We start from the raw sequence: 72,089 nt of genomic DNA on the forward strand, positions 1-72,089 counted from the left end.
CTCACACCCTAATAACACCCACTACACAGTCATACTGACCCCTCACACCCTAATACTCCCACTACTCAGTCATACTGACCCCTCACACCCTAATACTCCCACTACACAGTCATACTGACCCCTCACACCCTAATACTCCCACTACACAGTCATACTGACCCCTCACACCCCAATACTCCCACTACACAGTCATACTGACCCCTCACACCCCAATACTCCCACTACACAGTCATACTGACCCCTCACACCCTAATACTCCCACTACACAGTCATACTGACCCCTCACACCCTAATAACACCCACTACACAGTCATACTGACCCCTCACACCCCAATACTCCCACTACACAGTCATACTGACCCCTCACACCCCAATACTCCCACTACACAGTCATACTGACCCCACACACCCTAATACTCCCACTACACAGTCATACTGACCCCTCACACCCTAATACTCCCACTACACAGCCATACTGACCCCTCACACCCTAATACTCCCACTACACAGCCATACTGACCCCTCACACCCTAATACTCCCACTACACAGTCATACTGACCCCACACACCCCAATACTCCCACTACACAGTCATACTGACCCCTCACACCCTAATACTCCCACTACACAGTCATACTGACCACTCACACCCAAATACTCCCACTACTCAGTCATACTGACCCCTCACACCCTAATACTCCCACTACACAGTCATACTGACCCCTCACACCCTAATACTCCCACTACACAGTCATACTGACCCCTCACACCCTAATACTCCCACTACTCAGTCATACTGACCCCTCACACCCTAATACTCCCACTACACAGTCATACTGACCCCTCACACCCTAATAACACCCACTACTCAGTCATACTGACCCCACACACCCTAACACTCCCACTACTCAGCCATACTGACCCCTCACCCCCTAATACTCCCACTACACAGTCATACTGACCCCTCACACCCCAATACTCCCACTACACAGTCATACTGACCCCTCACACCCCAATACTCCCACTACACAGTCATACTGACCCCACACACCCCAACACTCCCACTACTCAGTCATACTGACCCCACACACCCTAACACTCCCACTACTCAGTCATACTGACCCCTCACACCCTAATAACACCCACTACACCATCATACTGACCCCTCACACCCTAATAACACCCACTACACCATCATACTGACCCCTCACACCCTAATACTCCCACTACACAGTCATACTGACCCCTCACACCCTAATACTCCCACTACACCATCATACTGACCCCTCACACCCTAATAACACCCACTACACAGTCATACTGACCCTCACACCCTAATAACACCCACTACACAGTCATACTGACCCCTCACACCCTAATACTCCCACTACTCAGTCATACTGACCCCTCACACCCTAATACTCCCACTACACAGTCATACTGACCCCTCACACCCTAATACTCCCACTACACAGTCATACTGACCCCTCACACCCTAATACTCCCACTACACAGTCATACTGACCCCTCACACCCTAATACTCCCAAAAAACAGTCATACTGACCCCTCACACCCTAATACTCCCACTACACCGTCATACTGACCCCTCACACCCTAATACTCCCACTACACAGTCATACTGACCCCTCACACCCTAATACTCCCACTACACAGTCATACTGACCCCTCACACCCCAATACTCCCACTACACCGTCATACTGACCCCTCACACCCTAATACTCCCACTACACAGTCATACTGACCCCTCACACCCTAATACTCCCACTACACAGTCATACTGACCCCTCACACCCTAATACTCCCACTACACAGTCATACTGACCCCTCACACCCTAATACTCCCACTACACAGTCATACTGACCCCTCACACCCTAATACTCCCACTACACAGTCATACTGACCCCTCACACCCCAATACTCCCACTACACAGTCATACTGACCCCTCATACCCTAATACTCCCACTACTCAGTCATACTGACCCCTCACACCCTAATACTCCCACTACACCGTCATACTGACCCCTCACACCCTAATACTCCCACTGCACAGTCATACTGACCCCTCACACCCTAATACTCCCACTACTCAGTCATACTGACCCCACACACCCTAACACTCCCACTACTCAGTCATACTGACCCCTCACACCCTAATACTCCCACTACACAGTCATACTGACCCCTCACACCCTAACACTCCCACTACACCATCATACTGACCCCTCACACCCTAATACTCCCACTACTCAGTCATACTGACCCCTCACACCCTAATAACACCCACTACACAGTCATACTGACCCCTCACACCCTAATACTCCCACTACACAGTCATACTGACCCCTCACACCCTAATACTCCCACTACACCATCATACTGACCCCTCACACCCTAATAACACCCACTACACAGTCATACTGACCCTCACACCCTAATAACACCCACTACACAGTCATACTGACCCCTCACACCCTAATACTCCCACTACTCAGTCATACTGACCCCTCACACCCTAATACTCCCACTACACAGTCATACTGACCCCTCACACCCTAATACTCCCACTACACAGTCATACTGACCCCTCACACCCTAATACTCCCACTACACAGTCATACTGACCCCTCACACCCTAATACTCCCACTACACAGTCATACTGACCCCTCACACCCTAATACTCCCACTACACCGTCATACTGACCCCTCACACCCTAATACTCCCACTACACAGTCATACTGACCCCTCACACCCTAATACTCCCACTACACAGTCATACTGACCCCTCACACCCCAATACTCCCACTACACCGTCATACTGACCCCTCACACCCTAATACTCCCACTACACAGTCATACTGACCCCTCACACCCTAATACTCCCACTACACAGTCATACTGACCCCTCACACCCCAATACTCCCACTACACAGTCATACTGACCCCTCATACCCTAATACTCCCACTACTCAGTCATACTGACCCCTCACACCCTAATACTCCCACTACACCGTCATACTGACCCCTCACACCCTAATAACACCCACTACACAGTCATACTGACCCTCACACCCTAATAACACCCACTACACAGTCATACTGACCCCTCACACCCTAATACTCCCACTACTCAGTCATACTGACCCCTCACACCCTAATACTCCCACTACACAGTCATACTGACCCCTCACACCCTAATACTCCCACTACACAGTCATACTGACCCCTCACACCCTAATACTCCCACTACACAGTCATACTGACCCCTCACACCCTAATACTCCCACTACACAGTCATACTGACCCCTCACACCCTAATACTCCCACTACACAGTCATACTGACCCCTCACACCCTAATACTCCCACTACACAGTCATACTGACCCCTCACACCCTAATACTCCCACTACACCATCATACTGACCCCTCACACCCTAATAACACCCACTACACAGTCATACTGACCCTCACACCCTAATAACACCCACTACACAGTCATACTGACCCCTCACACCCTAATACTCCCACTACTCAGTCATACTGACCCCTCACACCCTAATACTCCCACTACACAGTCATACTGACCCCTCACACCCTAATACTCCCACTACACAGTCATACTGACCCCTCACACCCTAATACTCCCACTACACAGTCATACTGACCCCTCACACCCTAATACTCCCACTACACCGTCATACTGACCCCTCACACCCTAATACTCCCACTACACCGTCATACTGACCCCTCACACCCTAATACTCCCACTACACAGTCATACTGACCCCTCACACCCTAATACTCCCACTACACAGTCATACTGACCCCTCACACCCCAATACTCCCACTACACCGTCATACTGACCCCTCACACCCTAATACTCCCACTACACAGTCATACTGACCCCTCACACCCTAATACTCCCACTACACAGTCATACTGACCCCTCACACCCTAATACTCCCACTACACAGTCATACTGACCCCTCACACCCTAATACTCCCACTACACAGTCATACTGACCCCTCACACCCTAATACTCCCACTACACAGTCATACTGACCCCTCACACCCTAATACTCCCACTACACAGTCATACTGACCCCTCACACCCTAATACTCCCACTACACAGTCATACTGACCCCTCACACCCTAATACTCCCACTACACAGTCATACTGACCCTCACACCCTAATACTCCCACTACACCGTCATACTGACCCCTCACACCCTAATACTCCCACTGCACAGTCATACTGACCCCTCACACCCTAATACTCCCACTACTCAGTCATACTGACCCCACACACCCTAACACTCCCACTACTCAGTCATACTGACCCCTCACACCCTAACACTCCCACTACACCATCATACTGACCCCTCACACCCTAATACTCCCACTACACAGTCATACTGACCCCTCACACCCTAATACTCCCACTACACCATCATACTGACCCCTCACACCCTAATAACACCCACTACACAGTCATACTGACCCTCACACCCTAATAACACCCACTACACAGTCATACTGACCCCTCACACCCTAATACTCCCACTACTCAGTCATACTGACCCCTCACACCCTAATACTCCCACTACACAGTCATACTGACCCCTCACACCCTAATACTCCCACTACACAGTCATACTGACCCCTCACACCCTAATACTCCCACTACACAGTCATACTGACCCCTCACACCCTAATACTCCCACTACACAGTCATACTGACCCCTCACACCCTAATACTCCCACTACACCGTCATACTGACCCCTCACACCCTAATACTCCCACTACACAGTCATACTGACCCCTCACACCCTAATACTCCCACTACACAGTCATACTGACCCCTCACACCCCAATACTCCCACTACACCGTCATACTGACCCCTCACACCCTAATACTCCCACTACACAGTCATACTGACCCCTCACACCCTAATACTCCCACTACACAGTCATACTGACCCCTCACACCCTAATACTCCCACTACACAGTCATACTGACCCCTCACACCCTAATACTCCCACTACACAGTCATACTGACCCCTCACACCCTAATACTCCCACTACACAGTCATACTGACCCCTCACACCCCAATACTCCCACTACACAGTCATACTGACCCCTCATACCCTAATACTCCCACTACTCAGTCATACTGACCCCTCACACCCTAATACTCCCACTACACCGTCATACTGACCCCTCACACCCTAATACTCCCACTGCACAGTCATACTGACCCCTCACACCCTAATACTCCCACTACTCAGTCATACTGACCCCACACACCCTAACACTCCCACTACTCAGTCATACTGACCCCTCACACCCTAATACTCCCACTACACAGTCATACTGACCCCTCACACCCTAACACTCCCACTACACCATCATACTGACCCCTCACACCCTAATACTCCCACTACTCAGTCATACTGACCCCTCACACCCTAATAACACCCACTACACAGTCATACTGACCCCTCACACCCTAATACTCCCACTACACAGTCATACTGACCCCTCACACCCTAATACTCCCACTACACCATCATACTGACCCCTCACACCCTAATAACACCCACTACACAGTCATACTGACCCTCACACCCTAATAACACCCACTACACAGTCATACTGACCCCTCACACCCTAATACTCCCACTACTCAGTCATACTGACCCCTCACACCCTAATACTCCCACTACACAGTCATACTGACCCCTCACACCCTAATACTCCCACTACACAGTCATACTGACCCCTCACACCCTAATACTCCCACTACACAGTCATACTGACCCCTCACACCCTAATACTCCCACTACACAGTCATACTGACCCCTCACACCCTAATACTCCCACTACACCGTCATACTGACCCCTCACACCCTAATACTCCCACTACACAGTCATACTGACCCCTCACACCCTAATACTCCCACTACACAGTCATACTGACCCCTCACACCCCAATACTCCCACTACACCGTCATACTGACCCCTCACACCCTAATACTCCCACTACACAGTCATACTGACCCCTCACACCCTAATACTCCCACTACACAGTCATACTGACCCCTCACACCCCAATACTCCCACTACACAGTCATACTGACCCCTCATACCCTAATACTCCCACTACTCAGTCATACTGACCCCTCACACCCTAATACTCCCACTACACCGTCATACTGACCCCTCACACCCTAATACTCCCACTGCACAGTCATACTGACCCCTCACACCCTAATACTCCCACTACTCAGTCATACTGACCCCACACACCCTAACACTCCCACTACTCAGTCATACTGACCCCTCACACCCTAATACTCCCACTACACAGTCATACTGACCCCTCACACCCTAACACTCCCACTACACCATCATACTGACCCCTCACACCCTAATACTCCCACTACTCAGTCATACTGACCCCTCACACCCTAATAACACCCACTACACAGTCATACTGACCCCTCACACCCTAATACTCCCACTACACAGTCATACTGACCCCTCACACCCTAATACTCCCACTACACAGTCATACTGACCCCTCACACCCTAATACTCCCACTACACAGTCATACTGACCCCTCACACCCCAATACTCCCACTACTCAGTCATACTGACCCCTCACACCCTAATACTCCCACTACACAGTCATACTGACCCCTCACACCCTAATACTCCCACTACACCGTCATACTGACCCCTCACACCCTAATACTCCCACTACACAGTCATACTGACCCCTCACACCCTAATACTCCCACTACACAGTCATACTGACCCCTCACACCCCAATACTCCCACTACACCGTCATACTGACCCCTCACACCCTAATACTCCCACTACACAGTCATACTGACCCCTCACACCCTAATACTCCCACTACACAGTCATACTGACCCCTCACACCCCAATACTCCCACTACACAGTCATACTGACCCCTCATACCCTAATACTCCCACTACTCAGTCATACTGACCCCTCACACCCTAATACTCCCACTACACCGTCATACTGACCCCTCACACCCTAATACTCCCACTGCACAGTCATACTGACCCCTCACACCCTAATACTCCCACTACTCAGTCATACTGACCCCACACACCCTAACACTCCCACTACTCAGTCATACTGACCCCTCACACCCTAATACTCCCACTACACAGTCATACTGACCCCTCACACCCTAACACTCCCACTACACCATCATACTGACCCCTCACACCCTAATACTCCCACTACTCAGTCATACTGACCCCTCACACCCTAATAACACCCACTACACAGTCATACTGACCCCTCACACCCTAATACTCCCACTACACAGTCATACTGACCCCTCACACCCTAATACTCCCACTACACAGTCATACTGACCCCTCACACCCCAATACTCCCACTACACAGTCATACTGACCCCTCATACCCTAATACTCCCACTACTCAGTCATACTGACCCCTCACACCCTAATACTCCCACTACACCGTCATACTGACCCCTCACACCCTAATACTCCCACTGCACAGTCATACTGACCCCTCACACCCTAATACTCCCACTACTCAGTCATACTGACCCCACACACCCTAACACTCCCACTACTCAGTCATACTGACCCCTCACACCCTAATACTCCCACTACACAGTCATACTGACCCCTCACACCCTAACACTCCCACTACACCATCATACTGACCCCTCACACCCTAATACTCCCACTACTCAGTCATACTGACCCCTCACACCCTAATAACACCCACTACACAGTCATACTGACCCCTCACACCCTAATACTCCCACTACACAGTCATACTGACCCCTCACACCCTAATACTCCCACTACACCATCATACTGACCCCTCACACCCTAATAACACCCACTACACAGTCATACTGACCCTCACACCCTAATAACACCCACTACACAGTCATACTGACCCCTCACACCCTAATACTCCCACTACTCAGTCATACTGACCCCTCACACCCTAATACTCCCACTACACAGTCATACTGACCCCTCACACCCTAATACTCCCACTACACAGTCATACTGACCCCTCACACCCTAATACTCCCACTACACAGTCATACTGACCCCTCACACCCTAATACTCCCACTACACAGTCATACTGACCCCTCACACCCTAATACTCCCACTACACCGTCATACTGACCCCTCACACCCTAATACTCCCACTACACAGTCATACTGACCCCTCACACCCTAATACTCCCACTACACAGTCATACTGACCCCTCACACCCCAATACTCCCACTACACCGTCATACTGACCCCTCACACCCTAATACTCCCACTACACAGTCATACTGACCCCTCACACCCTAATACTCCCACTACACAGTCATACTGACCCCTCACACCCCAATACTCCCACTACACAGTCATACTGACCCCTCATACCCTAATACTCCCACTACTCAGTCATACTGACCCCTCACACCCTAATACTCCCACTACACCGTCATACTGACCCCTCACACCCTAATACTCCCACTGCACAGTCATACTGACCCCTCACACCCTAATACTCCCACTACTCAGTCATACTGACCCCACACACCCTAACACTCCCACTACTCAGTCATACTGACCCCTCACACCCTAATACTCCCACTACACAGTCATACTGACCCCTCACACCCTAACACTCCCACTACACCATCATACTGACCCCTCACACCCTAATACTCCCACTACTCAGTCATACTGACCCCTCACACCCTAATAACACCCACTACACAGTCATACTGACCCCTCACACCCTAATACTCCCACTACACAGTCATACTGACCCCTCACACCCTAATACTCCCACTACACAGTCATACTGACCCCTCACACCCTAATACTCCCACTACACAGTCATACTGACCCCTCACACCCCAATACTCCCACTACTCAGTCATACTGACCCCTCACACCCTAATACTCCCACTACACAGTCATACTGACCCCTCACACCCTAATACTCCCACTACACCGTCATACTGACCCCTCACACCCTAATACTCCCACTACACAGTCATACTGACCCCTCACACCCTAATACTCCCACTACACAGTCATACTGACCCCTCACACCCCAATACTCCCACTACACCGTCATACTGACCCCTCACACCCTAATACTCCCACTACACAGTCATACTGACCCCTCACACCCTAATACTCCCACTACACAGTCATACTGACCCCTCACACCCCAATACTCCCACTACACAGTCATACTGACCCCTCATACCCTAATACTCCCACTACTCAGTCATACTGACCCCTCACACCCTAATACTCCCACTACACCGTCATACTGACCCCTCACACCCTAATACTCCCACTGCACAGTCATACTGACCCCTCACACCCTAATACTCCCACTACTCAGTCATACTGACCCCACACACCCTAACACTCCCACTACTCAGTCATACTGACCCCTCACACCCTAATACTCCCACTACACAGTCATACTGACCCCTCACACCCTAACACTCCCACTACACCATCATACTGACCCCTCACACCCTAATACTCCCACTACTCAGTCATACTGACCCCTCACACCCTAATAACACCCACTACACAGTCATACTGACCCCTCACACCCTAATACTCCCACTACACAGTCATACTGACCCCTCACACCCTAATACTCCCACTACACAGTCATACTGACCCCTCACACCCTAATACTCCCACTACACAGTCATACTGACCCCTCACACCCCAATACTCCCACTACTCAGTCATACTGACCCCTCATACCCTAACACTCCCACTACTCAGTCATACTGACCCCTCACACCCTAATACTCCCACTACACAGTCATACTGACCCCACACACCCCAATACTCCCACTACACAGTCATACTGACCCCTCACACCCTAATACTCCCACTACACAGTCATACTGACCCCTCACACCCTAATACTCCCACTACACAGTCATACTGACCCCTCACACCCTAATACTCCCACTACACAGTCATACTGACCCCTCACACCCCAATACTCCCACTACTCAGTCATACTGACCCCTCATACCCTAACACTCCCACTACTCAGTCATACTGACCCCTCACACCCTAATACTCCCACTACACAGTCATACTGACCCCTCACACCCTAATACTCCCACTACACCATCATACTGACCCCTCACACCCTAATACTCCCACTACACAGTCATACTGACCCCTCACACCCTAATACTCCCACTACTCAGTCATACTGACCCCACACACCCTAATACTCCCACTACTCAGTCATACTGACCCCTCACACCCTAATACTCCCACTACACAGTCATACTGACCCCACACACCCTAACACTCCCACTACTCAGTCATACTGACCCCTCACACCCTAACACTCCCACTACTCAGTCATACTGACCCCTCACACCCTAATACTCCCACTACACCATCATACTGACCCCTCACCCCCTAATACTCCCACTACTCAGTCATACTGACCCCTCACACCCTAATACTCCCACTACACAGTCATACTGACCCCTCACACCCTAATACTCCCACTACACAGTCATACTGACCCCTCACACCCTAATACTCCCACTACACAGTCATACTGACCCCTCACACCCTAATACTCCCACTACTCAGTCATACTGACCCCTCACACCCTAATAACACCCACTACACAGTCATACTGACCCCTCACACCCTAATACTCCCACTACACAGTCATACTGACCCCTCACACCCTAATACTCCCACTACACAGTCATACTGACCCCTCACACCCTAATACTCCCACTACACCATCATACTGACCCCTCACACCCTAATAACACCCACTATACAGTCATACTGACCCTCACACCCTAATAACACCCACTACACAGTCATACTGACCCCTCACACCCCAATACTCCCACTACACCATCATACTGACCCCTCACACCCTAATACTCCCACTACACCATCATACTGACCCCTCACACCCTAATAACACCCACTACACAGTCATACTGACCCCTCACACCCCAATACTCCCACTACACAGTCATACTGACCCCACACACCCTAACCCTCCCACTACTCAGTCATACTGACCCCTCACACCCTAATACTCCCACTACACCATCATACTGACCCCTCACACCCTAATAACACCCACTACACAGTCATACTGACTCCTCACACTCCAATACTCCCACTACTCAGTCATACTGACTCCTCACACCCCAATACTCCCACTACTCAGTCATACTGACCCCTCAATCCCCAATACTCCCACTACTTCTGGAGGAGGTGGTCTTCTTTTGGGGGCAGTTTCATCTTCTGGAGGGGGTGGTCATGTTCATGAAGATGGGCAGAACATATAATATATTGTAGCAGTGAAGCTCTTTCTTGGGGGTGGTCTTTTGGAGAGAGTTCATTGTATCTTATATACTGGTGTGGAGGATATTATATTATAGATTTTCTAGTATAATCCGAACGTTACACCCCGGGATTCTGAACGCACTGGAGAGGAAGAAGAGACATCAGAAGAAGAAGAGGAGGAGGAAAGATCTGGCTTTGATCCTTATATTCCAAATTCTAGGAACGGTGGAGAAAAAAATCCCAACGGTGCCGGAATCAGCGGAGAGGAGACTATGGAGGATGTAAAGCGGTGGAAGAGTCTCCATAAGAGCGGCCAGGACAGGTCACCAGCCAAGCCAGGATCAGTAGGTCAGCCGCATATCATATATATCGTCCCCGACTCATACGGACAGGACTCCCATCTTCATAGTCACTTATGGTACTAAGAGTCCTTGTGACCCTACCGGGCTACTGTCCCGTCCTAACAACAGGATTACCGAACACCACGGCAGTCCTACGGGGACACGGGGACAGTATAATAGAGGTCTATGGTGTTGGGATTTCCATTCCCATGAGCCGTGGTCGGGCCAATCTCACTTGAATGAAACTTCCCTTTAAGGCTGAGGCCCCACGTTGCAGCTTTTTTTGTTGCAGATTTTGTTGCAGTTTTTTGAGCCAAAGCCAAGAATGGCTACAAAAGGAGTGGGAATTCTATACAAAGTTCTTCTCCTTCTCCTTCTGCTCCATCCACTCCTGAGCAACAAAAAAAATCTGCGATTCCTCAACATGGGGCTGCAGCCTTAAAGGAGACAAATCCGAGCCCATTAAAAAAAACACACAAAAAACACAAAACTAAAGAGAAAAATAGAAAACCTTAAATTAATGTTTTTATTATTGACAGTCTAAATCCAACAAGTCGGCCATTCTAAGATTTACACCCAGAGGAAACACACAATGTATTTACATGCAAGTGGTTCGGCACAAAAAAACAAAAAAAACTTTCCTAAGATCTGAGAAGATTCATTCCAATTAAAATACTAAATACAAGTTTCCTTCAGAAAATGACCTTTAATTTTTTTTATTTTTCTCCTATTTTTTCAAACAAATTCCACATCTTCAGAGATTTTCATTGGCAGCTTCGAAACCCAAAATTCCCTCGGAATTCACAAACGTCACAAAAACTAAGGAACGGCCCAAGGAATCTTCTAAGTCAATAGCGATTGGTCACCGATTCACATAAATAGTGCATACATCTTATACAGCCTCATCATACCGTAGTAGCAGCGACACGCGGGTCAGACGCCGCCATCTCATAGAATTTCTGCTATGTATTATGTACAGATCATTTGCGTTATTTTCCCCATTTCTTAAAGTCCTTAAAGGGGTGGTCTGCGATTATAAAAACATCAACTTTTTCCTACCCCCCAAGGAACAGCGCCACCCTTACCCATAGGTTGTATCTGGTATTGCATCTCAAAAAAGAGTGAATATGGCTGAGCTGCAATACTAGAGACAGCCTGTGGGGGGGCCATATCTAGGAAAAAGTTGATTTTTTTTGTCACATGGTACCACCCTCTTATAGAGTGTAAAGGTGCAATCCCCCTTAATATTGTCTTCCTACTTTTGTTCATATAAATACTATATTAAATCTGTGCAGTCCCTTCAAACAGCTGATCCGACAACCTGACTACTGCCCAGTCTAATACTGACCTGTCCCGGATCATCAATGGTAAAATCTTGGAATACCCCTTTAATTCCGCTCCTAGTACAATGCGTCATAGACCATGGTGACCGGGCTCCGATCAGATCAATAGGTTGTGTCTGACATAAGTTGTATGAGCTTGAGCTGCAATACCAGACACAGTCCACAGAAAACAGTGGCGCCATTTGCAATAACCGGTCGCCCCTCCCCCACTTCTTTGGCTGCCCATGCACATAAGATATATAGGCCGATTCGACAGAATATTTGCCTGTACAGATCAGCTGTTGAGGGGTAAGTCCAGACCCCGCGCCCTACACAGCATGGAGCTGGAAGCATTTGGCTCCAGACACTGCCTAGTGGCCAGGTGGTGTTACTGCAGCTCAGCATCCATCGACTTCAATGAGAAAACGGTGCAACACTTTAGACGGCAGAGAGTCTCATACTGTTGTGTATAGTGCGGGGGTCGGACATACCCCACCGATCAGATATTTAGGGCTTTAATTGTGACAATAATACAATCCATTATGATCAATAAAATTAAAGGGGTTGTCCAGGATTACACCTCCAAACCTGTCTATGACGGGGTTTCCTATACTGTTGCTCAGCTGGGGTTCACTTGCACTACCTGACACATCCTATGGACCAGAGTGGCGCTGTCCCTGTTCTTTACAACCGTATAAGGCAGGGATTTGCTGGGAAGGCATTGTTCAGAAAGCACATTCACAATATACATTTACCTTTAAGAGGGTAAAACACATTTCTGATTTTTTTTTTACTCCTAAACATTCAACTTTTCTTATAAAATATAACATTGGGGAGAGATTGGTCAAAACCGTCGCATGAGGCAACATGGGGCACTTGCCCTTGGTCATCGCCCGCCTTCCCTTGCTCCAGCTTTGCTGCGTCTCCGCCATTGTCTATACACCAGCTTTATAGAGTTTCATCTGTCAGTCCCCATTTGTATAATCCGGCCCCCCCCCCCCCCCCCTAGAGATCACCTACAAATACATTCAAGTGGTAAATTTCCTAAAAAACATGAACATTCGTATTACGAGAGAGTCCAAGATACGGACACGGATCTCAAGACACCCTCGTGTGACTACATGTGATATGTGGAGGACGAGGCACGTGGCGTTACTATGTCTATAAACCACTGGCAGTAAATACGGTATATACCGTACGTCATAGGACTGGCATAACCATCACCTAACCCACCGCAGCGTGAACACATAAGGCACTGGAACGTAATAAGCTCTCCAATGTCCAATGGGGGAGGGGGAGGGGAGTCTAATGCCCAACCTCACAATAGGAATACAGGCGAGGGAAGCGACTGGCCCAGTGGTCCGTACAAGAAAGAAGTCTCGCCCTGCTCAGGGATATTCAGGAGTCACAGACAGCGTGGGAAGGAGCCGCCATTACTGTAGTTTTATGTCGCACTTCTATTGATATCGGGGTTATCTAATCTTGTATATTTGTCCTCTAACACCAGAATCCAAGACAATTCACTTCTCAAGATCATGTTATAGAGGAGAGAAGCTGAGCTGTGTGATATATAGGGGTATAGGATAGAGGGAGAGAAGCTGATCTGTGTGATATATAGGGGTATAGGATAGAGGGAGAGAAGCTGATCTGTGTGATATATAGGGGTATAGGATAGAGGGAGAGAAGCTGATCTGTGTGATATATAGGGGTATAGGATAGAGGGAGAGAAGCTGATCTGTGTGATATATAGGGGTATAGGATAGAGGGAGAGAAGCTGAGCTGTGTGATATATAGGGGTATAGGATAGAGGGAGAGAAGCTGATCTGTGTGATATATAGGGGTATAGGATAGAGGGAGAGAAGCTGAGCTGTGTGATATATAGGGGTATAGGATAGAGGGAGAGAAGCTGAGCTGTGTGATATATAGGGGTATAGGATAGAGGGAGAGAAGCTGAGCTGTGTGATATATAGGGGTATAGGATAGAGGGAGAGAAGCTGAGCTGTGTGATATATAGGGGTATAGGATAGAGGGAGAGAAGCTGAGCTGTGTGATATATAGGGGTATAGGATAGAGGGAGAGAAGCTGAGCTGTGTGATATATAGGGGTATAGGATAGAGGGAGAGAAGCTGAGCTGTGTGATATATAGGGGTATAGGATAGAGGGAGAGAAGCTGAGCTGTGTGATATATAGGGGTATAGGATAGAGGGAGAGAAGCTGAGCTGTGTGATATATAGGGGTATAGGATAGAGGGAGAGAAGCTGAGCTGTGTGATATATAGGGGTATAGGATAGAGGGAGAGAAGCTGAGCTGTGTGATATATAGGGGTATAGGATAGAGGGAGAGAAGCTGAGCTGTGTGATATATAGGGGTATAGGATAGAGGGAGAGAAGCTGAGCTGTGTGATATATAGGGGTATAGGATAGAGGAGAGAAGCTGAGCTGTGTGATATATAGGGGTATAGGATAGAGGAGAGAAGCTGAGCTGTGTGATATATAGGGGTATAGGATAGAGGAGAGAAGCTGAGCTGTGTGATATATAGGGGTATAGGATAGAGGAGAGAAGCTGAGCTGTGTGATATATAGGGGTATATGATAGAGGAGAGAAGCTGAGCTGTGTGATATATAGGGATACAGGAGAGAAGCTGAGCTGTGTGATATATAGGGGTATATGATAGAGGAGAGAAGCTGAGCTGTGTGATATATAGGGATAGAGGAGAGAAGCTGAGCTGTGTGATATATAGGGTTATAGGATAGAGGAGAGAAGCTGAGCTGTGTGATATATAGGGGTATAGGATAGAGGAGAGAAGCTGAGCTGTGTGATATATAGGGATATAGGATAGAGGAGAGAAGCTGAGCTGTGTGATATATAGGGGTATAGGATAGATGAGAGAAGCTGAGCTGTGTGATATATAGGGGTATAGGATAGAGGAGAGAAGCTGAGCTGTGTGATATATAGGGGTATAGGATAGAGGAGAGAAGCTGAGCTGTGTGATATATAGGGGTATATGATAGAGGAGAGAAGCTGAGCTGTGTGATATATAGGGATACAGGAGAGAAGCTGAGCTGTGTGATATATAGGGGTATATGATAGAGGAGAGAAGCTGAGCTGTGTGATATATAGGGATAGAGGAGAGAAGCTGAGCTGTGTGATATATAGGGTTATAGGATAGAGGAGAGAAGCTGAGCTGTGTGATATATAGGGGTATAGGATAGAGGAGAGAAGCTGAGCTGTGTGATATATAGGGATATAGGATAGAGGAGAGAAGCCGAGCTGTGTGATATATAGGGGTATATGATAGAGGAGAGAAGCTGTGCTGTGTGATATATAGGGATACAGGAGAGAAGCTGAGCTGTGTGATATATAGGGATAGAGGAGAGAAGCTGAGCTGTGTGATATATAGAGCTCAGCTTGTCTCCATTATCATATACCCCTATATATCACACAGCTCAGCTTCTCTCCTCTATCCCTATATATCACACAGCTCAGCTTCTCTCCTCTATCATATACCCCTATATATCACACAGCTTAGCTTCTCTCCTCTATCCTATAACCCTATATATCACACAGCTCAGCTTCTCTCCTCTATCCTATAACCCTATATATCACACAGCTTAGCTTCTCTCCTCTATCCTATAACCCTATATATCACACAGCTTAGCTTCTCTCCTCTATCCTATACCCCTATATATCACACAGCTCAGCTTCTCTCCTCTGTCATATCCTGATCTCCGATATCTGTCAGATTCACTTTAACCATCTATGAGAAATGAACAGTCAGACAATATTGGACCCTACAAGGATTCGGTCTAAGACAATCTTGAGATGAAATTGCATCCCTGGATAAATACAGAATAATAAAACATTAAATTATAAATATGAATGACTTTGGCAACACTGTGTGTCCTTCCTTCCCTCCTTATGTCCTTCCTTCCCTCCTTCCTTCCTTCCTTCTGTCTTTCCTTTCTGACTCCTTCATGAATTCTCAGAGACTTCTTACATTGGGAAGTGGTAAATCCCATCTCTGATCCCATCATTGCATCGTCTGTGCAGCAGTAAAAGTGCATTTCCGGCTTTAGGATTGGTCCGAACCCAACAAGCGATGTGATGGATTTATCAGATATCAGAGGTTTTAGGACGTGGCTGAACTCTGACCCCGTACTTCCCTCCAGTGCTGGACGCTCTAGATAGCAATGCTGCTTCTATGTGTAATATGGGGTCAGCATTGGGAGATCTGTCCAAGGGCACCAGAGGGGGGGGGGGGGGGTCCTGATGGGCAAGTACCCGGGTGCAGGACCCCCAAGAAGCCACTCTGCCTCGGCTAAAGCAATTGTATATAGGGCTACTGACTCTTTGCCCCGGGCACGGACGGGCTTCGCTATGAGCGTCACATTGATGCCATTTTCATCGCCTTACTAATAACTGTTATAACATTGTAAATAGTGTAAATGTCACGTAACATATAACATACAACACGCCTGGACACTGTTCAAGTACTAGGTTGAGTTAGTTACAGTATCTTCTAGTAAGATTACACTTGGTTTTACATCAGGACTTCCCAAGATACAGCCAAGATCTCGTGTAAATGAAGAAGAAGAAGAAGAAGAAGAAGAAGAAGAAGAAGAAGATCTCCATTGTATATGGATCATAGAAGCAAAATGGTCCCCTGTAGAGTTAGGTGAGACGTACAGTACGGTTAGTATACGAGATCAAGCATTTGGATACCTACGTACCAACACCGGAATCCCAACGTACAGGGCATTAAAGCGTCTGTGCGGGAAAACCCCCCAAAAGCACCAGGATTGGCCATTTTAATTCAACGTAGCATTAGCTCCGCCCCCGAGGTGCCATTTAAGGGACAATCTCGCACATGTTGGGTCTGTCGGCAAGTTTACGGATGAAGTTGTGGACCCACAGACGACAAACCAGTCCAAGGTTACGGATTGGCAAAATAGACCTGCGTTTGGAAGATGGTTTAGGATATCAAAGGAAAAATGTCCAAAAATATTTTTTTAAAAATTAACAGTTCAATGAAAATTAGAGGCGGCGGCTACAGAGTGAAAAGTGGTGAAGTCTCCAAAATACTAGAAGCCCTTGTAACGTTTCTGGATGTTCCAGCAGCAACTGAAATGACACAAAGTCCATACAATGTTCTGCAGACCCGAAAACATAAAAATGTATAAAAATAACTATTAAACCGGCACAAGACTAAAGGGGGGCCCCGGAGGTGTCCGCAGTCACTAAAAGCAGCAACTACAGAGTTAGTTCTGTCACGACTGTTGTAGTATATGCAACTAGGAAACGGGTCGGGAGGTTTATGGGGTTTGCTTTTCGTGAGGTTTTATTTCTTTCCTTTATTACAGTTGTTTGTGGTGATGTTGAATAATCCCATAATCTCCAGCATGGCCTGTCTGATGTGTTGTCCAAAGCGATGAGAGTCCTGAAATTTTAAAAACATTTTCCATGTCACTATAGATATATATATATATATATATATATATATATATATATATATATATATTTAAATTCCTGCAATTTTAACTCTGACCACCAAGCATAATAATAGACTGCAAGCTGCCAATTTTATAGGTGTTTTCTTTGCATCGGTCACTGCATTTACATATGAAACATGAATACAATAGAAGATAGCACCTCTATAGATAACACTATCCAGCCATCATTGCATCCTACTTTTGCTCCCGAGTGGAGAATCATCCTTCAGAATTTATAAAATGGCAAGTAATAATCAAAATAAGTCCGGACCCATTTATAAAACTAGAAAACAACAAATAATAGAAATCTAGAACCAATAAATTTAGTACTTACTGTCTCTGGGCTAGAAAATTTGCTTGATATGTGGAAATTGATCAGATTTTCACCCACAATGATATAGGAAACCCCGTATCCATCATCAGCCACCTAGAAACACAGCAATATACACATCAGTGGGATATTACAGAGAACCTTGGTAAGGTGGGTCTAAAACTCAACATCCAATGGCCAAGGGATGGAGGTCAAGGGTCGCTATCCACTACGAAATGTACAAAGGAAGAGGATAGAAGGAGCGACCTCGGGGGGAAGGAAATCTGCAGAACACATACAGAAGACACAAGATCATCGCAATAAGTGACGTCCATCAAATGTAACTTACTGGACCAAAGCCACCGCCGCTTGAGACGTTCTCTGGAAACTTCTCCAGCTGGAATAGGTGAACCTGCTGCTGAGGTGTCTGACTTGTGGACAATCTCCAGGGCTCGGACAGAACCTAAAGGGTTACATTGTTGCACTATTAATACGCTGGAACTCTCTATATAACGTCTGCAACTGTAATCATCAGGCTGGAGATTGTGTTGCTTTTTGGTGCAGCCAAATGCATTCAGTGATGGTTTGACGACTATGGGGCTTCCAATCCATTCTGATGACACAGATGATTATAGTGCAGGTCTTATCTTACTCGGTGTCATCTGAACGGAACGCATCCCTATAGATGTGAATGTATAATGGAACGCACTTGGATGTCATCACATATTGGCAGCCCACTCTGATGTGTTCATGGGGCCATGAAGAGGACATGGCCGCTCTTCTCATGTGCCTAATCGTGTTCCTCATGTAACAATTCTCTAGTTAGTTACTAAGTTTCCTTTTCGAACCCTTTTGGACAACTCCTTTACGATGACACCAGATCCTATAAGATATGCACAGCAAAGAGTCGCTTTCATTCTAGACAAGGAGCTGCCTCTCCAGAAGTGAACGGCTGGCAGGCAAAACTCTGTTCCTGCAGTGGCCCGAGGGAAACGTATATGGCCAACCAAAGCCTGACCAGACACATTAAATGCTGTTAGGTAAACCATTGTTTGACCATAAGCTGTTCCCCCCACCTGTCCATACATATACATGCTCAGCTCCATCCAACATGCCGGAGCTCCTAGTACGGTCGGGCTCAGCAACTTTCAGCGCTCGAACTGTTGTGAAACTACAACTCCCAATAGGCTCCATTCACTTCTATGGGAATTCCAAGAAGAGAAGAACAAGCATGCATGCTGGGAGTTGTAGCTTTACAAGAGCTGCAGAGCCGAAGGCTGCCGACCCTGTAGTAGGGAGAGGAGATATCTGACCTCAGCTTATCTACGACAACAAAATGATACGTCTGTGGCCATCTGTTGTCAGGAAAGACTCAGAAGCCCCAATTCACATTATACAGTTGACCGATCCCGCCAAATCATTGGGTTCTGCCTACGTTCATCTAATGTGTAGGGTCAGCTTAAAGCTGGGGGTTCGGAAGCTGAACCTCTAAAGGAGATGTCTCGATGAGACAACTTTCTTCAGGACACACAGCTTGTACGCCAGTTTAGCCTCTGACAGTCTTCTCTTACTTCTTTAAGGAAAGGCGAGTCCACACCCAGATACTTGGACACGACGTAAAGACAGAAGAGGTGCCGATCGATCCCGGCCCCGGTCATGGCCAGGCGGTACATCTGCTGATGCTTCTCTGACGCTGCCTTGAATAACTTAATTCTGGTTTCATTCTGCAAATAGAAAGAGACGTCTTGTAAGGTTTGGATCAGGTTGTAGGATATAATGAGAAGATTAGTAAGAAGCAAAGCAGTAACTTCCAAGAATGGACATAGAACCAAGCAGAAAACTTGGCGAGTGTCTGATCAGTGGGGATTGGACCACTCAGACCCTTAGTGATCAGTAGAACAGGGGTCCTATGGAGCGGCAATCCTATAAGTGTGTACAGTCCATCTCTAGGAGACTGCTGAAGAGAAGCCACTTGACTTGACACCACTTGACTATCCTTGGCAGTCCCATAGAAATCAATAGGGTCAATCAATGAGTCCATTCCATCCGTGATACAAGGGACCTCCATTCTAGTGATAAGAACGGTCCCAGCGTTTGGATCTGCTCCAGTCAGGCATTCTCACCTATTATCTGAATGAGACTGCAATTCCAGACTCAGCCTGTTCACCAGAGTGGCACTATTTTTGGTTAAGACTAGTAAAATTGTGCTAGGTAAGCACTAGTGCTGTGGTCTCTGTCATTTGGGTCCACCAGGGGAACCGAATGACAGAGATCAGGCAAAGGCACTGACAGATCCCATTGACTATAATGGGGTCTTCTAAGTGTCCGCTGCGATGGAGTCTCCAACTAAGACAACGGAGCAGTTGCGAATCCAGCCTTAGACAAGATCTCATGTAGACAATGCCCTGAAATACTTACAGTTTCTTTGGGGTTTGACATGGCCAAAACAAATTCACTGGACTCAATAGTGCAGGAGCGCACGGTCTCGGTTCTGCCTTCTCGGAATAATCTGGTCATGGAGGCCTCGTAGGTCAGACAGAACTTGCCCTTATCCTAAAGCAAGGAACGGATGAAACCCTGGCATTAGTCCTGGAGAGGACGACGACCACACACAAGGCTGAAGTCCTGATTGAGTCCATAAAACTCGTCACATGAAATCGCTGTCATATAAAGAAGAAGAAAAGCGACTTACCCGGAAATGCGCCAGCTGAAGCGCCAACTGAACAAAGGCGTCGGGGCTCGTTCTCGCTTTCTTGATGACACCTTTGCCAAAATTTTCAAAAGGGAATGAATGAAAATCAACGTCATCCGCAAGGGCCTTGGCAACAGTCAGGGAACTCTCAATCACGGTTTGGCACTAAAAAATGTAAGCAAAAGGGAAAGTGAAGCCAAGACCTAGGAAAGAGTCAAGTCATAAAAACAAGGAGGTTTCTGAAGACTACGAGGAGGATCGAGGACTCGTCTGCTGGTGCAACAATAAGGGACAAAAGCTCATTGTTGGGAAATTCTTTGTAGTCTTGAAATGGTTTCTCCAATAAAACAATTATCCCCCCCCACAGGATAGAGAAGAAGAGTCCGATCACTCCGGATAGGACGGCTCAGACCTGCAATGATCACGAGAACGGGGGTCTCCGAGCTCCCTATGTAAACGTGATGGTAGTTGTACATCCATGACCCCACACCATTGACTTCTACAGATTGGCTACAAAGAATCTCCCTCTCATTCCGAATCGCAACAACCCAACGGTTCTGTGCGATACATGGACAACTATTACTGTTCTTGCAATACTTAATTTCACCTGAGATGGCGCTGCAGGACTGACTAATCTGTTACTCAATCTGGAAGCTCCTCGCAATGACTACACTAGGTAGAGTGTCTAGTCTCTTGCCTTGGCCCATACATATTAGACGCCATGCACCAATGATGTACAAGGACGAGTCCTCAGGTTCTGCTTCACCTATGATCACGGCCTTGGAGGGAGTGGAGTTCTAATATGGGGAATGTGGTTTGGGACATAGATTAACAAATTGGAGAGGGGGAACTTTGAGAAATCTTGGGACTGGATGTGAATCTCTGAAGGTGTCATGGAAGCCATAATGGGACTACACCGATCCCATGTGACCGCCTTGTAATCTCGCTTACCTCTTCTGGGATCTCCCATTGCAGTCTGCTTGGAGGAGGGACGCTGGGATTGACGTCTCCCTTACAATGGCCATCTTCTTCATAACCAAGATCAAACTTGTCAGTCGCCATGACGTACTGAAAATTTGGAAATTGGAGCATTTAATGTAACAGATATGAAGATTAGAAACAAGTTCATAAAATACTGCAAAGGTGGAAAGAATTGTGGAAGCCTTGTCCGTTCTAAATAGGTTTTATTTATAAGGAACAATAGATGGGAAATATATTGACATTAATGACATCAGATCCATCACCATCACCTTTACCAGCGACCACCGAAGCCACCAATCGGTCTCCGCAGTCTTGGGAGCGTCTCCACTCCTGGTCTGGTAATGGACTGGGTGAGGATACAGGAGCAGGAATCTTATTTTGTTTTACACCCATCTTGGTCACCTAGGAGTTTCCTATAATTTCTGGACGACCCCTTTAAGGTGTCCCCTGTCCTCTAACATGTGAGTACCACCCGGACGCTCCGGGCCGGGCACCTTATTGTACCATGTCTTATAGGCAGTTGAATCGCTGCACAAGGTTTGAGGTTTGGAGAAGATCTCAGAATTTGCATTTTACAAAAACAATAGAAAATAGAATTTTTGATTATTATCCTGGACTGTGATTTCTACAATAAACCAAACCCATCATCATTATTATTATTATTGGACTGGATTATATTATCACTACTTACCTCCCACAGATGACCAACAATTGGGGCATCGGCCCAGGAATGCTCGCAGTTCATACCCATCTTCCCATTCTTGAAGACAATGAAACTGATCGTTTTATCGAACCACCTAGAACACAATAGACCCAGCCATTAACATGGAGGAGATCATTACCTCTGGCCTATGGGGCTTCTGCCTGGCACCATGTTATAGTGGTCTCCTGTTCGGCCCTCTAGCCCAGCTGGGATTGGCATGGCCATTAATACTGCTGTTGACAGGTAAGCGAGGTCTAGGAGGTGTTGGTGGGATTTCCGTACTTGTAATGGTCATTCATCCATTTCCAATGTCCAGATTTAGGCAGAACGTTTTGAGAAGGCGTTTCTATTACTATGTATACTATGTATTACACGCACCCTCCATAGATAGTAACATAGTAATACCTGTCGTAGCATTGACCATGTAGGAGGGACTTGGCGTATTTGTCCAGGGAGGTGACTGGGTCTTCCTTGTTGTATCCTTGCTCGGTTTCATCCAGAGTCACAAAGAAAGCGGCTTTCTCCACAGCGTCCAGGCTTTGCTTGTTCTTTCCATTCCCAAAGTAATCCTTACGAGCCTTGGCCCATGGCACCCTGCAAAAAATGGAACAAAAAATGGAATGAAGATCTAAAACGAAGCCCAAAGTAATCCTACAGACTAAATCAAGACTATAAGTCCCTGCAGATTGGGAAACGCTCCAGACGAAGCTGACTTCCAAGATGGCGGAGAGTATTGGACGCTTCCGTCATGGGAAAGAAAGGTAAAGCATGAGGGATGTCAACATGTCCATGAGATTGGCCACCACCAGAGTTGTCTGTAAGCAGATGACTCCCTTGGAATGAGCGTGGGGAATGTGGAAAGGTTTTCCTATTAGGTAGCACCGGTATATGCCCAGAAGTCATCTCATACCTGTCTCCAGCAGTCAGTGCGGCCAGTCTTTCTTCTCCGGGCAGGGGTTCGGACTTGTCGTCAATAATTCGCTGCATTTGCTGCTCGATCTCTCTTGGCTTCAGCAACCGCCCGTCGTGATACAACCACACTTTGAAGTAGCGCCCCTTGTGGTAGACAACAATGTGCTTGCTGTCTTTGACATGCTGAATGGTGTCTGCAATGATCAGAAGTTACAGTGAAGATATAATGTGAAGGAGAAGACTCATGGATACGGCCAGAGGAACAAAGGAACAGACTATTGGGCGGAGAATTAGAAGTCTAATGGGGGCTGTAAGTCAGGATCAGATCTTCGGAGAGATAGGTTAGACTATTTGGGTTTGGTGATACCAAGAATTTATATCTATAGCCCCTTTTTGGCTGGGGCAGATGTTCCATTTATGAAACCTATGGAGATGAGGGGCCATTGCCAGCTGAATACATTGCTGTGGTATAGAGGTGACATCTATAGACACTATGGGGTGCATCTGCTGTGCTGGGTACTCTGCGCCCTGGGAGTCTTTATACAGGGCTGGTGTTAGCACCAAGAAAACCTGAGCAGATGCCGGAGCCCATTGGGCTTACAGGGGCCCATGACTATCAGAGCAGTCTATAGAGTACCAGTAAGTCTGATCCATACACATATATGTCGGCTGGACTTGCTGATTTTGGAAAATCTGGTCAACCAGCTGAGAACAATGGGCAGCAGAATGTGGGTGAAGGCTCGCAACACTTTAAGGCTCGACCCTTGTATTAGACTTTTGCAGAGTTTATACAAAACAGAAAGACACGGACAAACCCAACACCACAGATCAAAGGGCAGGAACAAATTTTACAGCAATAAGACAATTTGCCAAGGTGGCTGTAAAGAGAACTAAAAGATGATGCAAAATAGTGAAGGGAGTTAGTCAGCATGCAGGGAGAGGAAGACGAGGGATCATTGGATGGTCAAGCAATAGATTGGTAACAATTCGGAGGCATCTAGAGCCTTGGTTATTCACCACAATGATACTGTAAGCCTGCATGCAGAAAGGACCATTTACAAACAAGACCGTGCCCCATACAAGATGGCGGTCCATTATATCCATGAAGTCTGCTTGTATCTCACTGATATGTTAAAGGGGTTGTCTGGTGTAGTAAACCCATTTTACATAACCATAAAATCCAGGATCCGTCCAGGATCCTCATTTACTATTTTCTTATCCTGGAGGACCAGACACATTGGTAAGTTACATAGTTTACCCATTGAGGTCAATGAAGACTGTGTAATACTTCATTTGCCCTGCGGAGGTGCTGCAGAAGAATTCTATACTTGATACCAGGTTCCTGCTGATCACTGTCCCAACTGTAGGGCACCCTGCGATGATCTAATAGGGGAACAGCCTGACAAAAAGGTATTGGGAAACTCCCCCAAAAATAAGATGCACCATGGACAAGTCTTATGTTTGCATCCAATGGCGCTGCCCTATTCTAGCCTTAGGAAAACCTTCCAATATGGGGGCTGGAATTTTTATGCAAGGAATATGCAAATAAGACCTCAATGGTGGAAAAGAGGAATGAGCTCCGGCGCCCCCTATTGGAAGGAGGTCCCTATAGCTTAATGCATGGTATTCATAGAAATCTAAGGGCGTGCTATACAAGGCCTGGGAAGACATCATAGGTTTGCTGCCCATCATGACTACGACAAAGAATTTCCTAAAATTCAATGATGATTCCTAAGTTCAATGATTAAGTTTCGTGGCTCTAAGTGAGACGTGTGCACAAGAACGTTGGTTTGTATATGGTCCACACTCGCTACATTACATCCCAGTTTTTATACTTTGTCTTGCGTAACAGTCGTCGTAAAGTCATTGCCACGTGCGTGTGTTAAACGGTGCGACACATGCGTTAGGATTGTGATGGCTAACAACATGGAAGACAGGACCAAGCTTGTACCTGTCTCAACGCCTGGAATACGGCTAGAATTGAACATTCGTTCATACTGGGAGGAACACATTGGAATGGTATTATTAACCATAAGCTGAAAGGAAACATAAGGGATGAAACAAATGAGGGAAGGGAATGGAGAAATCAATACAAGAACAGGCAAAAAGTAACAGTCACAAACACAATACAAAAAATGCAGGAGAGGACCCGATGACCTAGGATGGAAATACCAAAATAAGGGAGAGGAGTCGCCAAGCGCTTTACTAGGTGAGAAACATCGAGGTATCTGATGAAATATTAACTGTGAAACCAAGAACATCTCCCCTGGTTTATTGCTCGTAGGGGAAGCCATGAACGGCTGAACTCATCCATGACTCAATCCAGTGCCAGTACAGGACACCGGCTCCCACCAAAATTTTGCAGGTCAGATGTAGAAAACCACGTTTCAGTTGTTTACAAACAAATTAGTTCAGCCCTTTAGTCACCAAGTCATAAAGTTTGACACCCTTGGAAATCAGCAGAGCCCTCGCAACGGGGAAATCTCACAGCTAATATTTGATAGATACGGTAGCAGGGATTGGTACGGCGGCCATGGACGGCCCTTACCTGTCTCTTCTCCAGGGATACGGGAAGTGTTAAACATTCTTTCCCACTGAGATGAGCATAATGGAACCGTGGATCCCATCAGCAGAATCTATACCACATAACCAAATGGCGGGCCAACAACAGAAGTGCAAGACACAAAATATCAGGAAAAGGGACAGAAATCCAGAAGAGGCAGCAATTCTGGAGGGCAACATATTAGGCATTGTAGTCAGAGGAATCGATGAGCGGGGGTTCTCTAGGCTCATATAAAGAACTGATAAGGATTGGTAGAATTATTTGGTAGAATGAAGTTTCACAAATTCGCAACAAATTAACTTTACAGTCAAAAACGTTATTTATAAAAGCCCAGATATCTCCTTTATAGAGTAACCGGCATCCTGGGGGTCGGACATTAGTATACAGACCCCTGGGGGGCCGACAAACCCCTTCTAATATATTGACCTATATAGACCTAGATCAACCTTCTATTGTCAGAGATAAATACAAAGAATATTCACTTTCATGAAACGATGGAAGCAAAAAGCAAAAACACAGCAAAGTGGATCTAGTGTAGGATACAGGGGATGATGTTACATGTTATATACTCAGGGTTATATGGTGTTTTATTATGTAACGTGAGATTTATTGTAGAGGAATCAATATTGGATCTTTGGGGGTCCCACATCCAGTATCCCCAATGATCAGCTGATTGGATTGGGCTGCGACGTTCCAGAGTCTGCTCGATGCTCTTCGTTGTATGCCAGACACAATGTACAGTATATAGTATATAGCAGCTCTGGTCCGTTCACTTGAATAAGACTGAACTGCAGGAGTATCACATGATTGATGGATGAAGCTGCAGCTCCTACGGTCAGCTGATCGGTGGGGGTGCCGGGTGACTAACCAGAAATCTGACATTACTGTCAACAATATAAAAATCCTGGAATTTCCCTTTAATTGAAAATGATCATGTACATAGCAAATAAATGAAGATTTGTGGATACTCTGTCACGAGAGGTCTATTCTATATCTGCCTATTTGTGGCCCCCTACTGGTTATGTTGTACACTGCACCCTGTCTAGGTTTTCATGCTATTGTATTGAATTTCTTTTTTGAAAAAATTGGAAGGTTTTAACCAAATTTGATCTAGAGTAAAGTAAAGGCAGCCCCATCTGTACATGAGAATGTGTTACAATACGCCGGGCATGCTGGGAGTGATAGTCCTGCAATAGTCGTATAGCCCCAGGACACTATAAAGTGCTCGTCCGCAGTGTTATTTCAGTAACATGAAGGGATGTTTACTTAAGCTTGATACAAATGTAACCCTGCGGTGAGAATCACATACCGGTTTGATCTCCTCCCGGTCCAGTTTTCTCCGGTAGAGCAGAAGTGCGTGGATGGCGTTGCCGGCTCGGGCTGCTTGGACTGTAGTTGGCAACACATAAAGGTAATCCTGGGAGGGAAAGACAATAAAGAAATGTGGCCGATTAATCTCAGGTCTAAGGAAAGGAAAAGAAAAACATGGCGGCTTTATTTCCACAAACATCATGGACGGGTCTTGTGTGAATTGTGACTCCGATCACTTTACAGAAATCCTCGACTTCAACATAAAGTAAAAGCTTTGCCCCCGATGTCTCGGCACTTTAATGTCCTCCTAGAATATATCTTTATGGATAACACTTCACCCCCTCCATTACACTGAGATCCATCTGACATTTCTGACTACCGGCCCCTACCACTAGGAGGAGCTCTCTGCATGTGCATTTATACAGCCATACTGGTCAACTGGTAGGAACGAGTCCTGGCAAGTGATTGTTCCAAAACTGGTGACATTTTCTACAATCCACTGCCATCTATTGGATTATTATTCAACATCAGGTCCCTTAGGTTGTTCAGCACCTGGATGTAATGAACGGTGACAGGCTGGACAAAGTGGACAAAGTGCTGGGAAGTGTAGGCGTTATACTGTGTGGGGACACTAAGGGGGTATTATACTATGCAGGGACACCAGGGAGGCATTATACTGTGCAGGGACATCAAGGAGGCATTATACTGTGCAGGGACACCAAGGAGGCATTATACTGTGCAGGGACACAAAGGGGCATTATACTGTGCAGGGACACCAAGGGGGCATTATACTGTGCAGGGACACAAATGGGGCATTATACTGTGCAGGGACACCAAGGGGGCATTATACTGTGCAGGGACACCAAGGGGGCATTATACTGTGCAGGGACACCAAGGGGGCATTATACTGTGCAGGGACACCAAGGGGGCATTATACTGTGCAGGGACACCAAGGGGGCATTATACTGTGCAGGGACACCAAGGGGGCATTATACTGTGCAGGGACACCAAGGGGGCATTATACTGTGCAGGGACACCAAGGGGGCATTATACTGTGCAGGGACACCAAGGGGGCATTATACTGTGCAAGGACACCAAGGGGGCATTATACTGTGCAGGGACAGCAAGGGAGCATTATACTGTGCAGGGACACCAGGGAGGCATTATACTGTGTGGGGACACTAAGGGGGCATTATACTGTGCGGGGACACCAGGGAGGCATTATACTGTGCAGGGACACCAGGGAGGCATTATACTGTGCAGGGACACTAAGGGGGCATTATACTGTGCAGGGACACTAAGGGGGCATTATACTGTGCAGGGACACCAGGGAGGCATTATACTGTGCAGGGACACCAGGGAGGCATTATACTGTGCAAGGACACCAGGGAGGCATTATACTGTGCAGGGACACTAAGGGGGTATTATACTGTGCAGGGACACCAGGGAGGCATTATACTGTGCAAGGACACCAGGGAGGCATTATACTGTGCAGGGACACTAAGGGGGTATTATACTGTGCAGGGACACCAGGGAGGCATTATACTGTGCAAGGACACCAGGGAGGCATTATACTGTGCAGGGACACTAAGGGGGTATTATACTGTGCAGGGACACCAGGGAGGCATTATACTGTGCAGGGACACCAAGGGGGCATTATACTGTGCAGGGACACCAAGGGGGCATTATACTGTGCAGGGACACCAAGGGGGCATTATACTGTGCAAGGACACCAAGGGGGCATTATACTGTGCAGGGACAGCAAGGGAGCATTATACTGTGCAGGGACACCAGGGAGGCATTATACTGTGTGGGGACACTAAGGGGGCATTATACTGTGCAGGGACACCAGGGAGGCATTATACTGTGCAGGGACACCAGGGAGGCATTATACTGTGCAGGGACACTAAGGGGGCATTATACTGTGCAGGGACACTAAGGGGGCATTATACTGTGCAGGGACACCAGGGAGGCATTATACTGTGCAGGGACACCAGGGAGGCATTATACTGTGCAAGGACACCAGGGAGGCATTATACTGTGCAGGGACACTAAGGGGGTATTATACTGTGCAGGGACACCAGGGAGGCATTATACTGTGCAGGGACACCAAGGGGGCATTACACTATGTAGGGACACCAAGGGGGCATTATACTGTGCAGGGACACTAAGGCGGCATTATACTGTGCAGGGACACCAAGGGGGCATTATACTGTGTGGGGACACTAAGGCGGCATTCTACTGTGCAGGGACACCAAGGGGGCATTATACTGTGCAGGGACACCAAGGGGGCATTATACTGTGCAGGGACACCAAGGGGGCATTATACTGTGCAGGGACACCAAGGGGGCATTATACTGTGCAGGGACACCAGGGAGGCATTATACTGTGCAGGGACACCAGGGATGCATTATACTGTGTGGGGACACTAAGGGGGCATTATACTGTGCAGGGAAACCAGGGAGGCATTATACTGTGTGGGGACAGCAAGGGGGCATTATACTGTGCAGGGACAGCAAGGGGGCATTATACTGTGCAGGGACACCAAGGAGGCATTACAGTATACTGTGTGGGGACACTAAGGGGGCATTATACTGTGCAAGGACACCAGTGAGGCATTATACTGTGCAGGGACACTAAGGGGGCATTATACTGTGCAAGGACACCAGGGAGGCATTATACTGTGCAGGGACACTAAGGGGGTATTACACTATGTAGGGACACCAAGGGGGCATTATACTGTGTGGGGACACTAAGGCGGCATTATACTGTGCAGGGACACCAAGGGGGCATTATACTGTGCAGGGACACCAAGGGGGCATTATACTGTGTGGGGACACTAGGGGGCATTATACTGTGCAGGGACACATTATACTGTGCAGGGACACCAGGGAGGCATTATACTGTGACCAGTCATGACCATCTTGACCAGGACACCCCCTCCCTCTACTGAATTAGAATTCTCCTTACAAAAGACTTTCAGTTTTAGGATCTTCAAGGTCTTATGACCGTATGTGTGGACCTGGTGAATGAAGAGCCATAAAACACTTGTAGCTACGCTGTGATCCTAATGTGCACTGGTTCAATGTACTTTGGTCGCTGCACTGGAATGTTTTATCACCTCCTTCTAGTAAATGAGGAGATAAGATAAATTCCAAGAATTAGATAACAATGTTTTCTGTTTAACTGGAAATAAAATCAGTAATCACTTTTTCCAGACTAGAACCAAAGCAGCGACCTGCGGATCACCACAATGTGATCAACTCAACTGGTATGCTGGCGACCTTACATTTTCTCCACAGTCGCCACTGCAGGTAAAATGAGGTATTACAGTATATGACCCCACCCCTGCAGATAGATATGCTGGGTCTGGTGACAGTAACCTATCTATCTGCAGGGCTGGGGTGATATGCTGGGTCTGGTGACAGTAACCTATCTATCTGCAGGGCTGGGGTGATATGCTGGGTCTGGTGACAGTAACCTATCTATCTGCAGGGCTGGGGTGATATGCTGGGTCTGGTGACAGTAACCTATCTATCTGCAGGGCTGGGGTGATATGCTGGTACTGGTGACAGTAACCTATCTATCTGCAGGGCTGGGGTGATATACTGGTTCTGGTGACAGTAACCTATCTATCTGCAGGGCTGGGGTGATATGCTGGGTCTGGTGACAGTAACCTATCTATCTGCAGGGCTGGGGTGATATACTGGTTCTGGTGACAGTAACCTATCTATCTGCAGGGCTGGGGTGATATGCTGGTTCTGGTGACAGTAACCTATCTATCTGCAGGGCTGGGGTGATATGCTGGTTCTGGTGACAGTAACCTATCTATCTGCAGGGCTGGGGTGATATGATGGGTCTGGTGACAGTAACCTATCTATCTGCAGGGCTGGGGTGATATGCTGGTTCTGGTGACAGTAACCTATCTATCTGCAGGGCTGGGGTGATATGCTGGGTCTGGTGACAGTAACCTATCTATCTGCAGGGCTGGGGTGATATGCTGGTTCTGGTGACAGTAACCTATCTATCTGCAGGGCTGGGGTGATATACTGGTTCTGGTGACAGTAACCTATCTATCTGCAGGGCTGGGGTGATATGCTGGTTCTGGTGACAGTAACCTATCTATCTGCAGGGCTGGGGTGATATACTGGTTCTGGTGACAGTAACCTATCTATCTGCAGGGCTGGGGTGATATGCTGGGTCTGGTGACAGTAACCTATCTATCTGCAGGGCTCAGGGGAGATGTGAACAGTCTGTAGATTCTTTATAGTCTTAGCGCCGGATTTTTATTGTTTTTCTCATATAATTCCGCTGTTGCTTTTTGCCTCAGGCCGTTTTCCCTGCACGGGGAGATTTCATTTATATTTGATCCCTACTGACAACTGTGCCTTGTTCTGGGCTGTGAATACTTCCCGCGTCTGTTTGTTATCAGCAGATCCCTGATACCGGACTAGATTGTGTCTGTATACAGGTGACTGGTGAGGACGTTAATAGAGGAAATAGATAATACTGGTGTAATTTATAGTGATATGGTGGCGCTTCAGTACAGGGATCGGTCCGTGACACACAACATGTTGTTTTCCAGAGAAAACTGTTATGTCTCTGACATCTGACATGAATAAACAGAGAGTTGGGTGCACTGAGCCTACACACTGGGTGCACTGAGCCTACATACAGGGTGCACTGAGCCTACACACTGGGTGTACTGAGCCTATATATAGGGTGCACTGAGCCTACACACAGGGTGCACTGAGCCTATACACTGGGTGCACTGAGCCTACATACAGGGTGCACTGAGCCTATATACAGGGTGCACTGAGCCTATATACAGGGTGCACTGAGCCTATATACAGGGTGCACTGAGCCTATATACAGGGTGCACTGAGCCTATATACAGGGTGCACTGAGCCTACATACAGGGTGCACTGAGCCTATATATAGGGTGCACTGAGCCTACACACAGGGTGCACTGAGCCTATACACTGGGTGCACTGAGCCTACACACAGGGTGCACTGAGCCTATACACTGGGTGCACTGAGCCTACATACAGGGTGCACTGAGCCTACATACAGGGTGCACTGAGCCTATATACAGGGCGCACTGAGCCTATATACAGGGTGAACTGAGCCTATATACAGGGTGCACTGAGCTTATATACAGGGTGCATTGAGCCTATATACAGGGTGCACTGAGCCTATATACAGGGTGCATTGAGCCTATATACAGGGTGCACTGAGCCTATATACAGGGTGCACTGAGCCTATATACAGGGTGCACTGAGCCTATATACAGGGTGCACTGAGCCTATATACAGGGTGCACTGAGCCTATATACAGGGTGCACTGAGCCTATATACAGGGTGCATGGAGCCTATATACAGGGTGTACTGAGCCTATATACAGGGTGCACTGAGACTATATACAGGGTGCACTGATCATCTCCACTATTCACTGTCATCTTCTGCCCTCTTGGTCTATTACACAGTATAACTGTAGAGAGATCACTTCTGATAGACTTACCATTGCATAGTAATTACTGTTGACCATGATCGGCCCTCGGCCTCTGAGGTAGATGTATTCTTCCCACCAGTCACTGACCTGGAAACACAAAGTTACTACAGTTAACCATGTTATAGAAGGATAGCAAGGAGATAGCCAAAAGTTTTTTGGTATGGGGGAACTTATAATAGATACCAGAATGGGGCCCCTCCTGGATTCATGACATTGTGGGCCCCCGCTCAGGAGGGCCAGGTTCTTGTTGGCTCTATACACACTTGGGCTAACCGTCTACTCTCTGCAGAGGTTGTGACCTCCCAATACTTCTGGTCTCCACATGGCGTCCAGCATCCCGTCCTGCAGCTTCTTTTTACAAAAACTAAACTGCTATATAACCATTTGCGATCATGTGATCCTGAAAGATCTAAAAGGGGTTGTCCCTAAAAATACAGGGTTGTGCCTTGTCCTTTACCAAGGATCTCCAGTCTTGTAATGGTGGACGATTTTGTACAAAGGAACCTCCTCTATGAGGTCTGTATAACATATCACATATGGACAAGAGTTCACCCCATCAGGACAACCCCTCTAAAAGTTATTTAAATCTCTGAGCACCGTCCGCACGGCTCGGATTCCAGTAATGTTACAGCACTTACAAATTCATAGCGGAACTGCTAAAAATAAGTGATAATGAAACAAAGGCGGCAGTGTTTGGGGGAACTCACAAAATCGTCATTTTTTCCAGCCCACACGAGCTGTTTGTGCAACCAGAAGCAACAAACCCAGACACAAAAGAAATGCAAGAAGTTGGTCATGTTAATGGTTGATATACACAATACAGTCACATGGATACCTGCACAGGGTGCACCTACCCATATTGCACCTTTCCGTATTGCACCTGCACAGGGTGCACCTACCCATATTGCACCTGCTCGTATCGCGGCCAAATTCCATTGAAGAGCCATAACCTGCATCCTATTTCACATCTAGTGATCCCTGGAGATCAAGGACTGTGCAAGATCAGAGGGAACTGAAGTCAAGGACCAATGGCAACCCCTTCAAGCAGGCCTGATGTCTTTGGTAAGCACAGAGTTGGGGTCTTTAGTGGGCTCACATTGGAACTGCCAATACTTCAAGCAGGTTTCTCATTCTACATAATGATGTGAAACTGATAGTACATGCCCCCATCTCTGGGGGGTCCATTACTGGGACCTCCACCAGTCCAGCTTAGGTTCAGTTCCCCCGCACCCTGCTGCTCTTGCAGAGATCTGACACATTATTGGAACATTTATTGCTAGAAACATTTTATATAGAGAAGCAACAAATACAAGGTTACGTCTACGTAGCAACATCTGACACCAAACAGTGAGACACTTGGAAGCCCCATCATGTTACACCTCCTAAAATTACCCAGACCCGACACTTTACCGTTTGTGGGACGTTCCCATGAAAATCTGGGCTTTAAGGTAACACGGACATGACACTTACGTAGTTTGTGGCCCACCACGATTTCAGTTTCAAGTACCACTGAAGTCTTGGTCCCAGGTTAACGGCAAAATCTTTGGCAAGACCTTCCATCCTCTTAAACTGTTCCTCATCCATCAGTGGTTTAACGGAGTCCAAGTACTAGAGAGGTAAAGCATGGCGGTTAGTAGCGGTTGTATCATTGAGCCTGTAGGTTACAGTATTGTCACCATTCATAGTGGACCTTATATTCTGACCCAGACGCCTCAGACTCCAGCCCTCTGCCTATATCACAATACTATGGCGTCATAGCGTGCACCGTGGACTGAGGTCCTATTCCAAGTTTGCTATTGGGCCTGATGATTGTCGCTTCCCTAAATACGGACATCACTATACTGCACTTATGGTATATATTGTATAGAAAGCAGCAAACACAAGCCGACCGGAAACAGCCTCAGACTATTAGTACAAGGGATTATTATAGAACATGCAGAACAATGCGGCACGAGGACGCGGCACCTTCAGGATCTGCACATACGGTAAGACATAGTATAAGGCGGTATAAACTGTGCCCTTGTAAGAGGAGACCTGGGGACGTCTATGTGCCGGGTGTATAATCCTGTAAGGCTGTTCCTACAGGCAGAGAAGGGATATGTACGGGGTCTGCACTAGCTAAACCAAGGCTGGGGTGTATATAGAGGTTAGGGTGCAATACACACCCGGCGCCAGCCCTCACCATCTAACATACTACATACAGGACATGATGTAACGCATTGTCAGTAACAGCCATAGAATAAACTGGAAGAAATGACAAGTGGGAACCCTGGACCAGAATTACTTCTAACAAATTCTGCAAAGAAGCCACAAATCCGATCCTGCACATGAGAATCCCGACCGAACACCCAGCGGGTTAGAGATTGTGCAGATTATTTGTAGGATTATTTATAGGTTACAAACCTCTGCCGCTCTCCACATGTTCCTAAAAGAGCACAGAAGAGGACAAGACATGACGTCAGACTATGGTCACAGTCTATGCGATTAGCCATATCATTCTCGCTCCACATTTTGTGTCTTATGATCTTATGTAGCTAATGAGAGGAATCATTTTGGAATTTTCAGATCAAGTAATAGGATTCAGTTGGTTTAACCATTTAAAGGGACCTTTCCACTGCCTGCTCACTGAGATCACTATATGATTAGTGGAGTATATAAGGACCATAAGATCCAATTTTGGGACATTGGGGGTGCGGTGTGTGTGTGTGTGGGGGGGTTCTTGTGTTGGATATTGTCCTGTGCAATATCTTCTGTTACCCCCTCTACCCCAATGGGTGCGCTGTATTATAGAGAGGGATCAGGCCACTGTATACACGGCTACAGAATATAACACACGAGAGCGTCCTGCACATCAGTCCAATAATAACAATGGTCAGGACTATTTCCGCAGTCCTTTATGACGCATCAGATCGATGGCTGGAAACACATTCGGTCATTTCTGTACATGAAGTCGTCTCGCTGGTCAATGTGGACAGAAAACTTAAGACAAGAGACTTTTGTGTCGAGGTTGAATGAACGACAATAACAAGAAATTCTTTCATTACTAAGTAACTTCTTTATTGAGATGAACAAAACGTACCCTTTTGACCGTGTCCTGAACAGCCGGCACCGGCAGACGAGGAAGAGACGTTTGGAAGCTGTAAAGCATCGGCTTCCGGCCAGAGAACAATTTCACCATTCCCTGGAAACCAAAGGACACAAAGTGATAAAGCCCAACGTACAAGTCGGAGGTTCCTCGAGTAACAGAAGAGACTTTGTAACAACTTTACAAGACAAGCAAAGGTGGAGGATATATATTATACATATGTATTAAAAACTTCCTTCCATACATTTGTATCAATCTGTCCTCGGTTTCCTTTGAGGTCTCTTTTCCTTCACCCGTCTGATAACTCAGATTTGCAAGTCAAATGTCATCGTAACCAGTTGCAGGACCGACCCCGGACGGATTCAAATATTAGATTTTGTATAAACCTGAGAATGGCTCGTACCACAAGGACTATTTGAATTGTCCTCCAGTGACTTTCAGCTGCTGCCATGTGACGGCCACTTCCACCGTACCATGGCCATATTACCAAGACGGAACCGCAAAACACCAAGAACATTCAAAGACTGAAAACTCTTGTAAGTTGTAACAGTCAGAAACAATCCCATCTTCTTGTAGGAAGAAGACATACGACTATCTTTTTGCTCTGGCCCTATAGAACTATTCATCGAGGTCTTTGGTGAAGTTGTAACTCAACAAATTGGATCTTTTTTCCAATTCATTAGAATCTTTTTTTACCAAACTTGCCACAAATGATCTAACAGATGGATCACGGCTTCTATGGTGGAAGGTCACTCACCATCCATAACCTTGTAGACTTGGAGAGCTTTCCGTGCTCTTCAAACATCCATCCATGATATGCCAGAAGCATCTTAAGGGAATATCGCATAGTAGCGGTCAGGGCAACCCACAGGCCGGTGCCGAAGAGGACGTTACTGACGATGTTCTGGGTCTGGCTGGTCATGTATCCCCTGTGGGAGAGGAGAAGACAATGATGTGAATGATCGTACAGGTGACAGCACGTATATACAGCCCATTCATACCCTACACAACGCCCGCCATGTCTAGTCTATATAACCAAGTGGATTGAACACAGAAGACAATAAATCCCAATCTTACGTGGTGGTCAGCGCCTGGTTTATTTTCTCGATCAAACCAAATGATGGATCCACTTTGGTGTACATTGATGTTGAGGTGACACCGACCACGACGACTAACCAACTGGTTGGACTTGATGGGAAGACGCCGGTGAGGATTCCATTCTGATGAAGAAACAACACATTAAGAAATGGAATAGAACCAACAAGAAGGACTACAATGGGCGCGAGCTCGGGGTATCTCATTGCGGCCATTAAAGGATGCAAAGAAGGTGTTGTGGAGGAGGTGAAGGGTCTCCTTTAAGGGACAGAAGCCGAGCTCCTTCATTTCCATTGGGCTCCCCGAGTGAGCAGTGATTTATATCAAACCCCTAGAACAGGACCCTTACTCAGATGAGAAGCCACATCCAGCCCTACTTAGGATCTCAGCACCGGGACCCCTCCAGTAAAACCTTCAGACCCGTCACTGATACCCCTGAAAGCAGACAAGTGTCCTGCGATGGACGTCACATAATGGCTCTCGTCTTACCTTAAACCTGATGAACTTCTTCTTCCAGGAGTGCAGTCCGGAGAGATAGATTTGTCGCAGAGCTTCATGGCTTAATCTTAAGTCAATTCCATCTGGAGTTACTGTAAACTGGAAGGCCACGGCCTGATGCGCTTCTGCCATCTTTACTATTCCCCTAGGAAGACACCATATCAAATATTAGGATTATCACAACAGTTTCACTATTCAAGTGTTCTAGACCCAAAATTAATGACTTATTACAATGAGATGGGTGGAGGTCTGACACTCGGCCCCTGCGTTGATCAGCTTGGGTGAGAATAGTAGATGGAGCTGGAAGCCGATGGCTCTGTACACGGTGCGGGGAGAATCCATCCTATTACAGATCAGCTCCTATCCCACGGCTGGGCCACTACACAGTGTACAGAGCTGATCCAGATCAGTGCAGGGGCTGGGTATTGGACCCCCACAGAACTGAATGCAAAGACCTAAGGACAGAAGGTTAGCCATCCCAGCAGGGGTTACTAGGAGCCAATGCAATCTTTCTCCTGATAATTGGGCCTTACTTTCCTACCATGATGGATTAGTCCTCGCACCTACGTGCCCACATTGATATTACAGAGATTAAGGCTCCGATTGAACTTGCCAACTTGTAATAGGATTAGGACAGAACAATGAAGCCTAAGCTGCTAAGTATTTCATGCATTTCTAGCACAACCATATAAACCCTCCGGATATCGCTCATTGGACGTCCCCAAGAGACGAAACCTATAAAAATATATATATATGTATACATGCAAAGCAATAGCAAGGGAACGCGATCGCCCCGGACGGAGGACTATATTTAGTCCCTGAGAACCGCAGACAAAACTTTCCAAATACGGCTACTTGTAGGACGCAAAAATATCCGAGTGCAAAGAGCACGAAACATCTGGAGATTGTGGAAGAGGAGTCTGATACCAAGTACTATATACAGAGGAGAGGGGACCGGGACTATATACAGAAGAGAGGGGACCGGTGCTATATACAGAGGAGAGGGGACCGGTACTATATACAGAGGAGAGGGGAGCGGTGCTATATACAGAGGAGAGAGGACCGGGACTATATACAGAGGAGAGGGGAGCGGTGCTATATACAGAGGAGAGGGGACCGGGACTATATACAGAGGAGAGGGGACCGGGACTATATACAGAAGAGAGGGGACCGGTGCTATATACAGAGGAGAGGGGACCGGGACTATATACAGAGGAGAGGGGACCGGTGCTATATACAGAGGACCGGTACTATATACAGAGGAGAGGGGACCGGTACTATATACAGAGGAGAGGGGACCGGGACTATATACAGAGGAGAGGGGAGTGGTACTATATACAGAAGAGAGGGGACCGGTGCTATATACAGAGGAGAGGGGACCGGGACTATATACAGAGGAGAGGGGACCGGGACTATATACAGAAGAGAGGGGACCGGGACTATATACAGAGGAGAGGGGACCGGTACTATATACAGAGGAGAGGGGACGGGGACTATATACAGAGGAGAGAGGATCGGGACTATATACAGAGGAGAGGGGATCGGGACTATATACAGAGGAGAGGGGACGGGGACTATATACAGAGGAGAGGGGACTGGTACTATATACAGAGGAGAGGGGAGCGGTGCTATATACAGAGGAGAGGGGACCGGGACTATATACAGAGGAGAGGGGACCGGGACTATATACAGAGGAGAGGGGACCGGGACTATATACAGAGGAGAGGGGAGCGGGACTATATACAGAGGAGAGGGGAGCGGGACTATATACAGAGGAGAGGGGACCGGGACTATATACAGAGGAGAGGGGACCGGGACTATATACAGAGGAGAGGGGAGCGGGACTATATACAGAGGAGAGGGGACCGGGACTATATACAGAGGAGAGGGGACCGGGACTATATACAGAGGAGAGGGGAGCGGGACTATATACAGAGGAGAGGGGACCGGGACTATATACAGAGGAGAGGGGACCGGGACTATATACAGAGGAGAGGGGAGCGGTACTATATACAGAGGAGAGGGGAGCGGTGCTATATACAGAGGAGAGGGGACCGGGACTATATACAGAGGAGAGGGGAGCGGTGCTATATACAGAGGAGAGGGGACCGGGACTATATACAGAGGAGAGGGGACCGGGACTATATACAGAAGAGAGGGGACCGGTGCTATATACAGAGGAGAGAGGACCGGGACTATATACAGAGGAGAGGGGACCGGGACTATATACAGAGGAGAGGGGACTGGTACTATATACAGAGTAGAGGGGAGCGGTGCTATATACAGAGGAGAGGGGACCGGTGCTATATACAGAGGAGAGAGGACCGGGACTATATACAGAGGAGAGGGGACTGGTACTATATACAGAGTAGAGGGGAGCGGTGCTATATACAGAGGAGAGGGGAGCGGTACTATATACAGAGGAGGGATGGAGCGGTACTATATACAGAGGAGGGATGGACCGGTACTATATACAGAGGAGAGGGGACCGGGACTATATACAGAGGAGAGGGGACCGGGACTATATACAGAGGAGAGGGGAGCGGGACTATATACAGAGGAGAGGGGAGCGGGACTATATACAGAGGAGAGGGGAGCGGGACTATATACAGAGGAGAGGGGAGCGGGACTATATACAGAGGAGAGGGGACCGGGACTATATACAGAGGAGAGAGGATCGGGACTATATACAGAGGAGAGGGGACCAGGACTACACTCACCGGCCACTTTATTAGGTACACCATGCTAGTAACGGGTTGGACCCCCTTTTGCCTTCAGAACTGCCTCAATTCTTCGTGGCATAGATACAACAAGGTGCTGGAAGCATTCCTCAGAGATTTTGCTCCATATTGACATGATGGCGGCATCACACAGTTGCAGTCGCAGATTTGTCGGCTGCACATCCATGATGCGAATCTCCCGTTCCACCACATCCCAAAGCTGCTCCTCTATTGGATTGAGATCTGGTGACTGTGGAGGCCATTGGAGTACAGTGAACTCATTGTCATGTTCAAGAAACCAGTCTGAGATGATTCCAGCTTTATGACATGGCATTGCATTATCCTGCTGAAAGTAGCCATCAGATGTTGGGTACATTGTGCTCATAAAGGGATGGACATGGTCAGCAACAATACTCAGGTAGGCTTTGGCGTTGCAACGATGCTCAATTGGTACCAAGGGGCCCAAAGAGTGCCAAGAAAATATTCCCCACACCATGACACCACCACCACCAGCCTGAACCGTTACCGATACAAGGCAGGATGGATCCATGCTTTCATGTTGTTGACGCCAAATTCTGACCCTACCATCCGAATGTCGCAGCAGAAATCGAGACTCATCAGACCAGGCAACGTTTTTCCAATCTTCAATTGTCCAATTTCGATGAGCTTGTGCAAATTGTAGCCTCAGTTTCCTGTTCTTAGCTGAAAGGAGTGGCCCCCGGTGTGGTCTTCTGCTGCTGTAGCCCATCTGTAGCCTCAAAGTTGGACGTACTGTGCGGCGTTCAGAGATGCTCTTCTGGCTACCTTGGTTGTAACGGGTGGCTATTTGAGTCACTGTTGCCTTTCTATCAGCTCGAACCAGTCTGGCCATTCTCCTCTGACCCCTGGCATCAACAACGCATTTCCGCCCCCCACAGAACTGCCGCTCACTGGATGTTTTTTCTTTTTCGGACCATTCTCTGTAAACCCTAGAGATGGTTGTGCGTGAAAATCCCAGTAGATCAGCAGTTTCTGAAATCCTCAGACCAGCCCTTCTGGCACCAACAACCATGCCACGTTCAAAGGCACTCAAATCACCTTTCTTCCCCCCCATACTGATGCTCGGTTTGAACTGCAGGAGATTGTCTTGACCATGTCTACATGCCTAAATGCACTGAGTTGCCGCCATGTGATTGGCTGATTAGAAATTAAGTGTTAACGAGCAGTTGGACAGGTGTACCTAATAAAGTGGCCGGTGAGTGTATATACAGAGGAGAGGGGACTGGGACTATACATCAGATTGGGATCCCATTAGAGTGTAGGGTTTTACTGCCCCGAACAGGAAACCCCAATGTCCTATTCCTTGTATAGCACCCGCGCTGCTTGCACTGCCCATCTACCAGCAGCTAATACTGGGAGGCCTCTAGAACAGCTGATCTGTACAGGGTCCGGGTGTCAGACCCCCATAGGTTGTCAGTATGTGATCTACCCTATGGACAGGTCAGCAGTATGAACAAGGAATTTGAGGCCAGAAAACTCCCTTAACAGAAAATGGTTCCATCCAGGAGTGCACCACCCATTAAAGGTTCCATAGCGCCCCCCATGGTCTGTCTCTATAATATATACGCCTTCACTCCCATGAGTTTTTTTTTTTGTTTTTTTTTAATGGGTGGTTGAAATACCTGTTTCCAGGTCCCACTAATCCCAGATTATAGGAGTGTGTACATATAGAGTACTGTGCAAATGTTTTAGGCAGGTGTGATGAAAGCAGCCATCCGGTCCAGGACAAGCCTTTTAACCCATTGTTTCTGGGTGTATAATATCGGATACTTTACAACCAATTCAGACATTGATAGGTGAACTGGGAGGGGCTGATCGAGGAGGAGGAGGAGGAGGAGGATCGGGCCAAGTAATCCTGTGCATCTAATCTATGAAGGGATTACTATTGTACCCGGGGATTCATATCAGGCCACCCAAATACTAGTCATACCACTATTCCCACATCATTATCGTCTTTGAGCATAATACTGTCATTCCATATAGCGATGTCTTATATTCTATATAACGATGTCTTATATTTCATCCACACTCACAATGTAGTTAAAAAAACCCTCACAAATAAATGAATAGTAAAACATTGAAATCTTTTCACTTTGAACACTTGAATTTGAAGATAAAAGCTCAGGAAACAAAGGGTTAAACCCCGAGCACTTCCCAAATGTAACAATTGTATCCAAAGACATAAAAGAGAAACATTTAATACAAATAGAAACATTTATTCTCCATTTCCGGCCATTTTATTTCTAAAGGAAATCGCTTTTATTTCGTGCTGTCATCAGTTTGGCCAAAACTACAGAAGTGCGAACTCCTTTATGTGTTTTACATGATGTTGTGAGGGTGCAGAAGGTTTGGGTCAGTAATTCGGGGGCTTCATGTTACATATGGAGAGTTTGTGGGACAGAAACATATCCAAAGGCAGAGCTACTTATAGTGCTATAGGATGGATAGAAGACCATGTGTGGCCCAGTTTTGCACACTTTGCATGTGTTCTTTATGGATTTGCTGCGGATTCTCCTGGGATTTCTCTCTTATAAAATCCACAACATTTCTGCGACAGGACAAGCATGCTGCAGGTAGGAGAATCCAAAATACGCTCATATCTGCCAATGGAAAATTCTGTCTCCTTGTAAATACACTGCTGTAAACCTCATCCATTTGTATTGTGCTAGAATTTCCAAAGGATGGTCAATACAGATACAGCAAGTTCACCACAACAGACTTCATATTGACGGCCATTGCCAAGACTAAGACATTGGATATGAAGTTCAAGAGAAGACGATGACAGGGCTTGTTACCACCCAGAAGAACAACTGATGGATCAGATTGATAGATCTTTATAGAAGTCTTCAGCATCCATAATCCACATGGGGCAGATACCACATCAGACCTGCCTGTAGAGGGCGTCGATTGCAGAACATTACTGCACCACCTCTGGTTCCTGGGCATGTAACCCCCTCCATGGTATATTATGGCGATATAGATGGCGTCATGGTAGACTCGCACTCAGCATCCTATACAGAAGTATCTGCTTATAGATTTCTTATAGAGAATATTAAACCTCCTCCTTACAGACACATCTGTTTTTCTTGCCTTCCAAACTGCTGAAACCCAAGACATTGAAACCAGAGCTGTCACTTGGCACCAACATGGTCTGAAGACTCCAGAACGCCCCAGTCTGCGTGGACAAGACATCTGCTCACTTATACTCCGAACACAAGACACAGCCCGGTCCACATTTACCGTCGTGTTACATTATATTTTGGGTCAGAGTTGGCGACTCCCGGGGTTTTAGGCTGAGGCCTCACCTTGCGGAAAAGCTGCTTTTTAGTTGCAGATTTTGCTGCAGTTTTTTGAGCCAAAGTCAGGAATGGATTTACTGGAAGGGAACAGTCTAAGAGTTTCCTTTATATCCCCAGTCTTGTTGGAGCCGCTGCAACAAATCTGCAACAAAATTGCAGCTTTTCCACCCCACGGGGACTCAGGCTTAAGCCAGTTTTTTGGTCTCTCTCAATGAAGAGCTTAGTCAGAAAGGGTCAGGCCTAACAATAACATGAACCATATCACAGCAGAAATCGGTGCAAAGTAACAACTAATATTTGGGATAAACAGAGTAGTCTAAAGCTGCAGCAGACGGAGCAGCCAGAATCAGACACTGTGATAAATCTGGTGCAATCTAAGGACGTGTAGGCTAAATTTGCATTGTAAACCTCAGCCAGGACTAACAATTAGATGTATAGGATTATATAGGGTTATTGTGTCCTATATTATAGGTACAACCCTGCTGCAATGAGAAGGCCAATCCCACCTCCATCCAGACAGGCTGGAGAGCGAGCAACATCCTGATAGTCCAGGGGAGGCGAATCAGAAAGAAACCCCATGACATGGAGAAAGGTAACACCCGGCTGGTAATTTACTTCTACTGTAAGCGTCTAGATCAGGGATAGGGAACCTTCGGCTCTCCAGCTGCTGTGAAACTACAACTCCCAGCATGCTCCATTCACTTCCATGGGAGTTCCAAGAACAGCAGATCAAGTATGCATGCTGGGAGTTGTAGTTTTGCAACAGGTGGAGAGCCGTACATTCCCTACCCCTGGTCTAGGAGGAACAACAGAGGAACCGACTAATGTGGAGTTGTAAGAAAAGATGCTACAGGACTGTTATTACACGGGGAGAAGAAGCAAAACCCTATGACGGCTCTGTGTGAGGGGGATTAATGGGGCCAATAAAGCAATCTGATCCCGTTATGGATAATTGTATTTAATATTAATATGGAATTAATAGATTAGTAATTGTTATACTATCGTATATTAGTGTTATATCATTTATTAGTATTATCAGCATTGGGATTTCTATTATCCTATATTTTTTATTATATATTAGTATTATATTATCCCATATCGTCCTATTATAGTATCATATTAGTATTACTATATAATCCTCCCATATTATCATCACATATTAGTATTATATGATCCCATATCGTCCTATTATCACACAGGTCGCTACCTCGGGGTGTTTGTCGTCCCCCCATTATTGTATCTGCCCCTTTGATGATAACATACAAGGCCACGGCTTTCCCATAGGCCCAGGTTACACTCGGATTACTCGCTTTTATAACTCAGTCCTAGTAAATCCCATTCATATCTCAGCCATTGTGTCAGAGGAGACATTGTTACTGCAGATACAATTAGTATTTACCTCTGGACCCAATAAACTAGCCCGGGGTTATCTATGTAGTAAGAGGACGGCGCCTACTAGGATCTGACAACAGCTTTATTAGTTTACCATGCAGTCAGCTTTCTGTTTACCAGGTTGTCAGATACGACCTCTCTGTTACGAGGAAATATCTGGCTTCGCAGGGTCAACATCCAATCTTTCCACTTCCACAATACTTAGGATTTGGTACATACGGGCTCCTGTTTAATAGGTTTTCCAGAAAAAAAATGTGCAAAGAATAAAATTCTTCCAGTGGAGCCCCCACAGGTTGTGGTGGCTTCAGGTATTGCAGCTTGGCTTCATTTATGTGAATCCCCCACAAAGCCTGAGCACAAGGGTGGCGCTGTTTTAGGAAATCAGAGATGCTTTTCTGATCCTAGATAACGTCTGTAAGAGAGAATCTGTTAAATCTGCCAATTTCTGTAGGATCCGCCATCTATTGGGTTTATGATGTTGGGATACAGAAGAATTGGACATTTCCTATCATATTGGTTGCCTCGGACTCTTCACTTACTATACACAGCGCTGTACACGGTGTAGTGGCTGTGATTGGTACTGCAGCTCAGCCCCATTCATCTGAATGAGACTAAGCTGCAGCACGTGCCTGTGACCTATGGACGTGATGTCACTGCCTGAGGACGTGGAGCTGAAGATCCTAGTCCTGGGCATGAGCAGTAAGTTACTCCCTTCTCTCCATTCAGAACACATGCATGCTCGGCAGATCTGGGCATGCATAAAGAAATAGATGGTAGCCAATATCAAGGTGAATGGGAAAAAGGAATAGCAGGGGTCTGCGCTCGCTGGTAGGGTTTAAATGACAGCCAGAAGAATGGATAAAGTGATCAATAATGGATTCTGAATCAGCCGGGCTGGATACATGATACATGTATCCAGCCCGGCTGATTCAGAATTTGCACTTGAGAAAGGACCCGAGGTGGTCCGAAACGCGTCGTGCTTTTATCTTCAATAAATCCATTATTGATCACTTTAGCGCAGACCCCTGCTATTCCTTTTTCCAATTTCTTCTCCAGTTTTCCGGTGTTTCTGTTGGTTCTGCTGCCACTCTCACCTGGATTTCCACTTCATATGTGATAACAAAGACACACATTTTTCAGGTGAGAGGTTTACTGGTATCTAATATGAAGTTTTATCTATAATCATTTACAAATACTACACTCAGAGCGCTCGGCGTCTCTTCCTTTTTGTTTTTTCACAATATCAAGGTGAATGGGTATCTTTATATCTGGTCCTGGTGCATAAGTATTATAGGGGCCCCATTACAGATTGTCCATTAGGGCCCAGGGCCTCCGGGCTATGTCCCTAGTGTATGATAACTGTGATGGCTCCTGTCAGAGGTCAGACATATTGGAGACCTCAGATCCCATTGGTCCTGCTTAGTGACTTAGATTAGTAATGTGACTCGTTCCCAAGACATTCTTTGGTGTCTTTGGGTGGGGAACATATTTTATGGTGGCGGGGAGACGAATGTTGTAGTGTCCAAGGGTCATTATTACCTAATACAAGTCTATATGGGCAGTGGATTGGAGTCATCTCGGGTGGTAACGGAAGGGTCAGAAGGATAAAACCCTAAAAGATTATTCTGCGAGGCTTCTCAGCTCAATCTATACCAGAATGGAGTCCGAGATGTAGAAATGGGAAAAACCAACATTACAGATACTACACATGCAAATACCTGTCGCCCAATTTTGCAATATCAATGACTTATTCTCGGTCTGTGTCCGCTCCCATCCATTGTGTAATTTCGTCTATGAATAGGGGGTAACGTATTTTATGGGAAAACCCCTTTAATAACCAATCCCAAGGACAGGTCATCAATAGTCAGAAGCCGGACAATCTTAATGGCTTTGGGTCTAACCGGGCTAATGCCTATTTGTTTCTGCCTCTCCCGTACACATATAAGACTACCTTAAGATGGGCGTATACATGGAATTTGGCAGGATGCATTTGGGGGATTGGACTCGTACGTTTTCGCCATTGGCACAACCATCATCAATAGATATATCTGTGAAAATGGGGTCCCCTTGGGTGAAAAACAGGCGTGAAGATTGGGTGGGTGGTTTTCACCCTCATGCGTCTGACTATAGGGGCGCATTCACACGGAGGAAAATGGTGTTGAATTTGGTGTGGAATCCGCGTCAGATTCAGCGCTGAAAAAAAAAGCCTCCCATTCATTTCAATGGCTTCCTTTTTCTGCTAAGGACCCATTAATGTCAATGGGAGGCTTTTTTTTCAGTGCTGAATCTGATAAGGATTCCACACCATTTTCCTCCGTGTGAATGAACCCTTACCCCGCATTCGCACAGCCATGATATTCAACAAATGGACCAAGTGTCATGGCTGAATCTCTGTGAATGCGGGGCTCGCCTGGGGGGGCTCATAGACACATTGAGCATGTCACCTTATCCGTCTATTCTACAATACATCTGCACATTTATACATTTGCGCCGGATCGGATTCAGTTTTTGCTTTTAATGTCTGCACCTCATTCATTGAGGTTTGCAAAGCTTTTCGTGCAGAGTCTTCGGTATACGATTCTCTCTGAAGCCACAATGTGTAATAATATATCTCTGCACTTCCGTATAACAAACCACACGTCAGACATTACTACTATGTACAAACATTAGCCAGAAGGCAGAGTACCCGACGTCGCACATACATGCACACAACGCCAGGGCATGTCCTTGCCCTGCAGACTATTACATGTGTCAGCCTATCTACACAACCTTGTATATACCATTTGCAAATTCCCTTTATAGTCAAGGGCACAACCATCAGCATAACCTATTCCTATAGCCTTCCCCGCCCCTCTGACTACGTCATCATTCCCAACCCCCAAAACTGCTATTGAACCACATGACTGCTGCTTCACAAAAAGTAGGTAAAAGGTCAGAGCTTTGCAACGCACGCTGCTGGGAGACTCCAAAATGCTCTGGAAGGAACACAACTCAGCAATGATGACAGAAGTCCTCATTGTAATTCCCATTCCGTGTTGCAATTTGACATTAGATTCTATTTAGAAAGGGTTATCATGTGGCGGATACAATGTATCAAAAGAAATAGTAAACAAAATGTATCAACATGCACCGGCCTATAAAATAGAAGAGGCTCTGCCTCTGGAGAAGAATATTCCGGATTGTTACCATTTCATATTAAAACATTAACATTAATTCTGCAAATATTCTTTTGCTTATTATTAATATTGCTACACACACACATATATATATATATATATATATATATATATATATATATGCAACATTATACAGATATTATTGCCATGTGCAATGGTAAAATGCCATCAGATCAGTAACACAACCCTGATATATCAATTATAACATAACACATAATGCAACATATTAGTCAGTATATAAAATATATTATATTAGAGAGGGGAACAGGTATACACCCAATGGAAACCTATCCATATGTTATGTCTTCCAGCAGAGGCCCTGATCTATGGTGTAACATGTACATTGCACTTCAAGGGTGACCCCACAATATCAGTGACTACAAAGTCATCCTTGTGTGCCATGTATGTCATAGTGACACTGGCTAAAGTTGCATTTGCATAGAGGGTGATGAGGCTCAGGCCTTTGTCTGGAGGAAGCGTATAGTAATCCAGTGATACATATATACAAGGTATACAGGATGAATCACATTTACCTGTCTTCCCTAGCTCTTGACAAGCTGCAGCCTGGAGCTCAGCAAATCCCCAGCAGCCTCTCTCCCCTGCAACACTACACAGAATGGAAAGTCAGCCCTGTCCTGCCCAGCCCAGCGCCTTCCTACTAGAGGGAGGAGTGAGCATTGTTTCCTGATACAAACTACAGAGACGACTCAGGCGTCCTGCCTGGCAGCTGGGGAGGAATTTCATTCAAACTCACATGTCAGAGGCTCCAAATATCTGGAGGATATCAAGACACGTCAAGGTTTTGCATATAAGAAAAGACATGAGGTGGAATTCACTGAATAGACGGGTGGATTATTATAGCACCAACCTATTCCGCAGCGCTGTACAGAGATTGTCGTCGCTCACATCAGTCCTGTCTGAATTAGGGCTCAGAAACGGAATCTCTTAGGATGGCTTTGGAGTAATCGGAGGAAACCCTGAAAAACACGGGAGAACATACAAAGTCCATACAGATATTGTCCTTGGCCAGAACCTAACCCAGGGCGACTCTGATGTCTGAGGCTGGGGGATATGATGGACCCCAATAAACTGGTTTGGAGGAGGGGGTTGGGGATTGATAGATTTTGTAGATACAAAATGGATATAAAACAAGTGATAAAAATGGAGCAATACATCTGTTTTTCGTTGTCGGGAGACACAGCAGTGAGAATACACCGTATTATCCAGGCTGCTGTAACGCACTGAATTACCCCATGGTGGGACTATTAAAGGATTATCTTATTTTATACAATTAAAGGATTATTTTATTTTAAGATTCTCTTATCGGACACGTTGTAGGGTTTATTGTTTTCAAATATTGGTCTCCAATCCACAAAAAGACTTGTCTGATCCCTTACACTTGTCTGTGCCACAAATACGGGTAAGGATAGGACAGGCTTCATAATATGTGGACACTATGTAAGTATGGGCCCATAGAAATGAGTCTGTACTTGTACCTGCAGTTGTGGATATAATCTATAGCTTGTATATGATCTATAGCTGTGCACAGGAGACCCTCGGGGTATTCTCACAGTCCTGTCCCATCCAAGAAACCCAGATTGACCACGGCCATGTAAATATAAATCACTGGATCGTAGTGATTTATGATGAGCTCCCAAATGTCCGGCTCATGTTCTGTAGTGAGATGGGTGCAGAAGTGTTCCAGCCATTCATTGTATAGCTCACTATGAAGTAATAGTCATGTGACCCTGGTCAGCCGCCATATAGATGGATGTTCCTGGTCTGGATACACCTATATATGTGCCTATACAGTATACCACCGCTATAAGGTGCCTTATACATTACACTATCATTGATGAAAATTAAGGATTTCACCCATAACGAATGTCCATAGGGCCGAACAACAATCATTTCCCCAGACCAATGACCGACCGTCATCTAAAAAGGAGTCAAATTTTTGCCCAATAGCTCTAAAAAATTATCTTATGTCCACGAAGGAACTTATTATATTTAATGTGAATGCCTGTAAATAAAATCTACAGCTAAAAATTCTTGGAAATAGATTCTGGAGAGCCTTATATACAGGCCATGAAGGTGATTTGTGTAGATTTTCCGTTCTCCATGCGCCTATATAATATCTGGTGGATTTGTGTGATGATAATCAAATCTTCTAAGACAATGACAGATGATATGGCCCCGGGTGACAGCGGATATTACAATGTTCTATGTGTCTATACAATGTTATACGATGTTATGATTACATTGTTGCAATGCCGCCTGCTGTTCTGGATTGTCACATAAGACAACCGGCCTGTTATATTACTGCTGTGTATGACGCACAGAGCTGTATTGTTTCTTAGGTCTGCGGTTGTGGATTCTCGTAAAGATACTCGCGATGTGACCTGATGTGACAGCGGCGTACTATAGAGCAGGAGCAGCGCCTATAGACTTACTATATATAGTAGTATTGTGGGAAAAGCTTTATTCAGGATGACTGGTAACTTATTCAGTGAAACCTTTGCTACTAATAAATCTAGGAGTCCAGTGGGCGGTCTCAACCTCTTTAAATGGGCCTTAAAGGGATACTGCCATCTCATAAAGGGATGACTTGTGCCAGGATATTCCATCACTTTGTGATTTATGGGGTACAACTAATCACAATCCCTTCCAAAGTCCTCCCTGGTGTTCAAAGGAAAGCGAAGGGGCTGAATTCTTGGAGAAGTTCTACACCTTTATCCTCAAGATCTTTGGGGTTTCCTGAGGTCATTCTCCTGCAGATCCCAAAGTTATACCATATTCCTCATATGAGATGGTGAACACCCTCAAATCTCCAGGACCCTGTAAGAATTGTGTTCATGAAGATCATCTCAGTCATTGGCATCAGAACTTCTGTCCTGTATCTCTTTGTTACATTGTGCGTTTTGTTACAATATACAGTAATAAATAGCAGCAAACTAAGTATCAAAGCCCGATCCGGCAAGGACAGAGAGTATCCAAAACTCCTGACAATGATACAATGTACACAATGTACGCTGACCTGTGACCTCGGCTAGTTTGTTACTTTTTCTATACATGACTTGGTCTTGCTTTCAAAACTTGCAGAACTGGCGTCACTTCCAACACAACTTTTTTGACTTTTGCCCCAGATCTGAAGGGTAAACTAGAGATAACATCACCTGACAGCGGAATGACAGCAAGTCAATGAAAGAGAGGTAAAACAAAAGGACGGCAATTTAGGAGCTCGTCCACCTAAACAATGCGTGTCCAAAGAGATTGTATGACATGATAACCTGACAATGAACAGTCTACCATAGTAACATTCTGTATATGGGATTCAGATTCTGGATTATTGGAAGTTACAGAGGCGCAGCTTGAGGGGATGAAGAGAGACTGGCCGCACCTGGCCCCAGAGGGTAACAGGGGGTTCACAGAGGGGTAACATGAAGTTCCTGGGCCCTAATGCAAAATCTACCAGGCTACCCAACTGTAATGGCAGTAATGTATTGGCCCCCCTGAGGCTCCTGGGTGTGGGAGTAACAGCACCCTCTGCCCCTGAGGGTCTTCCAAATATGAGGAGACCAGTACTATAAACTCTGCCTTATAGATGGAGGGAACCTTAAAGAAGACCTGCGACCAGCCCAATGGCATCCATCATCCAATGTCACACTGGGCACTTTGGGGTTCAGCCCTTTTATTGGTGATGTAGATCTGGGTATAGCAGTGGTTTCTCTGGGGGCGGAGTCTCTCTGTGATCTCTCATGCAGTGTGACCGCCCACTTGGCTAATATATCCTAATTTGCACTAAAAGTGCTGTGAAATAGCTTAATGGGTTTGGACAAAATTGTCAGGGTGACGGTGCCGATCAGATGATGGATGTTATTGGGGTGTTCAGACTTGGTGAATCCACAACTTATCCTGCACAACATGACTAGCCAGGTCTTCCAAACCAACCAGAACAATCTCTTAGTGTCCAGGAGGTTTTGTGACAACCGCTAAGTAGGTAATGTGCTCTGTTGGTGCAGGGCCAGGTGTCGGACCCCATAGTCTCAAAGTACTGAGCAATCCTATTGCAGGCCTGCTTTCGTGGTCCTTATCCACGGTCTATGTCTGATATTTCAGTTTAATAACCCTCACCTAGGATAAATTGCAATACCAGTCAGAGCCTATGGACTAGAGGTGGCGCTGTTTGAGGGGGAAAAAACCTGACAAATCCTCGATAAACCCTTGAAGATGTGACCCTTTAGCACATGTGCACTGACAGGATAGAAACCAAGGACAGCTGCACATTACACAAGTGCCTGGAAATCACAAGGAACATGGATAGGAGCGCTCTTGTTCTCCTGCATGCCTCGAATTTCTCAGGACACTGAGCATGTGCATTGAATGGAAAGGGAAGTTATCTGCCAGAAATACTCCCCTGTATCTGTGTTTCCTGTTGACATGAGGATTATTCCGGACCTCACGGGCACTCGCCGATGATTCTGCATGGAAATTGAATTATTCCATCTATTAGTCGCGGAGGCCACAAGGACAAGAATGTCCGACGGCGACACAACAAAGACCTTCTTGTATCTAAACATATTCCGGAATGTTCCACATGATGCGCGATAGCGATGGCGGGTTATTCATTAATGAGACATTTTTCATGTTTTTTATTTCATATTTATGTGGTTAATGTGATAAAATAACATCTGGAAATCTTCTAGGTTTTATTACAGGACACACAAGAGGCGACGTCTCCTGTGCTCTGCAGATCACTTGTCAGCTTTGCTGTTTAGACTGGGACAGAGTCGGCAGAAATTGTCAGATTCAATGACTGATCCTTTGTATTGTTTGTAAAGCCGGGCAGTAACACCGTATACACAGAGTGACCTACATCTGTATACACCTCCTCTGCCACTGTCTGGTATCTAAGGAGGGGGCTGTGCTCCATCACATCATAGAGACTGCTGTATATACAATACAGGGAGGAAGGCTAAACCTTCAACATGGCCGCCACATTGACACTAAGAATAGAAATATTATTGCAAAATGCAAAATCCATAAGAAATAATAGTAGAATACTGCATTGGTGCAGGGACATAACATAATCCGTATAGATGGAGGGTGAATAATCTGCTCTGCTTGGTATAAGGTTGGTAAGGCCGATCTCCTGCCCCTTCTCTGACCACCAGTAATGATGTTTTCACATGGACATGAGATCTCTGCAGCCAATCACTGCCTGGAGTGGGGACCTCAGTGGTGCCTGGAGCGGTCAGTGATTGGCAGCAGTGGTAGCATGTCCAAAATATAGAGCCTGGCAGGGGACCTGGCAAAGGTCAGGACCCAGGGGTAGGTAAGAAGGTATTACTTAGCTGCTATTATTTAGGAAATACAAATACAACCCCTTTACACCAGGGAATGACCCATATCTCACCATAGTCATCCTCAGCACTTCTTGTCCCTATTTTAATCTTTGCCGATTTCCCGGACAGACTCGTGGTTTGTTCTTAGTTTTGCAATCCATGGTAGTTCCTAATTTGCAATAACAATTACTAGCGGGCCCTGTAGTCTCAGGGGGCCCGAAGGCTTCTCTTCTATATAAGAAGACTCCAGTATTATAGACGGCACATGGGGGCCCCAATACAGACCTTGTATCGGGGCCCAGGAGCCTCACGTTACGCCTCTGCTAATATGTACAGGGCGCAACCACAACTATGGGGTTAGGAAGTGATAATAATAGTAATAACAAGTTCCTTATTTCCAGTCTCGAGGCTTTTGTCTCTGGAAACTTCTTCTTTCACAGATTATAATATTGTATCAGTCATTAAAAGTGAAAGTCAATGGAAGTGACACAAAGTATCTCATGGACCTCAATCCTCCGGCGTCACCGGGTGACACGTTATTTTAGAAATGTCCCCGATAGATAATTGACAATGCGTGGTGCGACTAGGTCTCTACAAAGCTGTATATGGAGGACATGAGCAGAGCAGGGTTGGAGCAGCCCCTGAGCACATTTTGGTTGGACCTACCCCAGTAATAGACATTACATTATTATCCCTAACCCTCTAATGTACATGGGGCAGCCAAGTGTCCACTACTGGAGAAAAGAAGAAGTCGCCATATGGTATATTAGACCCTTCCTATACTGTGCACTATAATACATAGCAATAAATACTCCGGGCACTATAGAATAATCTATATGGAGCTAAACTGCAGTACCGAGGTCAGCCACAATCATAGGTGTGGCACTGTGCCTGTGTACAGAACACACAGAAATGATGTCATGTGTCCTAGTGATATAGGGATTGGATGACAATGAAGACCAATCCTGGCAGCAGAAGAGAGAGGAACGGACTGTGGGAATGGAGAGCGGTGAGGGGGGCATTATACTATGGGGGTATATTCAGGGGGGCATTATACTATGGGGTATATTCAGGGGGGGCATTATACTATGGGGGTATATTCAGGGGGGCATTATACTATGGGGGTATATTCAGGGCGGCATTATACTATGGGGGTATATTCAGGGCGGCATTATACTATGGGGGTATATTCAGGGCGGCATTATACTATGGGGGTATATTCAGGGTGGCATTATACTATGGGGGTATATTCAGGGCGGCATTATACTATGGGGGTATATTCAGGGGGGCATTATACTATGGGGGTATATTCAGGGGGGGCATTATACTATGGGGGTATATTCAGGGCGGCATTATACTATGGGGGTATATTCAGGGCGGCATTATACTATGGGGGTATATTCAGGGGGGCATTATACTATGGGGGTATATTCAGGGGGGCATTATACTATGGGGGTATATTCAGGGGGGCATTATAATGTGGGGCCACAGTAATGAGAACCTTATACTATGGGGATATAATGGACGGAGTGAAAGTAGAAATGTTCGGGGCCGGACACTCATCTCTTTGGGCGGAGTGGCCCCATTACAGGATTGAACCTCATGGCCGTAGTAAATGCTACGAGGCTCACATAGTAAATTTCCACAGAGCGTATTACTACCCGATGTTGTGACATGATTGTGTCCAAGCACTTGTGATATTCTGGCATAGAGGACTGAGCTGCTAAACATTACCCCAGTCTTGTGATCACAGGTCACTTTCTGAAGAATTCCACCTCACACCGGCCCAAGGGCAAAGGTTGACTTAGTCAGCGATGGTGTGACGTCAACGGAGGCCTCCCATATCCCTGCACCTAATGTAATACCGCCTGTAGTCTTCTCCACATATAGGTGTTATGGACAAAAGCAAGGGCCACGTGTGTGATGTCGGAGTCACAGCCTAGTCGTACCAGTTTACTAATGTAATGGTTATATATTCCCAGGAAAATATATGTCCTTGGAGGAACTAAAACATGGAGAGCCTTGTAAGGGAGCCGACCACCACCATTATGGCTTCTAAACCACTTACATGTAAGATCGGTCAATGACAGAGTTAAGTTTCTTGTGCAATCTTGCTGCTGAATCCGGTTGTCAGAATCCTGTGTATTCTGCTAATCTACCACTAGTGGCCGCTGTTTCTCTGACTCTGAAATATCGTTGCACTTCCTCTCCTCACCACTGGAGGCTTCTGTCTTCTTCCTAGGAATTGCCTTAAAAGATGACTGATCTGTACCAGTGTGACGCCATCTTGTTCCGTATTTGGGCCTCTTTACACCCACGGGGCAGTTCAGCCATTGCTCGAGTATTGTGGCTTGTTGCAGTCTCTGGCTCCTCAGAACTGTCTTGCCAGTATACCAGGATATCCAGGATAATCCCAAGGCAGCGGACCCGTGGGACAGGGCTAAGCATGGTTTCATTAACTTTGATAGATCAGGTAGAGGGGTCATACGAGGTTGGGCGAACATGATGAACTCTGTTTTCTCCATGTTGAGTTTGAGGAAGGAGGCTACGGCCGCTAAACAATCCGGAACTTTGGACAACATAGAGGTCATATCTGGTCCAGAGATGTAGATTGGAGGGTCATCAGCATAGCAATGGTGATGGAAAACCATGAGATTCTATGAGTTGTCCCAGGCTGAGGGTGTAGCTGGAGAACAGGAGGGGTCCTAGGAAAGAGCCTTGGGGGACACCTACAGAGAGAGGGCGAGGTGAGGAGGTGGTGTGCGAGTGGGAGACGCTGAATGTGCGGTCAGTGAGGTATGAGGAGATCCAGGAAAGGGCCAGGTCTGAGATACCAAGGGGTGAAAGTGTTTTTAACAGGAGAGAGTGGTCAACTGTGTCAAAGGCAGAGGAGAGGTCAAGGAGGAGGAGGACAGAAGAGGAGGACTGAGGAGAGGTCAAGGAGGAGGACAGAGGAGAGGTCAAGGAGGAGGAGGACAGAGGAGGAGTACAGAAGAGGAGGACAGAGGAGATGTCAAGGAGGAGGACAGAGGAGAGGTCAAGGAAGAGGAGGACAGAGGAGAGGTCAAGGAGGAGGAGGACAGAGGAGAGGTCAAGGAGGAGGACAGAAGAGAGGTCAAGGAGGAGGACAGAGGAGAGGTCAAGGAGGAGGAGGACAGAGGAGGAGTACAGAAGAGGAGGACAGAAGAGAGGTCAAGGAGGAGGACAGAGGAGAGGTCAAGGAGGAGGACAGAAGAGAGGTCAAGGAGGAGGAGGACAGAAGAGAGGTCAAGGAGGAGGACAGAGGAGGAGGAGAACAGAGGAGGAGGACAGAGGAGAGGTCAAGGAGGAGGACAGAGGAGAGGTCAAGGAAGAGGAGGACAGAGGAGAGGTCAAGGAAGAGGAGGACAGAGGAGAGGTCAAGGAGGAGGACAGAAGAGAGGTCAAGGAGGAGGACAGAGGAGAGGTCAAGGAGGAGGAGGACAGAGGAGAGGTCAAGGAGGAGGAGGACAGAAGAGAGGTCAAGGAGGAGGAGGACATAGGAGAGGTCAAGGAGGAGGACAGAGGAGAGGTCAAGGAGGAGGACAGAAGAGAGGTCAAGGAGGAGGAGGACAGAAGAGAGGTCAAGGAGGAGGACAGAGGAGGAGGAGAACAGAGGAGGAGGACAGAGGAGAGGTCAAGGAGGAGGACAGAGGAGGAGGAGAACAGAGGAGGAGGACAGAGGAGAGGTCAAGGAGGAGGACAGAGGAGAGGTCAAGGAGGAGGACAGAAGAGAGGTCAAGGAGGAGGAGAGAAGAGAGGTCAAGGAGGAGGACAGAGGAGAGGTCAAGGAAGAGGAGGACAGAGGAGTGACACTTGGCTTTGGCAGTAAAAGAGGAGTATAAGGGCTCGTTCACATCTGCGCCCGGTCTCCGTTCTGCAGGTTTCCGTTTCCTGCACAAAACAGAGCAGGAGAGGGAAACCTGCCGGACTCTTTCATTTGAATGGGTTTGAAAGATGTCCGGCCGTGAGCGGCGGTGAGTGTTTTATGCTCTCCGCAGCGAAACCGTTTTTTTTTTTTAAATCGGACACAGTCGGACATGCAGTATTCTGTGTCTGGTTTTAAAAATCCGGTTTTGCGGCGGAGAGCATAAAACACTCACTGGCACACATGGCCGGACCCGGTCTGACAGGTTTCCATCTTCTGCATGCAGAAGACGGAAACCACAGAACGGACTCCGGGCGCAGGTGTGAACCTAACGTAATACAAGTATCAGACAAGAGTATAAGAGGGAATGTTTCCGTAGATTTCCCGCTCCTTCTGTAATTTCTTGGCTTTGCCGCTTCTTTCCTCTTGAAATTATTGGTGAGATCACAGTAACTCCCCGATACAATGTATCTCTACAATTACAGAATGACGACCTGAAGATCAGCACAACAGACTTGGACGAGATTATTGTTTTCGTTCTGTTACTTTTTTTCTTCCCTAATTTTGTTGCCTTTTGTTGTACAGAAATACAAGTGTGAACTGCGGCTAACATCTCTTCTCCCCATCTCTGGCAGTGTCTTGAGTCTGACATAAACATCATCCATGTCCTAAGTTACAGGAACAATTGATTCTGCATTCCTCGGCCACATGACCCGAATATGTGAGGTGGGGGAGGGGCTGCTGGTAACCATGGAAAGGTGCGACGTACTATACACGTATTACTATATGGACAGAATAAGAGCAGCAGAGGACAGATCGGCGGTGATACAGGAGCAGCCGCTAACCCCTAACTGCAGGCTTTATAATCCAATTCCATCTTAATAGACTTTTTTTGGAATATTTATTATTTATAACACATTATACACAAAAAGGATCAAAAATGATATTTTATTACAAAAAAAAGTTATCAGGAGAAGAATCCGCAGCGTCACCTTCCTGCCCCCTCGTTGTCAGATCTATTATAAGGGATTGTTTACGTGGTGGAGTTGTCAGCAAATTATCGCACGGATTCGGCCCCTGGTCGGGAGTCATTGATTAGATATAAATTTACATTAGATGGATCTGAGTGCGGTAATTTATTATATGTGACATCAATATCTCTCGTGAGGATCAATCAGGACGGATGTCAATGTTTCTTGTCAGAGGAGAATGAACTGAACAGCTCGGGATTCTGATCCTTCCCCCATAAGGAAGATACTAATCCCCTCTACCTACTGAAATAACATGCATGCTTGGCCGATCCAGAACTAGAGAATAACCCCAGCCCTGCAGATAGATAGGTTACTGTCACCAGAACCAGCATATCACCCAGCCCTGCAGATAGATAGGTTACTGTCACCAGAACCAGCATATCACCCCAGCCCTGCAGATAGATAGGTTACTGTCACCAGAACCAGCATATCACCCAGCCCTGCAGATAGATAGGTTACTGTCACCAGACCCAGCATATCACCCCAGCCCTGCAGATAGATAGGTTACTGTCACCAGAACCAGCATATCACCCAGCCCTGCAGATAGATAGGTTACTGTCACCAGAACCAGCATATCACCCCAGCCCTGCAGATAGATAGGTTACTGTCACCAGAACCAGCATATCACCCCAGCCCTGCAGATAGATAGGTTACTGTCACCAGAACCAGCATATCACCCCAGCCCTGCAGATAGATAGGTTACTGTCACCAGAACCAGCATATCACCCCAGCCCTGCAGATAGATAGGTTACTGTCACCAGAACCAGTATATCACCCCAGCCCTGCAGATAGATAGGTTACTGTCACCAGAACCAGTATATCACCCCAGCCCTGCAGATAGATAGGTTACTGTCACCAGAACCAGCATATCACCCCAGCCCTGCAGATAGATAGGTTACTGTCACCAGAACCAGCATATCACCCCAGCCCTGCAGATAGATAGGTTACTGTCACCAGAACCAGCATATCACCCCAGTCCTGCAGATAGATAGGTTACTGTCACCAGACCCAGCATATCACCCCAGCCCAGCAGATAGATAGGTTACTGTCACCAGAACCAGCATATCACCCCAGCCCTGCAGATAGATAGGTTACTGTCACCAGAACCAGCATATCACCCCAGCCCTGCAGATAGATAGGTTACTGTCACCAGAACCAGTATATCACCCCACCCCTGCAGATAGATAGGTTACTGACACCAGAACCAGCATATCACCCCAGCCCTGCAGATAGATAGGTTACTGTCACTAGAACCAGCATATCACCCCAGCCCTGCAGATAGATAGGTTACCGCCACCAGAACCAGCATATCACCCCAGCCCTGCAGATAGATAGATTACTGTCACCAGAACCAGCATATCACCCAGCCCTGCAGATAGATAGGTTACTGTCACCAGAACCAGCATATCACCCAGCCCTGCAGATAGATAGGTTACTGTCACCAGAACCAGCATATCACCCAGCCCTGCAGATAGATAGGTTACTGTCACCAGAACCAGCATATCACCCCAGCCCTGCAGATAGATAGGTTACTGTCACCAGAACCAGCATATCCCCCCAGCCCTGCAGATAGATAGGTTACTGTCACCAGAACCAGCATATCACCCCAGCCCTGCAGATAGATAGGTTACTGTCACCAGACCCAGCATACCACCCCAGCCCTGCAGATAGATAGGTTACTGTCACCAGATCCAGCATATCACCCCAGCCCTGCAGATAGATAGGTTACTGTCACCAGAACCAGTATATCACCCCAGCCCTGCAGATAGATAGGTGACTGTCACCAGAACCAGCATATCACCCCAGCCCTGCAGATAGATAAGTTACTGTCACCAGACCCAGCATATCACCCCAGCCCTGCAGATAGATAGGTTACTGTCACCAGAACCAGCATATCACCCCAGCCCTGCAGATAGATAGGTTAATGTCACCAGAACCAGCATATCACCCCAGCCCCGCAGATAGATAGGTTACTGTCCCCAGAACCAGCATATCACCCCAGCCCTGCAGATAGATGGGTTACTGTCACCAGAACCAGCATATCACCCCAGCCCTGCAGATAGATAGGTTACTGTCACCAGAACCAGCATATCACCCCAGCCCTGCAGATAGATAGGTTACTGTCACCAGAACCAGCATATCACCCCAGTCCTGCAGATAAATAGGTTACTGTCACCAGAACCAGCATATCACCCCAGTCCTGCAGATAGATAGGTTACTGTCACCAGATCCAGCATATCACCCCAGCCCTGCAGATAGATAGGTTACTGTCACCAGACCCAGCATATCACCCCAGTCCTGCAGATAGATAGGTTACTGTCACCAGATCCAGCATATCACCCCAGCCCTGCAGATAGATAGGTTACTGTCACCAGAACCAGCATATCACCCCAGCCCTGCAGATAGATAGGTTACTGTCACCAGATCCAGCATATCACCCCAGCCCTGCAGATAGATAGGTTACTGTCACCAGAACCAGCATATCACCCCAGCCCTGCAGATAGATAGGTTACTGACACCAGAACCAGCATATCACCCCAGCCCTGCAGATAGATAGGTTACTGTCACCAGAACCAGCATATCCCCCCAGCCCTGCAGATAGATAGGTTACTGTCACCAGAACCAGCATATCACCCCAGCCCTGCAGATAGATAGGTTACTGTCACCAGACCCAGCATACCACCCAGCCCTGCAGATAGATAGGTTACTGTCACCAGATCCAGCATATCACCCCAGCCCTGCAGATAGATAGGTTACTGTCACCAGATCCAGCATATCACCCCAGCCCTGCAGATAGATAGGTTACTGTCACCAGAACCAGCATATCACCCCAGCCCTGCAGATAGATAGGTTACTGTCACCAGACCCAGCATATCACCCCAGCCCTGCAGATAGATAGGTTAATGTCACCAGAACCAGCATATCACCCCAGCCCCGCAGATAGATAGGTTACTGTCACCAGAACCAGCATATCACCCCAGTCCTGCAGATAGATAGGTTACTGTCACCAGATCCAGCATATCACCCCAGCCCTGCAGATAGATAGGTTACTGACACCAGAACCAGCATATCCCCCAGCCCTGCAGATAGATAGGTTACTGTCACCAGAACTAGCATATCCCCCCAGTCCTGCAGATAGATAGGTTACTGTCACCAGACCCAGCATACCACCCCAGCCCTGCAGATAGATAGGTTACTGTCACCAGATCCAGCATATCACCCCAGCCCTGCAGATAGATAGGTTACTGTCACCAGAACCAGCATATCACCCCAGCCCTGCAGATAGATAGGTTACTGTCACCAGACCCAGCATATCACCCCAGCCCTGCAGATAGATGGGTTACTGTCACCAGAACCAGCATATCACCCCAGCCCTGCAGATAGATAGGTTACTGTCACCAGACCCAGCATATCACCCCAGCCCTGCAGATAGATAGGTTAATGTCACCAGAACCAGCATATCACCCCAGCCCCGCAGATAGATAGGTTACTGTCACCAGAACCAGCATATCACCCCAGTCCTGCAGATAGATAGGTTACTGTCACCAGATCCAGCATATCACCCCAGCCCTGCAGATAGATAGGTTACTGACACCAGAACCAGCATATCCCCCAGCCCTGCAGATAGATAGGTTACTGTCACCAGAACTAGCATATCCCCCCAGTCCTGCAGATAGATAGGTTACTGTCACCAGACCCAGCATACCACCCCAGCCCTGCAGATAGATAGGTTACTGTCACCAGATCCAGCATATCACCCCAGCCCTGCAGATAGATAGGTTACTGTCACCAGAACCAGCATATCACCCCAGCCCTGCAGATAGATAGGTTACTGTCACCAGACCCAGCATATCACCCCAGCCCTGCAGATAGATGGGTTACTGTCACCAGAACCAGCATATCACCCCAGCCCTGCAGATAGATAGGTTACTGTCACCAGAACCAGCATATCACCCCAGTCCTGCAGATAGAAAGGTTACTGTCACCAGAACCAGCATATCACCCCAGCCCTGCAGATAGATGGGTTACTGTCACCAGAACCAGCATATCACCCCAGCCCTGCAAATAGATAGGTTACTGTCACCAGAACCAGCATATCACCCCAGCCCTGCAGATAGATAGGTTACTGTCACCAGAACCAGCATATCACCCCAGTCCTGCAGATAAATAGGTTACTGTCACCAGAACCAGCATATCACCCCAGTCCTGCAGATAGATAGGTTACTGTCACCAGATCCAGCATATCACCCCAGCCCTGCAGATAGATAGGTTAGTGTCACCAGACCCAGCATATCACCCCAGTCCTGCAGATAGATAGGTTACTGTCACCAGATCCAGCATATCACCCCAGCCCTGCAGATAGATAGGTTACTGTCACCAGAACCAGCATATCACCCCAGCCCTGCAGATAGATAGGTTACTGTCACCAGATCCAGCATATCACCCCAGCCCTGCAGATAGATAGGTTACTGTCACCAGAACCAGCATATCACCCCAGCCCTGCAGATAGATAGGTTACTGACACCAGAACCAGCATATCACCCCAGCCCTGCAGATAGATAGGTTACTGTCACCAGAACCAGCATATCCCCCCAGCCCTGCAGATAGATAGGTTACTGTCACCAGAACCAGCATATCACCCCAGCCCTGCAGATAGATAGGTTACTGTCACCAGACCCAGCATACCACCCAGCCCTGCAGATAGATAGGTTACTGTCACCAGATCCAGCATATCACCCCAGCCCTGCAGATAGATAGGTTACTGTCACCAGATCCAGCATATCACCCCAGCCCTGCAGATAGATAGGTTACTGTCACCAGAACCAGCATATCACCCCAGCCCTGCAGATAGATAGGTTACTGTCACCAGACCCAGCATATCACCCCAGTCCTGCAGATAGATAGGTTACTGTCACCAGATCCAGCATATCACCCCAGCCCTGCAGATAGATAGGTTACTGACACCAGAACCAGCATATCCCCCAGCCCTGCAGATAGATAGGTTACTGTCACCAGAACTAGCATATCCCCCCAGTCCTGCAGATAGATAGGTTACTGTCACCAGACCCAGCATACCACCCCAGCCCTGCAGATAGATAGGTTACTGTCACCAGATCCAGCATATCACCCCAGCCCTGCAGATAGATAGGTTACTGTCACCAGAACCAGCATATCACCCCAGCCCTGCAGATAGATAGGTTACTGTCACCAGACCCAGCATATCACCCCAGCCCTGCAGATAGATAGGTTACTGTCACCAGACCCAGCATATCACCCCAGTCCTGCAGATAGATAGGTTACTGTCACCAGACCCAGCATACCACCCCAGCCCTGCAGATAGATAGGTTACTGTCACCAGATCCAGCATATCACCCCAGCCCTGCAGATAGATAGGTTACTGTCACCAGACCCAGCATATCACCCCAGCCCTGCAGATAGATAGGTTACTGTCACCAGAACCAGCATATCACCCCAGCCCTGCAGATAGATAGGTTACTGTCACCAGAACCAGCATATCCCCCCAGCCCTGCAGATAGATAGGTTACTGTCACCAGAACCAGCATATCACCCCAGTCCTGCAGATAGATAGGTTACTGTCACCAGACCCAGCATACCACCCCAGCCCTGCAGATAGATAGGTTACTGTCACCAGATCCAGCATATCACCCCAGCCCTGCAGATAGATAGGTTACTGTCACCAGAACCAGCATATCACCCCAGCCCTGCAGATAGATAGGTTACTGTCACCAGACCCAGCATATCACCCCAGCCCTGCAGATAGATAGGTTACTGTCACCAGAACCAGCATATCTCCCCAGCCCTGCAGATAGATAGGTTACTGTCACCAGTACCAGCATATCACTCCAGCCCTGCAGATAGATAGGTTACTGTCACCAGATCCAGCATATCACCCCAGCCCTGCAGATAGATAGGTTACTGTCACCAGATCCAGCATATCACTCCAGCCCTGCAGATAGATAGGTTACTGTCACCAGATCCAGCATATCCCCCCAGTCCTGCAGATAGATAGGTTACTATCACCAGAACCAGCATATCACCCCAGCCCTGCAGATAGATAGGTTACTGTCACCAGAACCAGCATACCACCCCAGCCCTGCAGATAGATAGGTTACTGTCACCAGAACCAGCATATCACCTTAGCCCTGCAGATAGATAGGTTACTGTCACCAGATCCAGCATATCACCCCAGCCCTGCAGATAGATAGGTTACTGTCACCAGACCCAGCATATCACCCCAGCCCTGCAGATAGATAGGTTACTGTCACCAGAACCAGCATATCACCCCAGCCCTGCAGATAGATAGGTTACTGTCACCAGAACCAGCATATCCCCCCAGCCCTGCAGATAGATAGGTTACTGTCACCAGAACCAGCATATCACCCCAGTTCTGCAGATAGATAGGTTACTGTCACCAGACCCAGCATACCACCCCAGCCCTGCAGATAGATAGGTTACTGTCACCAGATCCAGCATATCACCCCAGCCCTGCAGATAGATAGGTTACTGTCACCAGAACCAGCATATCACCCCAGCCCTGCAGATAGATAGGTTACTGTCACCAGACCCAGCATATCACCCCAGCCCTGCAGATAGATAGGTTACTGTCACCAGAACCAGCATATCTCCCCAGCCCTGCAGATAGATAGGTTACTGTCACCAGTACCAGCATATCACTCCAGCCCTGCAGATAGATAGGTTACTGTCACCAGATCCAGCATATCACCCCAGCCCTGCAGATAGATAGGTTACTGTCACCAGATCCAGCATATCACTCCAGCCCTGCAGATAGATAGGTTACTGTCACCAGATCCAGCATATCCCCCCGTCCTGCAGATAGATAGGTTACTATCACCAGAACCAGCATATCACCCCAGCCCTGCAGATAGATAGGTTACTGTCACCAGAACCAGCATATCACCCCAGCCCTGCAGATAGATAGGTTACTGTCACCAGAACCAGCATATCACCTTAGCCCTGCAGATAGATAGGTTACTGTCACCAGAACCAGCATATCACCCCAGCCCTGCAGATAGATAGGTTACTGTCACCAGAATCCGCATATCACCCCAGCCCTGCAGATAGATAGGTTACTGTCACCAGAACCAGCATATCACCGCAGCCCTGCAGATAGATAGGTTACTATCACCAGAACCAGCATATCACCCCAGCCCTGCAGATAGATAGGTTACTGTCACCAGAACCAGCATATCACCCCAGCCCTGCAGATAGATAGGTTACTGTCACCAGAACCAGCATATCACCTTAGCCCTGCAGATAGATAGGTTACTGTCACCAGACCAGCACATCACCCCAGCCCTGCAGATAGATAGGTTACTGTCACCAGAACCAGCATATCTCCCCAGCCCTGCAGATAGATAGGTTACTGTCACCAGAACCAGCATATCACCCCAGCCCTGCAGATAGATAGGTTACTGTCACCAGTACCAGCATATCACCCCAGCCCTGCAGATAGATAGGTTACTGTCACCAGATCCAGCATATCACCCCAGCCCTGCAGATAGATAGGTTACTATCACCAGAACCAGCATATCACCCCAGCCCTGCAGATAGGTTACTGTCACCAGACCCAGCATATCACCCCAGCCCTGCAGATAGATAGGTTACTGTCACCAGACCCAGCATATCACCCCCGCCCTGCAGATAGATAGGTTACTATCACCAGAACCAGCATATCACCCCAGCCCTGCAGATAGATAGGTTACTGTCACCAGATCCAGCATATCACCCCAGCCCTGCAGATAGATAGGTTACTATCACCAGAACCAGCATATCACCCCAGCCCTACAGATAGATAGGTTACTGTCACCAGACCCAGCATATCACCCCAGCCCTGCAGATAGATAGGTTACTGTCACCAGACCCAGCATATCACCCCCGCCCTGCAGATAGATAGGTTATACTGTCACCAGACCCAGCATATCACCCCAGCCCTGCAGATAGATAGGTTACTGTCACCAGAATCCGCATATCCCCCCAGCCCTGCAGATAGATAGGTTACTGTCACCAGACCCAGCATATCACCCCAGCCCTGCAGATAGATAGGTTACTGTCACCAGATCCAGCATATCACCCCAGCCCTGCAGATAGATAGGTTACTATCACCAGAACCAGCATATCACCCCAGCCCTGCAGATAGATAGGTTACTGTCACCAGAACCAGCATATCACCTTAGCCCTGCAGATAGATAGGTTACTGTCACCAGAACCAGCATATCTCCCCAGCCCTGCAGATAGATAGGTTACTGTCACCAGAACCAGCATATCACCCCAGCCCTGCAGATAGATAGGTTACTGTCACCAGTACCAGCATATCACCCCAGCCCTGCAGATAGATAGGTTACTGTCACCAGATCCAGCATATCACCCCAGCCCTGCAGATAGATAGGTTACTATCACCAGAACCAGCATATCACCCCAGCCCTGCAGATAGATAGGTTACTGTCACCAGAACCAGCATATCACCCCAGCCCTACAGATAGATAGGTTACTGTCACCAGACCCAGCATATCACCCCAGCCCTGCAGATAGATAGGTTACTGTCACCAGACCCAGCATATCACCCCCGCCCTGCAGATAGATAGGTTATACTGTCACCAGACCCAGCATATCACCCCAGCCCTGCAGATAGATAGGTTACTGTCACCAGAATCCGCATATCACCCCAGCCCTGCAGATAGATAGGTTACTGTCACCAGAACCAGCATATCACCCCAGCCCTGCAGATAGATAGGTTACTGTCACCAGACCCAGCATATCACCCCCGCCCTGCAGATAGATAGGTTATACTGTCACCAGACCCAGCATATCACCCCCGCCCTGCAGATAGATAGGTTATACTGTCACCAGAACCAGCATATCACCCCAACCCTGCAGATAGATAGGTTAGATAGTTCACAGGAGCTTTGTCATCTGGTGTCAAATTTCCACATAATATATGCCAATTTTCTGTTATAAATGATGATAACTGTGATGGAGGTAAGTTTCCCCCCTCCCCCTCTGCACTCCCTTACCATGGCCCCCTTTTTAGGATAGTGGCAAAGGCAGCAAAGAATTGAAAAGTAAAAAATTCTATACAAGACATTGGTATAAAATGTATATAGTAAATCTGCCCCATTAACCTCATAACCTCAGTCATAGCCGGGACCCCTGGGGTTTATGACCCCAAACCTGGTAATAGGTTCCCATTGAAAATGGTTTTCTACTTTGGAGATTGGAACAAATTTACAATTACTGTGTAACCGCTCTATAATAATAATAACAATAATAATAATAATAATAATAATAATAATAATAATAAATGTTATTTCTATAGCGCCAACATATTCCGCAGCACTGTACAATTTGTAGGGTTCAAATACAGACAGAAAGATACATAACAAAGAACATCATTTCACACAATGGGACTGAGGGCCCTGCTCACAAGAGCTTACAATCTATGAGGTAGAGGGGGTGATAAGAGGTAGTAGGGGCGGCACTGGAGGTAGCAGGGGGTGACACAAGAGGTAGCAGGGGCGGTATTGCTTATACAGTCAGATATTCGGGGCTCCGAGGAACACTCACGCCCGATAGCAGCTCCATCTATAGTGCTGGATCTGTTCATGGTGATTCTTTGCTTTCCGCATTGTTTGCCAGTAGGGGTATAATGATGGATCGGCAGGGGTGCAACCGCTGAGACTTCCACCATTCAAAGGAGCCGGGGTCCCGAGTTCCCCCATGTAAAGGGAACCTTCCACCCCCTCTACCAGGTCTTGTTCTTCTATAGTCGCCCCTCCACTGATTCCAGTACGGTTGGAATTTTCTGCAGCAGAAGAAACAGAATAGATGAAATGTTACAAACATACAAGCACGGAATTGCTCAGATCCCAAAATCATCAAGATTTGCAAAGAAAATGATAAGTGACGTTTAATAAGAATGAAAATGAAAGCAAAACTATCGCCCTGTCATCCGTGGCCAAGGAGAGGAACCCAATATGTCAGGAGGATTCCCCGCCGAGCCGTTTGAAGGGCATTGGCCGAGTCCAATCCCCCAGACCCCCCCTTTAGCCGGTGGTCACGTGGAAATCCCAGAAGTAGGGGAAAGGTCGATCCTTTTTGCAAATCCACATACAAAGGAGACAGAAGCAGCTCTTGTCTCCTGTCACCCCGCAGGGACTCTTATCCGATTTTGGTACCAGAATACTTCCTTGTGGTGCAATGTGCAATGAGGATTAGGTTTTATTCCAGCAGGCTCAATGACTGTGACCTGTGCAACAAGTCAATACCAGGACAGGGCGGCCGATATGGGGGCATTACATAGGACCTGATAAGGGAAGCCACCTTACAAGCAAAACAGGTTCTGAAAGTGAGATTGAGAAGATTACTGCTGGAGGCGGAAATCAAAACCTCCCTGATCTTTTTGGGTAGTGAGAAGATTTAAAGGAAATATATCGCCTCTATACACAAATATATATACGCTAAAACCGACATCCGACTGCAAAATATTGTCAGGCATTGCTTTACAGCAGGTGTATGGCGGTGCCGAGGCAAACCTTGATCAGTTGGTTCGTTGTCCAACAAAGAGTTAAATCTCTGTCCGGTCTGCGCCCGGGACCATAGTGCGGTGTCAGAAATGTTAGTGCACCACAGCTTGGCGTAGGAAGGTTTATTGGTTGCGTTACATCATGTGTTGTGTTCTGTGATGTGTCCTTTACCTGTTCGTGTTGCTTTAATTGGTGCGGGTCATTGTTCGGTCCGTGTTCTGGAACCTTCTGAGTGTTGTATCATACAAGGGACATCCAGCTGTGTCACACAATGATTCTATTACTGCATCAGGAAAGAGGAAACCAAAGGGAGAATCCAGGGATCACGTAATAGACCTGCAGGGGAGGTGTCTGGGAAGTGGCAGAGCAGCATGTCATCTATGGGCAGCCTCAGCGGTGCCATAGTACAACCATCCCAATGCCAAGGACTACCTGCTGGTACCTGCTACACGGTCACAAGGACCACTGGTAATGCAATGGGAAGCCTGAATGGTACTTAGTCGCTTAGCGTGGTGGAGGGATTCCCAACAATGCATGAGGGGGGGAAGCTTGGACTGCACCCAGTAAAAAGTCTGGCAGGACCAAGGAAGGGGAAAGGGGTAATTTGGTGAATATCTCAGATGCCAAAGCAGTGCCCAGCCATAGGGAATACAGAGTGACCAAGCAGTTGAGGAGCAGAGGAAGACGCAGAGATTCTGATAACTAAAAGGCAATTCTTCTCTGATAAGATTATATATTAGAAAGCTTCTTCTATTCAGCATAACTATTGATTTATGTTAAGTTTGTTAAAGGTCACGACATGTACTGATGACATGTTTGCTTTAAAGGGCTTGTCTTGGCCAGAGTGGAGCGGAGTGTCTCTTGCTCAGGTGATCCTCTCCTTCTCTCCTCTCCTCTCCTCTCCCCTCTCTCTTCAATCCTCTCCTTCTCTCCTCTCTCTTCTCTCCTCTCTCTTCTCTCCTCTCCTTCTCTCCTCTCCTCTCCTTCTCTCCTCTCTCCTCTCCCTCTCTCTTCTCTCCTCTCCTTCTCTCCCTCTCTCCTCTCTCCCTCTCCCTCTCTCTTCTCTCCTCTCCTTCTCTCCCTCTCCCTCTCTCCTCTCTCTCCTCTCCTCTCCTTCTCTCCTCTACTCTCTCTCCCCTCTCCTCATCTACTTATTGATTTGAATTGGCACAGTGTAATTCTTAATTTCCCCTGTGGGGGTGCTGCAGAAAAAAGAACACTTGCAGACAGAGCCCAAGCTAGCATGGAGAAAGTCCATCTAGTCCAATCCTGATCCCTATAATAATACCTGCTCGGCTTGTGATACAGATACAGGTGTACAGATAACAATCTGAGACTACAACCCTCAGGACTGACAGGGCGGCCATACCAATCTACACCCTGCAAAGGGAACCTGTAGAGGCTTTGCAGACTTTGTGCACACTAACAAGGGAGATGAGGATTGTGCGAGGGCGCACCGTGCACCAGCTCAGCCCGGGCCTATCGTGGTAAAGACATAAGAATTGTACATTCACAAACTCTAGGCTGTTTAGCCAGGTTCCTTAAATAAAGACTGTGCATTACTCTTGTCTGCTGAGTCTTATTCTTGCATGACCATCATGGGCACTCCAACCTCCATCAGGCACAGGAAGGCTGACAACATCATGGGCACTCCAACCTCCATCAGGCACAGGAAGGCTGACATCATGGACACTCCAACCTCCATCAGGCACAGGAGGGCTGACAACATCATGGGCACTCCAACCTCCATCAGGCACAGGAAGGCTGACAACATCATGGGCACCCCAACCACCATCAGGCACAGGAGGGCTGACAACATCATGGGCACTCCAACCTCCATCAGATAGGGGCCCCCTTAGCCCTGCACCAACCCAGGAGGAGAGCAGTAGGAGTTTATTACCACTGTGACCATTGCAAGTACTACTACTCCCAGCCGCCCCCTGACCTCCCCAGTCAGTTGTTGCACACGGGCCTTGTGGTCGATAGTTTTATTATTAGATTAATATTTTCTATTGTTTCCAACAATTAGACCGATGATCTAAAATCTGCAACTCTCTAAACTGCAAATCTGCCACAATTCGGATTTCTCCCAGTTTTCGGAGAACTTCTTGTAGACTTTGGCCTCCTCGCTGAAGTCTCTTCCACATGAACAGTTTCTCTCTATTCAGTCCATTAAAGGAGATAGGACAGGAGAGAGGTCAAGGATTTCTCCCATCGATGTCTCCGGCTGTGCAAGTAGCAGAGAATCCTTGTCTGTATATAAGGCCCCCGATACAATGACATTACAGTGTGCAGCATCTTATGGCCACCTCTGTGTATTTCTATTGGATTTACAGACTTTTGGGCTCTTGTGATGGGGCTACAGAAGTCATAGAGG

General features: G+C 47.2%; 1 protein-coding gene and 1 long non-coding RNA gene across 3 annotated transcripts; one reads left to right on the plus strand and one right to left on the minus strand.

Annotated features, from left to right (window-relative positions):
• Positions 1 to 18,410: 18,410 nt before the first annotated feature.
• CPT1A (carnitine palmitoyltransferase 1A) lies at positions 18,411 to 49,529 on the minus strand. Of its 2 annotated transcripts, none has more exons than XM_075280822.1 (19): positions 49,422 to 49,529; positions 38,254 to 38,407; positions 37,747 to 37,889; positions 37,427 to 37,598; positions 36,664 to 36,765; positions 35,055 to 35,192; positions 33,594 to 33,671; positions 28,072 to 28,179; positions 26,151 to 26,235; positions 24,198 to 24,393; positions 23,693 to 23,881; positions 23,276 to 23,381; positions 22,555 to 22,671; positions 21,604 to 21,768; positions 21,330 to 21,464; positions 20,483 to 20,635; positions 19,261 to 19,374; positions 18,936 to 19,028; positions 18,411 to 18,549 (listed from the first exon to the last, which is right to left on the minus strand). In XM_075280822.1, exons 2-19 carry the CDS (start codon positions 38,392 to 38,394, stop codon positions 18,451 to 18,453), a joined length of 2,334 nt encoding a protein of 777 aa, XP_075136923.1. In that variant the 5' UTR covers positions 38,395 to 38,407; positions 49,422 to 49,529; the 3' UTR covers positions 18,411 to 18,450. The 2 variants fall into 2 exon arrangements, with proteins under 2 accessions (XP_075136923.1, XP_075136921.1); XM_075280820.1 differs by lacking the exon at positions 26,151 to 26,235 and adding an exon at positions 26,748 to 26,835.
• Positions 49,530 to 57,284: 7,755 nt separating this feature from the next.
• Positions 57,285 to 57,909, plus strand: LOC142214400 (uncharacterized). The gene is made up of 3 exons (XR_012717274.1): positions 57,285 to 57,347; positions 57,674 to 57,732; positions 57,888 to 57,909. It is a non-coding gene; the product is annotated as an uncharacterized LOC142214400 (long non-coding RNA).
• Positions 57,910 to 72,089: the final 14,180 nt, after the last annotated feature.

Source organism: Leptodactylus fuscus, chromosome 7 (genome assembly GCF_031893055.1).
Source record: "Leptodactylus fuscus isolate aLepFus1 chromosome 7, aLepFus1.hap2, whole genome shotgun sequence".
Lineage (NCBI taxonomy): Eukaryota > Metazoa > Chordata > Amphibia > Anura > Leptodactylidae > Leptodactylus > Leptodactylus fuscus.

Bases quoted from the DNA above. Each gene is read 5' to 3' on its own strand.
- CPT1A (XM_075280820.1), bottom strand. From the start codon at position 38,394: ATGGCAGAAGCGCATCAGGCCGTGGCCTTCCAGTTTACAGTAACTCCA. The intron at 21,769-22,554 runs GTAAGCGAGATT...TACATTTTTTAG, and splicing joins AATGGGAGATCCCAGAAGAG to TGCCAAACCGTGATTGAGAG. The intron at 20,636-21,329 runs GTAAGTATTTCA...TTCTATTTGCAG, and splicing joins TGTCAAACCCCAAAGAAACT to AATGAAACCAGAATTAAGTT.